Genomic DNA, 70,275 nt, shown 5'->3' with positions numbered 1-70,275 from the left:
CATCTTTGCTCTCCGCCATTCTGATAGCCGTTTTGCTCCCAGTCACCGAAGTTATAGCAGTTATTGTCTTTCAAGAGAAATTTCAAGCAGAAAAGGGAGTTGCTCTTTTCCTCTCTCTTTGGGGATTTGTTTCATACTTTTATGGCGAAATTAAGAATAAAAAGTCCAAGGAGGAGATAGAGGGTCAGAAAAATGATTCTCAATCGACAGAGATGACTCCAATTCAGTGACGGAGATACAACGGAGGCAATTGTCCCCACTAATCCCCCATCAAAACATATGATTTACATATATGAATACATAGCTTTGCCCCCATAATTACATAATATTGCCCTCACCACTCTTTAATAAGATATTTAGTTTATTTTCCTTAGAAGTATCTAGTTAATATTATTTTTTGTTTATCACTTTGTCTGTACCAAGTAGATTGATTAAAAATAATAGACAATCCATGTCACTTCTCATAGCTAAATGGAAACTAACCAATAAAGACTCAACTTTACCTTTATTCTTCTTTTCATTCTTTTTCAATTTGCTCTCTATGCACAAACCCGCTCGAAAAGTTGCCATAATTTTATTTTCTCTGCATATCGAACTCGAACTTGAGTTAAACTTCTAAAAGCTCAACGAGCTTGAGTTCAGACTCATTTACCTTGAGTTGAATTCGAATAAGGTATTACTTGAGTTCAACTCGAATCGAATACCTCTACCTCCTTCTCTCTAGAGCCAATCAGTACGGCTTTATCCAAAATATAGGCATGCAAGTTAAGGTATGGGAGCAATAAATTTCAATGTTGCCATTTTATCATCACACAATTTGCTATGTCAAGAATCGAGTTTATTGCCAAAATAACTCTTCTTTCGAAACATATACCCAAAGTAACATAGTTTTAAAATTTATTACCTTTATAATTCTTTTTTTGTCACATAGGTTGCAAATGTGGCAGGATAGAGATAGAGGCACATTCCATCTCTCTTTCCCAACTAATATTTTCCTCGATTCTCTCTTTGAACCTTCCCACCTTTTTTTTTCGGTTCGTTATTTTTCGTTCTTTCATTATTTTTCCTTGTCAAATGTAATTGCCAGAAGCCAATATTTATATTAACAACATCTAAAACTTCATTGTCATTCCTGATATTATATCTGTGGATGAAAATATTCTCCTCAATTTGATAATCTCAAGGTAAACGAAAATTATTCTCTTATCTTTTCTATTATGCAATTTTTGGAACATTCCTATGGCCTTCAAAAAATTTGAATACTAATCGTTTTAACAAATGATTTCTCACACTGTGTGTTTGATAAAATGTTAATAGGAAAACTACGTAACAACATAGATTCATACTCAATATGTTTGATTTCCGCCACATATATAAGCATGTTCATTTGTAACGCCTCTCTATCACATGATCAAATAATCTCGTATTCTTGAAGTATTTTTGCACATTTATTCAACATCAATTAATGGCTTGTGTTACTTTCAAGAAACTTTAGCATTATCTCAATTGCAATAGTTTGATTACTTTTTGTAAAAGTTCTTTTCAAGGAGTCGGAAGCATAATATAAAACAAATATGATAGCCTTGAAGTTTTTGTAACTTTTTCTTGTTATTGCTTACAATTTTTATTGCAACTTTTGTATTTTGCAAATTTATTTTTGAAAAATATATGCAATAAGTTTGATACATTTAAAAAAATTACAGAGAGCAATAATTGCAAGGTCAATAATGGTAGAATTTATTTTAAATAATTATAAGAAAATTATTAAAGTTATGCAATCTTCTTGTGCCTCCATAATAAAAAAGTTTAAATTTTTAATTTTTGTTGGAAAGTATAGACTAGATTAAAGCTTTCCTTTATTGTTATACTGCATGGCAATCAGGGTAATTAGGTGGCAACAATAACATCGATTTGGGAATAAAATTTGAAAGTGAATCATATTGGGAATATTTTTTAGAAAGAGTGTTATTTTGGCAAAAAACTCGTCAAGAATCTATAAAGTGGAGCTTAGCCGAATGAAATGGTGGTTCACTCGCTTTTATACGAACTTGGATAGGTTTAGCTTACTCGCAAATTTAATTCTCATTAAGGATGGGCCGAGTTTTGGCTACCCAGCAAAATTTAGAAAATATAGTCCCGCTCGAGTATGGCTTTACTTTAATCATTGGTTATACTTCTTCCACAGCTAATTTAGAGTCTATTTGAGAATGCGGTACTTTTTGAAGTACTCCTAATATTTTTGGGTAATAAAAGTACCTTTTTTCTAAAAGTATTATTTTTGGGTAATAAAATACTTTTGAGATGTTTGATCATCATTTTATAAATTTAGGAGTAAAGTTTATGGTATCAAAAGTACTTTTAACAAAATTTCAAAATTAGTGCTTTTACAGTAACTTTTATATTTTAAAAATAAAACATATATTTTGACCATTTTATCATAAATTATAAACTAAATAAAGAGATAAATACATTTGAAGGATTCAAAATCACACATTATCTAATAGAATAAAGAATTCGATTGGGGTTGCAGTAGTTTATCGAAAAGTACTTCTCCAATAGAGGATTTAATAAAAGTACTTATTAAATACTTAAGTTCTTTTAAATATAGTGTTTGGAAGTATAGTTCTTAAGTTCAATAAGTTCAAATGTATTTATCTCTTTATTTAGTTTATAATATTGAATAAAATGATTAAATTTAATGTTTTAGTTTTTAAAATCACAAAAGTTACTCTAAAAGCACCAAATTTGAATTTTTGCTAAAAGTGCTTTTCACACTGAAATCTCTACTTCTAATTTTATGAAATGATGTTCACCAAATGTATTAAAAGTACTTTAGCGTGCTTTTTCATTAAAAGTACTGCAACCCAAATAGGGCCTAAGCACTTATCATAGTAAATTGCATATGAAAAGGAGTCCTGCAGCCTCCTAATAGGAGAAGGTAGGTTTTTACTGTTAAACTAGGGCCTTGTTTGGAAGTCAAATTTTTTTGTCAAATTTATCTGCTATAAGTTTTTTAAAAACTTTAGCCACAACAATCTCAAAAAACTTTTCAAAGTTTTTAAACTATACACTTTAAAATATAAAAAAAAAATACACTTCAAAATTTTTTTTAAAAACTTCTACAGTAAATTACAGTAAAGTTTTAGACGAACAACCAAAAAACTCACCTTTCAAACGGGGGTATTTCGCTTCCGCAACAGTTTACACTTCGTAAAATGAATAGAATTATGCATTTTTCTATGAACTACTTGGTCACGAATTAGGACTACATGATAAGACCAGATTTGCAGCATCACAAGTATAGCTTATAAAACTCAAAGAAATTAAAAAACTTACCAAATATTACCACATTCTCTTCTTCCACCCACTACCACCACTATCGCCTCATCCCTTCTCCCTCATTCTCTTCCACCTCCACTGTCACCACTACCACCGGCCCTACTACCATCGTCGCTTCTCCCTTCTCTCCCTCTTCTTTTCTTCCCCTTCCTTCTCTCTTTTCCTTTCCCTCCCCCTCCTTTCCCCTCTCTCTCTTCCCTACAACCCCTTCCCTTTTCCTTTCCCTTGAGTCTGGTTGTGAGCCAAATTGCAGCCCGCGGCTAGACTAGATCTATCGTAGACCAAATTGCAACCCGCAACTAAATCAGACTAGATCTGGTAGGAGAGGGGAAGAAAAAAGAGGAAAAGGGAGGAGAAAAAGAGAGGGAAAGGATGAGAAAAGAGGAGGGGGGCGAAGAGGCGGTGACGATGGTGGGTAGTTTTTTAATTTTCAAAAAATACACCAAAACAATTTTTAATTCTAAAAATATCTTAAAATACAACCTTAAAAAATATCCCAAAAAACACCTAATAATATATAGTAAAAATTTTTCACATATATTGTTACATAGCAAAATTTGCAAAAATACCCCCAAAAATATCTAATTCATAAAGATATCAAAATAAAATAAAAACATAGTTTAGGAAAATTACAAAAGTAGCGAGGTTGGGCTGCATCTGACTTCACAGCCCAAAGAGCTGCTCTAGACAGATAAAGCCCTGTCAAGAAAGCAAGACGAAACTTCCCATGCTTTTCAGCCCAGGTGACCCACATACATGATTAATCACAGTATTGAGTTTTCTCTTAACCAGAGCCCTAAATCTAATCGGCATGTGTTAATTAGCTTTCTTAGACATGAATTAAATTGGAAAAAATTATGTCAGTTTAAGAGGATATAAATTAATTACGGGTGTGTTCACTATGAAATGGATAACTGTACTCCCAGTGCTCTAGGAACTAATTAGAATTTTTTTTCCCATTAACAAGAATTCCCATGAGGGTTATAGGGGTAGAAGTTTTGTAATGATTAAAGAGGGCAATCAATAATTCTTGAAAGGCTTTTTGTTTGGTAAACACAAAATCATTTTATTAATAACTGGACTGAAAAATCAGCTAGTGATAGATGATTCACATAATCATGTGGATTCTCCTTCATGTTTTGCTACAAAATTTGCTTTCTAAGCAAACTCAAGAGCTATTTTGTACACACTTTTTGTGGAATTTGAAACCTCTGCTTTCTTAATATAGGATTTTTGTCTTTATGTTTTTTGAAGGAACTACACGATACGATATATATAATATCATTAAATTTCTAAAAAATATTAAAATTAAAAATTAAAAAATAAAAGAAAAGTTATTAGGCTACAGTTAACTAGTAACACACTACTTCTTTGACTCCACCAAAAAATGGTAATTCACATATATTCAATTATATTCGTTACGTATAGGAATTTTAACTATTAGTAAATTAAGTCAAAATTCGGTCAGTGACAAGAAATGGTTTAGACTATGTAGCATTTTGTCTTGTTTAAATTGGTTTAAATTGTCTTGTTTGCTAGCCTCCACAGTCCACATTTTGGACCCCAAATTCCGTTAACCGCTGCTAAAGGATTAAAGGAAGCGGCAAAGCTGCTGTAACTGCGTCAGAAGTAGATGAGGATAAGCAGACATGCCACCACTCCTTCACTGCTGTGAGTATTTCTCCTTGGCTAATCCATCTTTACCTCTAAGATGTGCAGTTATTTTTAACTCTGCCACTCAAACCAGAGCTTTCTTCAGCTCCCCTAAAACCCCAGATAAATTCAACTCAAAATCTTTCAAGAACCTGTCATTTCGTGCGAAAGATTCAATTTTGGGAACAACCCGTGTTTTATTTTGCTCTAAAAATGAAGTCTTTGAGGATTTCAAGAGTGCCCATGTGAGGCCTGAAATTGAGAATTTTGATGAGCTTGAATTGCTTGATAAGCCTTTTCCAAAGCAAATGGATGATGGTTCTGTAACAGAAATTGAAGAGGAAGAATTGAAGAAGGATGATAAAGACGATGTCTTGGAGGAATTTTATAAGTTTTTTAAGCCCAGAGATGAGTTACGGCAAGAAATTGACGTAGAAGAGGGTGGAAAGGGGAGTCAAACTGGAGAAGGTTATCAGATTGAGAAAGTAAGTATTGAGTATTATGAGCCTAAACCAGGTGATTTGGTTGTTGGAGTTGTGGTTTCAGGCAATGAGAATAGGCTTGATGTGAATGTTGGTGCTGATATTCTAGGGACAATGTTGACAAAAGAAGTGCTGCCACTGTATGATAAAGAGATTAATTATTTGTTATGTAATTTAGAGAACGATGCAGAGGAGTTTATGGTTAATGGGAAGGCGGGGATTGTGAAGAATGATGAGGCTGTGAGTCGGGAAGCAATGCCAGGTAGGCCAGTAGTAGCGCCTGGAACACTTCTTTATGCTGAGGTTCTGGGAAGAACACTCAGTGGCCGGCCATTATTGTCAACAAGACGACTCTTCAGACGTATTGCTTGGCATCGTGTGAGGCAGGTTCTTTTCTCACCTTCTCAAGCCTTTATTTGGCAGTTCTACAGCACTTCTGCTCATATTTGCAATATGATATGTGTGCCCCTGAATTGGTTCCATATTAGAGAAAAAGGAGATTTTGCAATCCTAAAAGCCAATTTTTAGATTTGGTTAATGTTCCTAGTATGGAAAGGGAGAAAGTAGAGAGGTTTGGAGGGAGAAAGGACAAATATTTGAGCAATTTTTGTCAAGCACTTTTTGGAGTATACTCAACACATAGACTCTGTGGTTAACACAATATAACTATTTTGTGGATGAGAAGCATATACATAAACACGAGCGGATAACTCCTGCTCGGTGCCCTTTTCTTTTTAACTTTTTTTTTTCCCTTTGTTTTGTATTGAAAATGGAGTTATCTAGGAAAGGAATTTAGAGCTAACTAAGATTAGTTGAGATCATCTCTATGGTAATAATGCTTACTTAGACAAGAATTTAAAAGGCATATCATTTGAAAATGCATTTGTAATTTGCAGAAAACTAGAGAAGTCGGGTTGAAGCATAATTCTGCATTCATGGGTATAATGCGCATTAGACTTGGCCAATGTCATTTTCCTTTGTTCTTGTACCTTTTTGTATTCCTTAGCCTAGCAAACAGAGTCATAGTAAGCCTAGCAAACAGAGTCATAGTATGCCATTCTCTGGCATCAAACTCCTTTTCATAGCAAAACCAACAGTCATATGTCCTCCATTTTTTTATTTTTTTGTGTAAAGTTCTGGTATTGTTTTTGACATGTCCAAGATTTAAAGAGTGCAGGATGTTGGTTTGAATGGACATATAAATACCTGAAGTTGGAGAAAGAAGCACCTTTGATGGTTCATATGAGCAGCCCCCCCAAAAAAAAAAAAGAACTAACTACTGTCTACTTCCTAGACAATTATGAATTGTTGACCAAACATCTAGCTTGGCTATCTTTGGCCATTAGAGTCATTGAGATTGAATAACATGTAAATTCCGGATTTAACAAGAAAGCCGTTAAATGTCTGCTAATGCTGCTTGGTATAGCTGTTTACATGTCCCGTTCTGTTTTGTTGCAAGTACCTAGAGCTAAAGGAGAATATAAAACATTTTTTAGCCCTTTTTCTTAAGTTGAAACCTAGAATTGATGTTTATTTTGAATTGTTTAATATTACTAGCTTCAATTGTAACTCCAGTAAAGCTAATTCTTTTAATTTCAATAATGTTTGGAGTTATGCTATACCTCATGCAGATAAAGAAACTCAATGAACCTATTCTCATCAAAATAACAGAGTGGAATACTGGTGGTCTTCTTACTAGAATAGAGGTGGTCTCTCTCTCTCTCTCTCGTAAACAGAAGCGCTATCTGAATTTTGACAACTATATACCTTAGTTATTGACTGTTTAAATGTGATTCTGCAGGGTTTACGTGCCTTTCTTCCGAAGATTGAGTTGATGAATAAGATCAGCAATTACACTCAGCTGAAAGAGAATGTGAGTTGAAAGCCTTCTTAAAATTCTTACAACTGGTTTATATTGGTTTTTCTTTTGGTTTTGGTTTGTACTTAATGGATGCATGTATCCACCTTAAAGATTTTTTAGACCTCTTCCTGGACGATCTATAATGTGCCTGACAGATATTCATTTGGAATCTGGACTAAAAAGAGCCAGAAATGAGAAGAAGTTCTAGTCAGTAGTTTTAGCTAAAACCCAAACAAAATGAGTTTTATTGACTGAGGAGCCTTTCTGATTGGGTTTGCTGACACCAACCTTTTAATTGGCATATATGGTGATGGAAGGACAGAAATGCCCGTGATGGCTTCTTTTCTTTGTTGCTCTTGGTTGATAAAAATGCTTATGACTAATTCATTTATAGTTGGGATTAACTACATATTCTACATTCATTGTGCCTTTTTAGCTATTCGCAGGTTGGTTGCTGGCTCTATGTGTTTATTACGAGAATAAATGAAGATACAAATGATCTGATACTCAGTGAGAAGGATGCTTGGGTCAGTTTTTTGATTGACATTTTCTTTTCCACTTCATGTTATACCTTATGATCTTTGAGTCTTATATTACTTTTGTCTTTCTCCAGTTTTGTGTTTATTCATTGCTTCTTAGGTGTCTTTCCTCTCACCTTCTGAAGGTTCCTGCTTATTTTGTGTGACAGGAAGTCCTTAATCTTCAAGAGGGGACACTTCTTGAGGGAACGGTCAGGAAAATTTTTCCATACGGTGCTCAGATCAGGATTGGTGAGACTAACAGGAGGTGAGTTTAAGGTTCAATAATATCAGTCAAAATCAAATGCTTCAAGCTTTCTCGCTTTCTTTTTTCCTTTTTCCTCCTCTTTTCTGGAGACGAGATAACTAAGTTACCTACTATATACTGAACGGGTTAAAAGAAATTATAGGTGGACCAAAGCAAAATCCAGCTTGTCTGAGAAACCCAGAAACCAAATAAAGTATTTAAATCTCAGAGCTTATTTTAATTACCATCAAGACTGCTGTCTGTGTTCTTTACCTTATGTTGATAAATGACTCAGCCTTGTATGCGTCAAGCCGGTCCATTTGATATATTGTCTGCACTGAAGTCCCTTTCTTTATTTTTCCTGGGTAAAGTCCTTTCAGTTAGTTTTTTGGCATCAAAATGCTTTTCATTTGAAGTGACTTATAAGTTTTTTGCACTCTGCTCATATTTTCTGGTCTGAATATGACTAGGATATTGTGGACTAATACTGCTACATCTAATGTTGATGTTCCTTGTAATGGAATTAACTTTACAGCTGACATCTATATAACATCCTACTTTTCAAAGGTTGAGAGAGGAGAGAGGTGAAGCTTTCCTCTGTGTTGTGACTCTCCCAGCTCAGCTCAGCACCTACCAACACCCCCCCCCAAAACAAGAGAGAGAGAGAGAGAGAGAGAGAGAATAAGAAGAAGAACAAGACGGGAAAAAAAGAAAAGAAAAGAATGAGAAGAGGAGAAGGAGTCCCATCATGTTGAAGTTCATGTGACGCCAAGGAAGCATTCATTTACTTTGGAGTTTAAGTTTAAAAAATTACTCATATACCAAGTGAAGAGGCAATGAGTTCTCTTGTAGGCCAGGAGTTTGGAGGAAATACAGATATATTCATGGTAAGGAGAGGAATGTATCTTGAATACGACAGGGTAGAATGGTGGTCAATTCATGGAACCAGAGTTTCTGTTTCTTCCTTGGAAGAGAGTAATGGGAATGGACTTCATCTCTTTCACCCTTTCCTTTCATCTAATCAGCGGAGAAGTTCCCTAAATATAACCTTTATCTCCAACTAGTTACAGACAATGAAACTCTTTCATCATGTTTAATTTCCTTCCAATGAAATTAGTAGTCATTTCTGTGTCCACCTTGCTTGACCAATCAGATGTCCCTTCTGTTTTACAATGCTGGTTTTTGTGCTTGTTTTATGGGAGACTTAGGTGGAAATTTTAAAATGCACAAGGCAGTGCTGTTTATGGCAAACTCAAAAAGGAAATTTAAAAAAAAAACATATTTCTTCCTATTGGGCAAAAATTGGCAGGGACAGGATTGGGTATTGATGACTTCATAGGGCAGCCTGCTATCTGCTGTCTATATTACACGATGCAGTCTTCATAATCTGAAAACCTTGTGAAGCTTTCCTCTTGTGACGTTTAGAGGGCTTCTTATACTTATGGGAGTTCTATATTGATTCATGTGTAAGACTTTTCTAAATAACTAGTATTTACATATGTAAATGTAATGTAATATTTTTGAACATGTGCCTATATGTATACATGTGTTTGTGCATCTTTTACATACTTCCAGATAGAAACTGAAGGAGCCAGATGTATATAGCCCCACCAGGGTGGTGGTTGTTTGAAGTTAATCCTCAATTAATCCTTTCAAACTGTGGACTGATTTTCATTTTGTTCTGTTTCAGTGGATTATTGCATATCTCAAACATCACTCGGGGACGAATTGCTTCTGTCAGCAATTTGTTGGAAATTGATGAGAAGGTTAAAGTTCTAGTTGTTAAGTCGATGTTTCCTGACAAAATATCTCTGAGGTAGGTCATTTGGTTAACTGGTTCTTTGGTCTCATCATCGTATGTCTATTTGTTCTTGGGACAAATGTCAATATTTTACTTCATCAAGACAGTGCTGATGACTACCCAGATTGCTACATTCATATTAGCTATATAAATATATTGAGAAGGGAGAAGGGAACTTCTGATCTGGATAGATGAACTATTAAACATCTTTGGCATCTAGCGTAATCGTTCACATAGGAACAAATGTTTTATTTCTGTTGGCCTATACTTGTGAATTCGTGAAATATTAAAATTTGGACAGCTCAGAAGCCTATGCAAGCTGAAGTTTCCTTCTGTAGTTTGCATATTCAATTACATATCAACTAACTTGAAATGAGTCACCTGTTATTGCCAGGCCAAATACCCCTGTTTTGTTTTTTTTTTTCCTAAGCATTCTAGACCTTTAATGTCTTTTCCCAGCCCATAGCTTTGGACAGAATGTGTGAGGAGGACCTACTAATCAAGAGAAATTCATACTAAATTCTGCCATCTTCAACTTCAAAGGCATACCATTTGTTTATTAGCTGACCACAGATCGTGATTTATGACTGCTTAGAGCAAGAATAAGTTGCAAGATAGTTTCTATCTTCTGGTGAATTAATTGTATCTTATAGCATGGATAGCCTTTGCTTGGGTTTATTCTGTGCCGAAGTTATATCACTTGAAAAAAAAAAAAATGCCGCCTGTCTGGGTTAGTTTTTGAAGGCTTGATGTTTCACTTCACGGATTTGCCTGATGCTTAGGTCATGATTCTTTTGGCCACCACATGCAATTTCCAGACAACTGTTATACTCGAAATAAGGCTATTTCCTCTTGGCTGGTCTATGAATTCTTTCAAAGATACATATTGAAGTTCTTTCTATGGGCTAATTTGCAATACAGCTTGCGAAAAATATATGATTGATCTCATATAATCATATTAAATGCATGCAGTGTGGTGAAGCAAATAGTTAAGTCTTTTTTTTAAATGTCGTCTAGCTGTCTAGCTCACTTTTTCTTAATCTTATCTCATGCAGTATAGCTGAACTTGAAAGTGAGCCAGGGTTGTTTCTGTCAAACAAGGAGGTACGACTATTTTGAAAGTGCATTTCAATTGTGTACTGTGCGTCCAAATGTATGGCAGACTGCATCTGTATTTAATGTTTCCGCTATTAGGTTGATGTTGGATTTTATTTTTTACCAGAAAGTATTTGCTGAAGCTGAAGAGATGGCAAAGAAGTACAGACAGAAGATGCCAGCCGTTTCAGCAGCCCAAAAATCAGATCCTCTTCCGGCCAACTCAATACCTTTTGAAGATGAAGAAAATATTCTAGCAAATTGGAAATGGTTTATATTTGATAAAGATCGTGTACCAAACCCATAGTTTCACAGTTGGAAAGCAGAAGGAACCCAATTGGGAAAGGCCAACAGAAGCCTCCACAGATTGTACCACTTCCTCCCCTCAACCATGATGCGCTTGAAAGCAAATTTCAACTTGGGCAGCTTCATTTATGGTCATGATCAAGGTAAATCATAAAGTTTATAACGGGGCACTACAAGATCTAAATCACCAGCCATCTGAAATTAGAGGAGCTAAGCAATTTAATTGTCAGGATATCCAGAGGATAGGCCCTACTAAATTCTGCTTGATTATTTACGCAATCAATCAGGTGTTTGTATTCGTACTACCATCCGTTTCTCTTGCTTATAGCCTCTTCTTCATGGCTATTTATTTGTCCACAGAGTGACTTCTTGATGTGCTTTTACCTCAGGCTATCTTCTGTAAAGATTATTCCTTCATCTTAGGATGCCAAAATTTTTGTAGTCTGCACTAAGGCATGTGCTTCCAACTATGAGTCTTGTAGTTGTAAGGCATCATTGACATAGCCCCAGAAGGGTGGAAGTGGAAGAGAAAATAATGCATTAATTTCTTGTACCTTATGATTTTACCATCTGGCACAATTTTGCATTAGCCTTGTTGCAGACATCTCCATTCAAATGGCATGTTCAGCAGATAAATAACTTATTATCCCTACTCTTTGAATAAGAGCTAATAAGTCGTATTCTCTTCATACAGAGTGATGACAGTATCAAATGGACATTTAATGATGCCTGAAAATAGGCATCCCTTTTTATTTGAACGCTTGAAGAATCTTGTAGTAATTAAGATGGAGTACAAGGAAAGCAGATTATTCGTTGGATACTTCAACTAGCTCAGTGGAAACTTCTTGCTGTCTTCTCTTTGTTTAATCTCTACGCTTATGTCTCACTTAGGAGGATTGAATTCACATGTTTTTGTTTATCAGTATCCATTGCTTGCATCCAACAAGAGCACTATTGACAACTTTGTTTGCTTCTACAAGTCATCTAACTTCTCTTGGCTCAAAGCAGGATTCCAGAAAGATGCCCCAAAGTCAGAAATGTTTGGCCACATTTTCTTTTAAATAACGCTACTAAGCATGGAAATATTGAGCATTGTTTAGTCTTTCCTGGTCCTCCTCGGAAGCTCTATTTCATTTTTGTCTTCTTCATGCTTGTTTTTGAATGGCTTACTTTTGCATTATTCTTCAGTTAATCAAAGCGAGATAGATTCTCAATGAGCTAATTTGAGTGACTACTGCCTATGCTAAGTATAGGTTTGGGGCTCCATAAAACAGAAACAAAACAAAGTTGATAAAAGAATAGTGAGCAAAGTCAGACCAAATGGAACATCATTAGCTGCACAAGGGGATGCCATGAGGCATAAGCTTTTTTTCTTTGCCCGCCAAAAGGGGTGCCAACTTATCACTTACTTGCATGTATTTTGGCTTAAAAAAATGACTTTTTGCTTAAGAAATCAAAGAAATCAGTCATAAATTGACAGAATAGCAACTGCACATAATATAGATAAAATACTTACATGCACGAGACAAAAATATTATGGTTTCAATTTAATGAAAAACAAAATTTTATTTTCAAAATTTTTGGCTCTCAAGGTTGTAATCTAAAAAAAAAAGAGGACTAAACTGTAGTTCAAAGCCAAAAATTCAAGAACATTCCTAAATTTCATAGAACCTACCGATAATCTTGTGAGTTTACATCCGTTTGAAGCTTGATTTTATCAATTGTGAAGCGAGTTTGTCTCACAAATTTTAGCTAGTAGCTATACCTTGGTCTACAATGCAATGATTTTACATAGAGCACTAGATGTTTCACACTTCCACTCTGCAAGAGACAGCAAGAGAGTTTTCTGCTTACAACATAGCCGAAAACATGTTTAAATTGGTTCTTAGTGTAGGCATTCGGCTTCATGTTGGCATTTTAGTGGACTCGCTGATGCCACCAGCATTTGAAGAATCTCTTTGCGTGGTCTTTAAAAAGTCATGAAAGTGCAAGTCTTCAATGTACTACATGTCTATGATTAGGCTAAAAGTTGGGGTTTCTGCCAATTCAGATAAGCTGAACCACATGAATAATTGTTGGTCAAACCTCAGAACTGAAAGATTTTTCGATTGAACTTTGGAATATAGTATTAGAGTATGATCGGATAAAATCAGTTGATGCACATTTATAGCCCATTTCGGTGTATCTTGGAACCCTTTAGATCTGGTCTTGTGCCTTTGACAGGGGACTGACTGGACCACACTCGACAACATAATAATGGTTCAGTTGTTCTAATCTTTATTTACTTATTTTTCTCTCCAAAAGAAGATATTCACTTCTTCTTGCTTGCCAGTTAAACCCCAGAGGAGAATAATACTTATGATCTTATGCGAGGCAACACAAGATGAAAGACCAAGAACCCTTAAACGAGAATTGGCAAAAAGTACAAGCAGTCTCAAAAAGTAAAAACCATAATTGCTGCAGTCTTCAATGCCCTACGCAAGAAATGGAAGAGAAAGCAAATTATCGTGGAAAACTAGAATGTAATCCCTCCGTTAAAGCTCTTATGGTAATCCCTCCATTAAAGCTCTTAACAATCCCTTAAAAATTTTCCTTTTCTCTTTAAAGTTTTAAACATGGTTTGGTTTGCTGCATGTTCTTTCAAACATTAATGCATTTTGGCTGTAAGTCTGTAATTCTGCATACATGCACTCAGAATTGTAGAGACTAATAAAGAGCGGCTTAGAACACGTAAACAGTGAAATCTTTAAAACCCTAACAACACACTAATCGTAAATTGTGCCCTACTATAATCTACTACACATGTCCTCTCTCTCTCTCATTCTTACTCATGTGACTGTACATTTTTCTTTAGCCCTACTCCCAAAGCACACCCACTAATATCTCCTCGGAAATCAAGTCATCACCCTCTTTATAGTATTTCTTAATTTTACCACAACACAGTGATTAAATAACAGTTAAGAAGAAAATTATTTACAGCTGCTTTTCTAACTTTTAACCCCAAAGAAACAGATGCTCCATTAATTAAATTTCCTCTACATGCACGCCCTGCCTTTATTATCCTAGTCCTGTGGTGTATATACTGTAACCTGTAAAGGAAGAATAGACTTTGTTTATGTGCTTATTATATAGCCCAGCAAAAGGACATTTATTGTAGTTTGTTTAATCCAGTTCTATTTTAATCCTCTTTTAACTTTCACAATACCCCATAAGCTGCCTCTCTGCTGTATCATCAAAACTAATCTCCTCTTCCCTAGGCATTCTGCCAAGTACTCTCCTGTATATGCACATATAGATATATATATATATATGTACGTATATATCTCTCCTCCCAGTGGCAACGGACTCTGAAATCTTTGGTACTAATACCATCTTAGAATCTTTGCACAGTACAACCTAAAATTAACAAGGATAGATGGGTTTAAAATGATTAATTTGCATGCTAAAAGCTCTTGGAACTTGACCCTTCACAGCATATTTATTCTATCCTTACTAAACCAAAAGCAATACTTTGTTAGAGAAAAAGACAACTTGTTTGGATAAGAATTTATTTGAATGATTTATTTAATCCAGTTACTGTAGCACTTTTTGTGATGTGATGTATGTAAGATAAAAAGATGATTGGGAATTATGTGTATGATGCAAGCAAAACAAAATCTGAAATTTTTATTCCAAATTCTTGTTGTCCAAACAAACTCGTTTCTTTGAGAACATTTTCGTAAATTGCTAATGCATTGGATGGTTGAAGAAGGGTACTTTTAGGAAACAAAAAGTTATATTTGCATTCTATATTTGGAATTCTTGTTAACTCTAATTTATAAGAAACAAAAACTTAGCTTAAGATTAGCGCTTTGACAAAATAAACTTAGGTCGTTTTCTGCACGCTCAACTCATATTTGTAGAATCTAAAGAACTTTAATTAGTATCAGGGGAAAAAAAAAAACAAAATGGCCCTTTAAAGGAAAAATGTATGATTTGCAAGATGTTGTGCAAAATGAAAAGGAAAAATAGCTTGACAATAGTGTCTCTCTCTCACTTTTTTTTTGGGGGGTTGGAATGACAATAGTCTCCTTACAGAACTTAATTAACTTAGGTACATCCATGCAACTTCGAAAGGGTAATTTTGGCTATCCGATGCATCTCAAGTTTTAATATAAACAACTAATCACTGGCGCCCTAATTAACTATCTTCATTTAAACCCAACGTTTGGTCTTCACTCATCTTGAAAGTTGAAACTCTCAATCAATTGTTACGCCGAGAAAGAAAGAAGAGAAGGATAAGCTTAGAACTCTGGCAGTCGCCTCCTTCCACCACCACTTCCAACCAGCCATCACGCAAAAGCTAGCCTAAATACTGCAGGAAAGCTAGCCTGGATACCGCCGGAAAAAGATAGAAGAAAACCCCAAATGGCCAACTTTAAAGCTACACCAGTACTACAATCTTCAGGAGCTGAGACATAAGTTTTTACTGTGCACCACCACCAGCGCTAGCACCTTCACCGGCTGCACCGCCAGAAACGGCGGACGTGGGAGGAGAGACTTATCTCCGGTAAGCATGCTACCTTCTGCATGAATAATCAAACAGTTGAAATAGTGCTGCTTCTTTATTAAGGACTACTTTTTGTTCACATGCATGGTTTTTGATCAGCACCACCTAGTGTGTGTTTGAAGCATACCTCATCACCCCATTCTACAGCAATAGAGGCTTTCACATGCATGCTGTTCCCTTGAGGAGTGGACTTTCACCACCATTTTTTGTCTGTTAGTCCCATTCTTGATTAATATTCTTGACTACTATCACTGCTAAACCAGTTTTTTCAGGGGCTCAAATGGAGAGAAGAGTTCATTTTTTGACCTCAAAAGCTTCGTTTTTCTTCGCCTTTTGCTTCTGTTATGGTTTCATTGTCAGTCCTAGAACACTAGTGACTTCTCTTTCACCTGATGGCCAGGCTCTAGTTTCTCTTCTCTCAGCTTCTGACCCTTTTACCAAGTCTAGATCATCTGTGCTTTCTTCTTGGAACCCCTCAAGCCCAACTCCATGTTCATGGGAAGGAATAACTTGTTCTCCTCAAGGAAGAGTCATTTCAGTCTCTCTTCCAAACACATTTCTCAACCTTTCTTCTTTGCCTACAGGGCTCTCTTCTTTGTCCTCGTTGCAGCTTTTGAATCTCTCCTCTACTAACATCTCAGGACTAATCCCTGCTTCCTATGGTGCATTTTCCCATCTTCGCCTTTTAGACCTCTCTTCCAACTCTCTTTCTGGGCCTATTCCTCCTGGACTAGGCAGCCTTACTTCACTTCAATTCCTTTTCTTGAACTCAAACAGATTAACAGGCAGAATCCCACCACACCTTGCTAATCTTTCTTCATTGCAAGTCCTCTGTCTCCAAGATAATCTCCTTAATGGGTCCATTCCGGCTCAATTAGGCTCCTTGTCATCCCTCCAACAGTTCAGAGTTGGGGGAAATCTGCATTTAACAGGGGAAATTCCTCCACAGTTAGGCCTACTTACTAATCTCACAACGTTTGGGGCTGCGGCTACTGGACTTTCGGGTGTTATACCGCCTACATTTGGGAACCTGATCAATCTTCAGACTTTAGCCCTTTATGATACTGAAGTGTTTGGTCCAGTGCCCCCTGAGCTCGGGTCATGCTCGGAGCTTAGAAACTTGTATTTACATATGAATAAGCTAACTGGTACAATCCCACCTCAATTGGGAAAGTTGCAGAAGGTTACTAGCTTGCTTCTTTGGGGTAATTCTTTGACAGGAACTATACCGGCCGAGCTTTCAAATTGTTCATCACTCGTTATACTTGATGTTTCTACAAATGAATTGTCTGGTGAAATTCCAGCTGATCTGGGGAAGTTGATGGTTCTTGAACAGCTTCACTTGTCTGATAATGCACTAACCGGTTCAATTCCATGGCAGTTGAGTAACTGCTCTAGTTTAACAGCTCTTCAGCTTGATAAGAACCAATTATCAGGTCCAATTCCCTGGCAAGTTGGTGAATTGAAATATTTGCAGAGCTTTTTCTTGTGGGGTAATTCAGTTTCAGGAACCATACCGGCTTCCTTTGGGAACTGTACTGAGCTATATGCTCTTGACCTCTCGAGGAATAAGCTCACTGGAATAATACCAGAGGAGATTTTTGGGTTGAAGAAGCTGAGCAAAGTTTTGTTGCTAGGAAACTCATTAATCGGAGGAGTGCCTCGAAGTGTTGCAAGATGCCAGTCTCTAGTGCGGTTAAGGCTCGGAGAAAATCAGCTTTCTGGTCAGATTCCTAAAGAGATTGGACAGCTGCAAAATCTTGTGTTTCTTGACTTATATATGAACCATTTCTCTGGTGGTTTACCTCCTGAAATTGCTAACGTTACGGTTCTTGAGCTGTTGGATGTGCATAACAATTACCTCACTGGTGAAATACCATCTCAACTGGGTGAGCTTGTCAATTTGGAGCAGCTTGACCTCAGTAGAAACAGCTTCACTGGGCAGGTTCCTTCAAGTTTTGGTAACCTCAGTTATCTGAACAAACTTATACTGAATAACAATCTGCTTAGTGGACCAATCCCAAAGTCCGTTAGGAATCTGCAGAAATTAACACTTCTTGACTTGAGCTACAACAGCCTCTCTGGTTTAATCCCACCAGAAGTTGGTTATGTAACAAGCTTAACAATTAGTTTGGACTTGAGCTCGAATCATTTTTGTGGTGAACTCCCAGAAACAATGTCTGGTTTGAGACAGCTGCAATCACTTGATCTTTCTCGTAACATGCTTTATGGAAAGATTACAATTTTGGGTTCCCTGACCAGTCTCACTTCATTGAATGTGTCATATAACAATTTCTCAGGTCCTATACCAGTCTCACCATTCTTCAGAACTCTGACTTCAAACTCTTTTCTTGAGAACCCAAACCTTTGTGAATCTGATGATGGCTTCACTTGTTCTTCACGGCTAAGTGGACGAAACAGGTTGAAGTCTGCTAAAACCATAGCTTTAGTTGCGGTAGTTCTGACTACTGTAATGATGGCACTTGTAGTTACTTGGATTCTTGTCATGAGGAATCAAAAATACATGTCGAGAAAGCACTCAGGCATGTTGACTCCATCAAGGGAAGAGGATTTTTCTTATCCATGGAATTTTATCCCATTTCAGAAGCTCAACTTTACCATCGACAGCATCTTGGAGTGTCTGAGAGATGAAAATATTATTGGTAAAGGTTGTTCAGGAGTTGTTTACAAGGCAGAAATGCCAAATGGTGAGTTGATTGCAGTGAAGAAGCTTTGGAAGACGAAGAAGGAAGAAGAACCACTAGATTCATTTGCTGCAGAGATTCAAATCCTGGGACACATTAGGCACAGAAATATAGTGAAGCTTCTTGGTTACTGTTCTAATAAGAGCGTTAAGCTGCTCTTATACAACTATATTTCGAATGGAAATTTACAACAGCTCTTGCAGACAAATAGGAATTTAGATTGGGAGACCAGATACAAAATTGCAGTCGGAGCAGCCCAAGGTCTGGCTTACCTTCATCATGATTGTGTTCCAGCAATTCTTCATAGGGATGTTAAATGCAATAACATTCTCCTGGATTCCAAGTATGATGCATATTTGGCAGACTTTGGACTCGCAAGGCTAATGAGCTCTCCAAATTACCAGCAAGCTATGTCCAGAATAGCAGGATCTTATGGATATATTGCACCAGGCAAGTCTCAGTGAGCTTTAGTTTATTCCTGTACTTAATAGCTTTCTGCTTAATTACCTGTCGCAATTGCTGAATTTAGATGTTTATGAATGTGTTCTATTTTGAGCATTTTATGAAGTTACATCAAAGTTTAGTGTTTTTCATCATTTGGTAAACTGGGTTCTACCAAATAACCATTCATCTTGTGCTATTGAACAAGATAATAGGCTCTGAATTGCTCTTTTAGTATCATCAATAAATATCAACAAAAGTTTGTTCCATTATTGCAGAATATGGGTACACTGCCAACATAACAGAGAAGAGTGACGTGTATAGCTTTGGAGTTGTTCTGCTTGAAATTTTAAGTGGTCGGAGTGCCATTGAGCCTCAAGTTGGAGATGGAATGCACATTGTTGAGTGGGTAAAGAAGAAGATGGGAAGCTTTGAACCAGCTGCAACAATACTCGATTCAAAGCTCCAGGGATTACCGGACCAAATGGTGCAAGAAATGCTTCAGACATTGGGGATTGCAATGTTCTGTGTAAATTCATCGCCAGCTGAAAGGCCAACCATGAAGGAAGTTGTTGCACTTCTAATGGAAGTCAAGAGTACCCCTGAGGAGTGGGGAAAAACGTCACAACCTCTAATAAAGCAGTCCTCAACCCAAAGCTGATGCTTTTTGGCTTTCCTGACTTGCCTCTTCTAGGTGTCCGTGACTGATCTTCTTTGGTTCCCCAGCTTAGCTAGAATGACATCTCCAAGCATTGAATGATATTTGGGGAACTTTTGTACAGATTTAGGCAACATTATATGGTTCAATTGCTTCTACTCTTTGCAATCCTCATTCTGGTTGAACCGTCCATCTCATGAATCAGAGTCATTGTGAGGCCTCAGATTTGTAGTATCTGACAGCTCAGGATGAATGAATTCTCATGTATCTTAGTTGTTGAAACTTGTACTGGCGAAGAAGTGCGGAGCAACAAAAAGTTAAATTGACCAAGGAAATTAACAATTGGAACAAAGTGTAATATCAGATCCATCATAATTAGAAAAGATTGCTTCACGTTCTCTGAGAAAACATTTGCCTGCTTCGTCGCGCTCAATGGCCTGAGCAAATCTCCATTGGTTCCGGAAAAGGGTAAACAGGAAACGTTTTGGAGAGGTCATTTCTTCGCTACTCACTCCTTTTGTCTCTCAAGATTTTGCCTTCTGTGTTTCTCTCTAACGGAAGTGTTACCTTTTGCAAAGGAAGCCCCTTGCTTCTGCTCGAAGAAAAACCAAAGAATGGATTGGTTTCTTGATTCTTTAATCATTCGCGATGAAGTTGAAAGACATTACGTTTTGAAGTTTCAGGAACCAAATTCAATCTTCCCACATCCCAATCCAGAACCATTCGCAAGCGAAATCTACTGATATAAAACAGCAGCAATTGTGGCCTCAATGATCTTGGATTGTACTTAACTGTCGGACAGTAACACTAGCCACACAAATTTACCCATTTACACCATTTAACTAGGCACCTAGATCTTTAATTGATCCAAGGCACAAGTTAGAGAGTGGAGCGTATATCTTACAATTACTTCGCCCATTTTCTGACACATCCATAACAATGGCTGAATACTGTTCCAAGATATGCTTGTTCACCGAACCATGCAGGGAAATGTGATTGACAGAAGACAGATCCATAAAGTCACATGCAACAAGAACACTTCGTCTTCCAGCAGGTGCACGAACTCGAGTTCTCGCCAAAACATTAAAGTGGAAACTCCAAGCGGTAGAAGGCAGGGTGTGGAGACTAGAGGCCCTAGACAGCCGAATAAAGATAGCAACTCTTCAACACACTCGTACATCCGTAGGCCCACTATTTCAGTGAAGCAGGGAACACATGGAAGCAAGCCATCCCTTCTTCCCATTCCTCACTAATGTCCAGCGAAACTTTTTTTTTTTTGGGTTTGACCAAAAATTTATGAAAGTGGAAGTCGAACACAATTGTTTAGATCATGAATGATCAATCTACACAAAGACAGTTGTCTGCATTCTCCCATGTCATATATCATATAGTATCTTCTTTGTTACATACCTATCTGACGAAACTGTCTACATGCAACATGTTCTGTTTCCATTGAGAATAAATTGAAGCATGCTCCTAATAATTGAACAGAAGAATGAGAAACAAATATCAGACAGCAAATTCTAGAGAACTTTATGGTTTAACATTTGGAGCTTCTAAGCACAGTTATTGCCTATTGCGTAAGTTCATAACAGCTTTCAGCATTCCTTCACTTAAGTGGCATCATTGACAGAACAAAATCCTAACCTCAATGTATTTCCTAGATGTTGTCGAGCATATTGTTGTTCTGCAGGTAGGAGATTAGGGTTTTAAGGGAAGTCAAGTCAACAAACTGAATATCGGCTCCAACAGTACAGGAATTCATATTTAAACTATAGAAATTTACCAGGCTCGGGAATGCCTCAAGCCAAGTATTACAAGCTCAATTAACTCAAAATACTACTCAAATAGCTAAACTCAAGCTCGAGTTCAGGGGGAAAAAGGAAAGAGAGAAAAAATTAAGTCATTGAGCATGGTTGACACTCCTTGAAGATGTTATGGCCATAATTATATGTGGAATCTGGCACTATAAATTGACTTAGTCCAGAATCTGTTGCATGGGATGATCCAGGAAGGCAGACTTAGTCCGGTAATTCCAGATTGTCAGAAAATGAAATACATCAACTTCACGGATTTCAGCGCCGAATAGCTACTAATACACGGAATTCTAAATACCGTACGTAAAAAGTAGCAATAAACATCCAGCGAAATCTACATTACGATCTCTAGATGATGTAAGCTCAATAGCCGAATAAATTCAGAGTTATGTACTCGTTAGCCATTTTTTCGTTTCACATTCTTATAGGGCTCTATTGCTTTTCTTCCTATGTTCAACGTTGCAATAGGAGCTGTGTTGTAGACTAATTTACTCTTTTGAGTTAAAACTAAAACTAGGAAGTCAATAAATATTTAGAACCAGACATCTTGGAGACACAGATAAAAGATGCCTTCCAAGGCTCAAACTCGGCAGAAGGAAAGCATGAACAATCTCTTCTCGCCAGTTTTATCATTAATAATAAAGACAGAAAATAATGTTCCATTCTCCACACGAAAGCCATTGTCGCAAGGCCCATGGCACATATTTGTATTAAGCATAAAAAATGTAAAATATAAGTTTTTCTCCTCGGTAGGACATGAATGAGTAACATTTCACCAGGAAAACATTTTTCCAGCTTGGAGGTTGAGCGCAACCACAAATTTCAATTTTAAATCCCCATTTTAATGGAACAAACAACACAAGTTACCACAACATGTAAGAAAAGGGATAACTAAGCTTGTATGTCTCACAGCATGCAGTTCCATTTAGAGCGTTCACAACATATCCAAGATAACCATAAATCCTCAATATCACAACAAGCATTAAAACAGCAACACCAAATTATTGATCACTCTGCTTGATTAAATTGCCATTGCTGGAAAAATTCGTCTAATTATTTCTTTTCAGCCATAACAGACTAGAATTAATTTCATTTCATCCATAACAGAATACAAAATTGAATTAATGATTCAAACAACAATCAGCACAAATTTCCAATTAAATCTACCTCACTACTCATTCAATTGTTCAAGTTCAGCTTTCAACTGCTCAATCTTGAGCCCCATGGACCTCTGAATTGCTGCCTTCTCATTCTCAGGCAACTTTCTCAGCAGCCCTTCATACAAGTCTAAGACTTCCTTAACAGCAGCACGTGCGCACTCAGCTTCGTCATCAAAATACACAGTTTCTTTAGATTCCATAGCAGATTCTATCTCCTCCCTGGCCTCTGCAAACTTGATATTAATTGTATCAACTTCTTTGTCGGTTTCAGCACTGTAAAGTCTTAGACTTTGGAATTTCTTGAGCTGGGTCGATGAGCTTGAGCTCAATGACTGAAGAAAAAAGGGGTTTATCTTAGGGTTTAAGAGCGAAAATGAGTGTAAAGAGCATTGGTTTGCCAGAGACGTGAAGGGATTCTTGGAGAATGTAGACATGGGTTTTGAAGATGGCCGAAAAGGGTGTCTGAAAATCAATTTGCAGAGACGGATTGATGAACGCTGATGCATTTTCCGGGATGTACAAAGAAGAAATCAGTGAGGAGTGCCCGAAATCTGGGAAACCCCTGTGAGGCTACTGATGATCAATCTGGCAAGGGTTCGTCAAATGGCCTGTACGTCCATGTAGTGTTGGACTCCTATGGGCCTTTAGGTAAAGTAAGCCCAACTGCAAAAAAACCACCTTCCTTTTCTGGCCTATTTACGTCCTAGTTATTGTTGCCAAAGATTTACATGTGTCATGTATTTGTCTTTTGTCTATTCAATTAATCAAGCGAGGTAGAAAGTAAAAACTCTAGAAAGTGCAAATATTTACGTGTATCTTTTTTTTTTTTTTTTTTTACATGTTGATAATTAGGGTTTCTAACATATTATAATTTCAAAAGTTTGAATGTTTGTGGTGATTCCATTATATCAAATAGGTTTATCATTTAATTTATTTGTTTCGTCTGATTGTAAAATTGAATGTATGAATGAAATAACAACGTGATTATAAGTTCAAAAGTTAATCATATAACCATAACATTTTAACCACTAACTCATTAATTTTTCTTTTTTCCTGTCATTTCTTGCTGTGCTATAGATAACTAGGTAAGTTTAGATGAGTCGACTGCTCTAACTAATACAATTGCCATGTAACTTGCTTTGCCTTAACCTTATGCTTGACACACCAAACCAAAACCACCAAAACCACGAGATTCTGTTGTACCAGTGCCATTATTCAACTGCGAAAGTCAGAAATTTAAACCAAATTGTCCAACAAATCCTCAAAACTTGACCCTCAACTGGCTTGCCTAAAACTATATAAACATATTTATATTTGCAGCAGTAGCACCATCAGATTTCTCATGGCTAGACATACACCCTTACACCATCATCTGAGTAGCAGCACCTCCCAGGTGGGCCTTGCCATTGGGTCTCTATTTTTGTGTGCTTTTGCATTATTCATGTGCGCTTCTCACTCCAGGAAATTGCGGAAATGGCGCAAATGGAGAGGTTGTTATGGTTTTGGTGATCCAGACCCTCTTATACAACTCAACCCTGAAAGGATTCAAGCATACCACTTTGGAGATGTTGATGGAAGCACTTATAGTGGTGAAGCATCACTCTGGAGGAAGAATGTGATGATGGGAGGAAAGTGCCAACTCCCAGATTTCTCTGGAGTCATTATATATGACACAGCAGGAAATTTGGTTTCACCTGCCAAGGCTCCTCCTGCTCTTCCATTGAAATGATGAAATCTAAGGCAAATTTCCAAAAGCAATAGGAGGAAATGGAATGCTGATAGCGTTTATAATTGTTTGATGAACTTCATTGGAATTGAATAATATGTCATTTAATTTTCTCGATGGAACAACATCGCGTTCAAATATCACTAGCCAATGCATAATCATTCATATGCTACACAGACCAGGTAGCCTGCAAAAATCTGTTTAGCAAGCTTTACTCTAATTCAAGTAATTTGTTAGCGCATTAGCTTTCGACCCTGTCCTGAAAATATGTCCTCTATCATCTCAATTAAGATCAAATGGTCATCCCAACAGAACTAATAGCTGTTGGTGGGTAGTGAAATCTCCACTCGCGCATCTCAAGCCTTCTGTCGCAATCTTTCAAAAAACACAAGGACCTAGAGATCACGAAGAAGGAATCGAAACTCACTATGCATATAAACTACAATTGAGGAATGGCTCAATGAACTCTTATATACTGATTATAAATCAACTGAGCTTCAAACCTTCAGGCTGACTTGAAGAGGAACTTCTGCCCCTGAATCCCACTACATTTAGTTTTGATCTAGAACTTGATACATCAGGTTTGCGGCCCTGAAATTCTTTATGGCTAACCTTGGCTTTTGAGCTGTTTGCCCCAGAAAATTTTTTAGAAACTTTAGCAGTTGCCGTCACAGATTTGCTACCAGGACTTGTTCTGGATGTCCTTTTTGTAAGATCCACCTTGCCCCCAGCACCATTTTTGGACAACCCTTTTTTGGGTTTTGCTTTGCTATCAGCACCGGATGATTTAGCTGAAGCAGCTGTAGCAGTCTTCTTATGTTTTGAAGCTTTTAACAACTTTACACTCTTTCCCTTCTGCTCATTTATGCGTGCCCTGGCAATGTCTCTTTGAACACTACCTACAGAAAGAGACTCCAAGCTCTCATTTTTTAATATGGCCTCTTCAATACGAGTGGCTAAAATCTGGTCTTTCTTTGCAACCAAACTTGTTACTTTCCCTGTTAGAGTGAGACCAGTGAAGAGGTTTTAGTGCTTATACAGAAAAATTACATTTGGTGTATGCATAACTGCATAAGTAGACATAGGATAATTCTGATTTTTGCTCAAAACTTCTAGTTAGTTGAGTCCCCATGCCATGTACATTGAACAATAAACAGTATTCATAATTGATGCCATCCGGGATCTCAATTCAACTTTTGACAATGGAAAAAATACTGAAGCCTACATACCTTTTGCACCCATACGAGCAGTTCTTCCAGTGCGATGGAGGTAATCAATCTGAAATTTTAAGGGAAAGGAAGCACCACTTTCAGGTGGAGGGAAGGAAATGCACAAGGGCAAGTGCAAATGACAAACACACAGCAAATTCTTACAGAGGTCAGTGGAAAATCAAACATGATAACATGATCAACATCCAAGTCCAGTCCCCTAGCAGCCAAGTCAGTGCAGACCAATGTGGGGCAATCACCATCTTTGCTCTTGAACTTTTCCAGGTTTTCAACCCTATATAGAGAAAATACCAGTAAAGAAAGGAGTATGGGGATCTACTACAGGCCATATTTTACGAGATTCTTAGATATAAAAATCTTCACAGAGGCTAATCAGAAACATGACCACCATAACTTCCCAAAATGAAATACAGATTTATAGAAATCTATATTCATCAAAGAAATCTCAATTTTGTACCACTACTTAAAAAAGCTTTTTCTCAGAAATTTGTTTGATAACTAATTATAACCTAGAGAGTTAGTTATCGACATAACAGAACATTTAAGATCTGTCAATGATCTCAACATGCTGAACCACCCTTTCAGTGCATAGGAACAAAAATTCTCCATTTTTACCACTATTTCTTTCAGGAAGAAAATCAGATATGTTTCGAGTGAAAGCAAGGGTTTCAAATTAATTCTGACTCCAACTGTAATTGCTTGAACAGATGCTAACAGTTTGTAGTTCTTTATCTTCTTCCTACTGTTGAAAACAGTGCAGAAATTGACAGATGATAGAACCTTCTTCCATCTCACCTTTCCTCTGCTGGCACCTCTCCATGGTAATTGACAGTAGAGATTCCATTTTCATGCAGAAAGTGATCCACAGCACGGCTAGAGTTCAAAGTATTGCAGAATACCATCACTCGATTTCCCTTAGATAAACTTGGCTCAAGAACCTGTATTAAGCAACATTTTATCAGACTCAAGCTGATTTGGGAGCTTCGAGAGGAAAGTGGTATGGCAACATTTAACATATGCTTCAGTGCAGAAATTATTACTTTGATAAGAAAAACACACCTCATACCTGCAACAAGAGATATTTCTTTATCAGATATACCTTTGTAAACATGATTCCTTCATGTCATTTTTATCCATGACAAAGAATGTCATTCTTTATCCGTTACTTAGGCATATTACCAAACGACAGGAACATCTTTCCATTGCATTTCACCTACCCTTGGAATAAAAGTCATTGCATTTTTAAATGCAATAAAAGAAGTGCTTTTTTTAATATTCTGAACATGTTGACTTCAATATATGCAAAGATACCCGTCAGCATTGTTCCTACTTCTGAAAGGTATCCTGTCCCTAATTCTACAGTACCTTTGTTAGTCCCATCTAAAATACATTAGTCCCATTCATCTCAAAATGAAACATCCTTATGCATTCTCTTCTCTTGTTTCTCCTAGCCATAATTGACCAACAGGAGTTCCAATCTTAAGTCAATTTCCTTACGGCAATAGTTCGGGGTTTGTGCTCTCCGTCAAAAACAGCAAAGAAAAATTTAAGAAAAATCAACACCAATAGAACACATAACTAACTCAACCTTATTGCAATTCAATCTGTAAGGGGTAGCTGATCAGAACAACATATGATCAGTCAGTGCCACTACTGTAAGGTTTTTCATTCATATTCATGAAGTTCTACTCAGGTCAATTATCACACAACAGTCAAGTTACAATAAAACATGAAGAAAGTATACCTGTAGCAGTGCCTCCAGCTTATTTTCTGAACCAGAGATTTTGATGAAATCATGACGAGCAGAAGCAATCTTCTTATGCAGTGTTGAAGTACGCAGATGTACAATCCCCTGAAACTCCTCATCAACCAGTTTTTGCACTGCCTGCAGAACCATACCCATATTATTTCCAAAAAAAAAAAAAAAACCTTGGTAAGAAATGTGATTGAACTGACAAAATCATCATGGAGAACTGTTTGACCAAGGCACTTTCTGCTCAAGACACAATCATTTTTTTAACAGAAACATTTTTCTCTGGGGAAAAAAAAGAAACAAGGGTAACATGACTCTCCATATTCAATGAACAGCCAATTTCTAGGAAACAAGAAGTTACTAAAATATCTATCACCTCATCTAAAAAATTACCGCTGATAAGTATCTACAGCAAGCATCTTTAACCCAGCACTCCTCAGGATATAAGATATGTTGTTAATGTGTACCAATATCATCCATCTATCAATTAAATTTTCCAAGATGCCTTTTCCCCCCCTTTCAGTCACACTTAATTCAGTAAAGACAGTTTGAACTGTACCTTTGTCATTGTTGCAGAGACCAAAACAGTTTGAAATCCTAGACCATCATGTTTTGATGCACGATTCTTAAGTGGCCCAAGAAACTTGCGTATATCAGGACCAAAGCCTCGATCAAACATAGTATCTGCTTCATCCAACACCTAACAAGAACTAGCTTGTTAACAACTACTTATGATTAGAAAACAAGTACTTATGAAATCATTAAAAGATTTATCACAGAAAAAAATTACCAGGTATCTGATATCACCATAAACCATGTTACCCTCCTCAATATGCTGAAGAACCCTGCCAGGGGTTCCCACTACCAAGTCAATTGGGGTGTTCAAGGAATCTTCTTGGGGTCTTAAACGTCCACCCCCACTTACCATGGTAGACCTGAACCTGGCATGGTGACTAATGGACTTCGCAACCCGATATACCTGCATCACCCATCTTGCTTTAATCAACTAGAAACATGTTCTCTCGTCAAGGTTAGCCAAATAATTAAACTGCATATAAGTCATACAAACCTGCTCGCAAAGCTCCCTAGTGGGGCAAAGCACCACGGCACGGGGACGCCTGGGCCTTATAAGAATACCATTTAATGCCTCATCTCGTCTCAACAACTGGGAGAAAAACAAAAAAAAATTCATAAGTTTCTTATTTTTGTGATGCAAAATACCATTACAGAATCCAAAAGGAACAATGGCCCATTCTGCGTACTAAGGAGTGCAAGCACATCAGCACTCAGATTTTGGTACCAAAATTTCCTGATATTCCAACAAGGAGCTGGAAACATCTAAGAGCATGATATTAAGCCTTAGAAATGTAATTCAGCCCAATATCTCTCCTTAGCCAAAAACAAACAAAGAAATAAAAGAAAGTACCTTTCTAACATGAAAATGCATTCTTTGCTCTTAACCTGAGGTGAATTGAACCATTCACAGCTAATCCAAAAGAGATTGAAGAAATTAAGGGGGATGGATGGAGGAACACAGATATCTGGCCAGTTCTTTGTACCCTTCTAATTATGCAGTTTTTTCCACAGTCCAGTATAAAATCACCCCTCCCCCCAAACAAGCACCCTTCACCAAAACATCCGCTTGCAAGTTACAAATGGCAATAATTCCCAAGTAACATATATTCAGTTCAGTCTTTTCTGAAGTTCCTAACACACAAGTTAATAATATACAATGATTTTTTCGATGTGTTAAAAGTAAAGAACTAAGTTTCAATGTGTTAAGGATTAGGAGAGCTCACTTTCCACATCAAGCCGAAGCGCATTAGCGAGAAAAAAAAAGCCATAGTATTACCGTACAAGTATCAAATCTTCTGCATTTACACATGTTGGTAGAAAATGATTAGGTAGCCAGAACTGAAAAAGCTTGGACCATCAAATTAAAGACATTTTTTCTTCATTCCTCCTTTTATAATTATGTCATCAAGTGTTGATTTTTTTTCTTCTTCTTCATTATCTGCTTATAGCTGCGACATTCTATGAGATTCCTAAGTTATATTTCATCTGTAAAGTCCTGAATGTTGTTTCTTTGGCTTGAACTACGTGTTCGGCATGCTTTCGTCCCCTTCTTTTCTTTCTGTTCCTTCTATAAGATTTCGTACTGGAAGACAAGTACCGTATAGTGAAATTTTCCATAAACAAAAAACAGAAAAATACACCATATAAGAGTCGCAATTTATCAATGCATAAACTAGTTAGCAGGCTATGAAGTCATTTCATCAAGTAATCAAAATCAAAGAATGGAACAACATGAATTCTAATTACCAATACGATAAACATCAAAACTTCCAACCTGAACAAGAGGCAACATATAAGCAAGAGTCTTCCCAGAGCCAGTATGAGAACCCAAAACCACACTTTTCCCTGCAAGAACGGCAGGTATCCCAATACATTGAATCTCAGTGGGAACTGAAATACTCAACTCTTCCAAGGCCCCCATAACCTCTTCACTCAATCCCAACTCCTCAAAATTAGAAGCCAATGCCTCGTTCTTCCTCTTATTCCTCTTTGATATCCCTTCATTTACACCACTTCCAGTTTTAGCCCCCAAAGACTCTGCCTTTAATTTCTTGGATTGAACTTCTGGGCTGGGTAGTTTTGCAGAATCTTTGAGGTGTCTGACTCTTAACCTTTCTAACAGAATCGAATGCTTAATGGGTTGCAGAGAATCTTCTGATTTAGGCGCTGTAATGGTGGTGGCGGAGCAAAGGGGTCTAAACCCCACAAAAACCCTGTTAGCTGATGATTGTAGAAGGGGGAAAAGGGGCTTATAAAGAGAAAATCGTTTGGTTGAAGAAAGAAGAGAGAAAGAGAAGCGGGTTGTTGAAGGAGAAGCCAGGGAGAGGCTTAAGAGTACTTTTCCAGTTCCACTCATATCTTTGCAGTAGTCTGGTACGGGATTTTGGCTTCTGGAGGTGGCCTTCAGTTCTACTGTCTATGGATTTTGTAAAATATTTGTAGATGATAACCTTCTTTTTTTTTTTTCTTTTTTTTTTGTACGACAACTGTTGTATAATCTAATTTATTTTACACTAAGGGGAGGAGGCGAACCTAAGGAGACCCAGGAATAATACAGAGGGGACTAAATCACCACCGGATCAAACGGGTGCACAACACACCTGCCTGAATTTTTTTGAAGCAAATCACTTAAATGTGACATTTTGATGGGAACCCTTGCCTCCCATCCCACCAAGTTAGGTGGTGGCCACCGGCCCAAAGGTTGGTGGTTTGTAGATGATAACCACTTGGTCCATTTCTTTGCTCTGGGCCAGAGTTTTTTCACATATTTGCTCTCGTAGGCCTCTTTTTTTTTTTATGTTTCTATTTCCCGTTATACCTTGACAAAATTTTGAGAATAACTTGAATCTAGTGTTTAAACTTAGCTAAAAAAATCTAGTATTTAAGTTGTCATTAAACAAAAAAGGAGCAGAATAATTCATTTAATTTGGTTTAATAATTAGTTATGTGTGATTTAATGTTAGTTTTTCAAATCACATCTTGGGAAAAGGAAAACGGTGAATTTTATTAAACTTTTATAAAATCTCATACAATTGCTTGTTTTAATAATAATTTTCGCAACATGCTACGAGTTTGCTTGATCATTTTTCTTCTACCTAAAAACTAATGTTGAGGACTTAATATGATGATGTGCTTGTATATTTTTATCAATGATAAAGCTCAAACAAATCATTCAAGGATACAAAAAAGAGAAAAAGGTTTGGTAAAGGAAAGACTGATTATCTCCTTTTATGAGTTTGTATTTGGTATTGAACAGAAATCATACAACTTCATAACTTTACTAGTGTAAGGAAAATTTTTTTTTTTATATCTGTAATTGGCTTAATGAAATTCTTAAATCTAATGAAAAGTTACTACTTGTAATATAAAAACATTTACATAATTTTGAGAATCAAGTGAATATGAAGGTTTTTAAACGGTTTAGGAGCAAAAAACACAATTTGCATTTGCTTTTAGAAATGCTTATGAGATTTGTGGCAATTGTCAACACTTTTTTTTCTTTGTGTTTAGTATATCACAAAAAATATATTAGTACACCTTTCTCGTACCTTTTTTTTTTATCTCTATATTTGTATACAGTGATGCAGTAACTTATGTACTCATATACCGTGATGTGAAACTTTGGAGAAGGTTTTCAGAATAATGATAAATTTTGGGGGGTGGCTGCAATTTGCAAGTGTACTTAAAGTCTGTAGCCCAACAAGCAAATTACTCGACCCATTTCCAATTTTGAACCGGAAACCTCAGAAGCTTCGATATCTTTGACATATCTGTGACTCCTGCTTCTTGGCGGCACGAAACTAAACCATCTCATCCCCTTAAACCCCACGAACAAAATCCTCGTCTTCTCCAAACTCAAACCTCATAATATCAGCAATGGACTTGAATTCTCACATTGAGAAAATCTTGTGGACTGACCAAGAAATTTCTCAAAGAGTTTCTGAACTTGCTTCTCAAATAACGCAAGATTTTAGTACCAACTCTGACAGTTCGTCATCTTCCTCTGCTCCCATTATGGTTGGAGTTGCCACCGGCGCGTTTCTTTTCTTAGCCGATCTTGTTCGGAAGATTCAACTGCCAATCAGCGTTGACTTTGTTCGGATTGAATCCTATGGTTCTGGGACTGTCTCCTGTGGTAAACCGAAAATTACATGCGATTTAAAGATTGATGTCCGAGATAAGCACGTAATTGTGGTGAGTGGATTGGATTAGCGCTTATTTTTGCTTTTAATTTTTGTTTATTTTAGTTTGCTCGTTTTTAATGCTAGCACTAAACAGGTTGTAGCGTGCTATGATTGGGGAATTACTACTCCTTTTGGCTGTTTATGATGGATGCTTTTTCTGGGGGTTTGTGATTAATGGGATGTCGAGCGAAAGCTTTTAAGATACAGGATTACACGTGGAGAGAAAGCTTATGTTTGCTAATAATATTCTAATATGTTGAAGCTATTTGCAGACTGATAAAGGCTCTTGTTTTTATTTATTACTGATAAAAGGTTCTTGGTATTGATCTGGTACTGATGAAGTTGCCCATCAATAGACCTGCAATCGTTACCATGTTACACATGATTTCATTGGATTCCTTGTAGTTTGTTTATACGAGTTAGTACTTGGGGAGAATTCAGGGCAGCAATGGCCTTAGCGACCTGAAATCTCATTGCTTGATAATCTACAACTCTTTGACTGATGAAATTAGAGTACAAGAACAGGTTAGATGAATTAGATAACTTTGAGTATTCAATGATGTTGGTAGTCAATAGCGCAAGTATGATCCCTAAAGTGTTCATGAGTCCTTCTTATAGAGTTTTTTAAGATATCAGTTTGCTAAAACTTTAAAAGCTAACAATTAAAGGTCTCTTGTGAACAAAATTCAAGGCAAAGTGGGTTACCATTAAGTTTGACAAGCATTTGGACCAAAGTACCTTTAATTTAGTGCTGCAACAGCTATGCACATTTGTGCCTAGTATGCTGATATTTTTGAGGCATCCTACGGATTTACTTGGATGGCTCATACTTTTCTTTGTTATGTTGGATGTCACTGACTTCTTAAACGTATATTTGGTTTCTTGCCATGGTTTTAGGTGGAAGACATTGTAGATACAGGAAGCACTTTGTCGTTTCTCATTGAATACTTGAAATCAAAAGGATCATTGTCCGTATCCGTGTGTACTCTTCTTAACAAACCAGAAAGGCGCAAAGTCAATTTTGAACTTGTGGGAAGCGGAAAGTTTTACTGTGGCTTTGAGGTTCTCTCTCTCCCTCTCTATCTCTCTCTCTCTCTCTCTCCAAGTATGTACGTCTGAGTACTGGTTCCTCAGGCCCTCCCCCCTCTTTCCCAGAACAAAGGAAAAAAGGGGGCATAAATTATTTTCCAGTTTCATGGCTACCTGCAGATTCAATAGGCTGTTGTTGATCTTATATTAATGTTTGCTGCTTACCCCTATGAAGTTATTATCTGTTTTGTATGTCTCCTGATTTAAATAGTAGCCATGCTACATATGCTTGAGACTTGAGAGGCTTCCATGATTGAATGAGTCAAACTACAACAGGCATTTCATTGACTTAGAAGCAAAAAATGGAATGGACAAGTCATGCCACCCAATCATTATGTAGATAGAACTAGTGTTTTTGAAGGAATTGGAACCTGTAAAAATTTCCATCGCTTTGTTACTCCAATCTTGATGATCTTTTGGCAAAATTAGAAGCATACTTCTGCTTAATAGTTTAAAAAGCTTTAGTATAGGGTAGTGGGTGAGTTCAAGTTCATACTAGTACTAGGCATCATCTACTATCATGGGCACACTTTAGATCACTTGGTTTTTATTTTCTCTTATGAAAAGGCTCGTCCATTTGGTAAGAAAACTAACTCTCAGAATCACTTGGCAATTAGCTCCTGAAGAGCACATATGACTGTGAAGGATCAAATAGCATGAGTCACAATTTTATGCTGAATTTGAAGCTAGTAATCTTGTCTACGAACTGTTATTTGTTTATACATTTTCACACTGTCACAGTTGGATGCTTCCATTCTTTTGTTCTGTACCTTGCAAAATGGCTTCTGCCTTTGTTGACCATTCTACAATTTCATTTTGACAGTGCCCAGATTATTTCGTGGTCGGTTATGGACTGGACTTTGCAGAGCTGTACAGGAACTTGCCCTATGTTGGGGTGTTGAAGCCTGAATTGTACCAATGACTACGGTCTCACTGATGCGTAAAACTATCCATTGATTTTTGGCTTAATAGACTGAGTAAACGGGGATAATGTTCTCTACCTCAGCAACTGTACAAACTTCAGTAGAGCGGCGTTTTCTTACTTCCCCTAAGTTTCCTGCAGTGAAATTGATATCCGGATAGTATGCATGCTTTGGACATATATTATTTGGCCATTTCTTAGTCTGCATTTGACTGTTGCTGGCTGGTATGCAATATATTGCTCTTTACATTATTGGATCCTCTTTTCCTTGTTCATTAAAGGCTCAAAGCTTCGAAAGATAGACTCCCAAAATGGAGATCAAAAGAGCAAGTTGTGCTCAAATAGCATGATATTTCGTTTTTGGTTCAAAAGGGAGAGAAAGAAAAGGGAGGAATTAAGAGTCGAACTGAGCATTTCGTGGTTGTCTAGTGAATGTCTACTACTTGAATAGAAGTTTTGTAATAGCATGATGTTCAAAAACTTTTTGTTCTCATTTAATTAAAATCAGCAAATGCTACTCTTTGATTAGTAGATTATGCTAGCTTTTTTGCTATTAAAAAATTTGTAATTTAAATACAAAAATAAATGAGAATATCAAAATTACTAATTATTCAAAATGAGAACCTGTAATCAGTTGGAGTACAAATAATGGAACAACCTCTACTTTTGTTTTAACCCCTAGTACAATAGAGGCAAGAAACACCAACCTTACTCTCTCTCTCTTATGAGAGCTCTTTATCTCTCTAGGAGAGCTTTTCCCCCCAATAGTGGGAGCCAAAAACCTTCCAACTCTGCAAATTTTTTCAAACTTTCAAAAACCCAAAATCAGAGTCTCTGACAAAAAGCAAACAATTAGATACTTTGCAACCAATCAAGGTGAATCTGTCCGCATTTCCAAACAAGAACAATAGTAAGTGCTGATTCCTGTCGGAACAGGAGTTTGCCCAGGTTCCAGGAGCTTCGGACATCTTAAAAACAAGCTGGTCGGAACTAAGAAGATGGAACGTCATAGTACGGAAATTTGCAGCCATAAATACATGCTTACTTAAAGCCAGGGTTTCACTTAGGTTTTCTTTCTTAACCTATTTCTCTGCATTAATTACATTTATTGCTCTCCTTTATTTCTTCCTTTTTCTTTGTCTACTTGATTTCTGTTCTCCCAGAAAGGCATTTACCTAGTAGAAGTACGTAGATTTGAGTGCTCATCTGTATAAATTTGGTTAGATCCTGTTCATACCTACAGAGAAGTGGGATTCCACCTAAATATCATATTACTACGATGGCGGAAGAGTTGACTGAAATTATGCAAAAGTTGGCCTTAAATAGCCATGAATACAGTGTGACTGACCTAGATGTAGGAGATGTTTGCATAGGCAGGCAGGAATGCCAGACCAGTCTGTTGGGAAGAATCAGGGGAGATAAGATAGCTAATTTTACTAGGGTTAAAAATTTTGTGGCAAATGTTTTGGGTTATCCGAAAGATCTCAAGATGACTGAGCTAGGGCCAAACTTCTTCCAGTTCGGAATTAAGGGGGAGGAAACTAGAGAAAGGATAGTCAATGGAGGGCCTTGGATTTTAGATAACCAAATACTTGTACTGAGTAAGTGGTACAAGGGGATTGAGGATGATCCTAATGCCTTCAGAATAGCACCACTATGGGTTCAAATGTGGAACCTTCCTTTACATTGAATCTCTAAAGAGGTAGGGAAGAAAGTAGGTGCAGTGTTTAAAGAAGTCAGGGAAGTAGTTATTCCGCAAAATGGAGGTAAAGAAGGAAAGCATCTAAAGGCACAGGTCATGGCTGACATTTTCATCCATTGCTTCGTGGAACAGCAATCAAAATGAATGGACTATCAAAATGAATGGACTAATGAGATGGATTAAATTCAAATATGAAAGGTGTCCTGACTTTTGCTACACATGTGGGATTATAGGCCATAATGTAAAGGCTTGTAAGTCAAAGATATCAGTAGAAAATGGTCAGCAAGAGAACCAGTATGGTCCATGGTTGAGAGTAAATTTTGAGAAATTTTCACCCCAAAAGGAGAATAACAACTACAAATCTCCTTCCAAAAGGCAATACTGGGGGGGTGAAAAATAGGAACTGGTGAGGAAAAACTCAAAAAGGCAGGAAAAGGAACATGAATCCACAGCTCCAAGGGAAAAGGAAAATCTGGAAGGAAGCGATAAGGAAATAAATAAACCAAAGGAGAAAGTGGACTATATACCAAGGAAGTTGAATGAGGAACTACAGGTACAGATTCTGGTCAGCAAGGAAGAGAGAGGAGGAAGTCATACAAGTATTGGAAGTGTGGAGGAAATAATAAATGAGGAAGTCCAGGCAGGAGCTCAACCATCCAGCAGTAGCAAGATGATGGAGCTTTTGCAAGAAATGGAAAGATGCAAAAAAACCAGAATTTCAAGGAAATAATGAAGATGATGAAGTAATGGTGGACAAGGAGTTGTAAGAACCAAAGCAAAAATCTGGTCTAACTATCCAAGAGGACAGCAGTAACATGGTTATGCCAAACCTGTGAGTCAAAGCAGCAAAAGCACTCAAGTAGAACATCCTCAGAGACAGGAAAGGAAAATAAGGAAAACAACAAGGATATCATTGGGAAAGGAAAAGAAGGTTTTGCAACAGATTGATGGCAATTGTCTGAGCCAAATAGGAACGACCAAAAGGAAATTGGCATTGGATGATGAAAATATGATAGACACTGAGACCATAGAACATATTCAGAAAAAAAAAGCAGAGGGGGAGACCAAGAAATGGAAATAGAACGATCAGGGGAAGGGGTAGGTGCCAGCCTTCACTAGACGCCAAGTGATCAATAAAGGTTATGGTGTGGAACTGCCAAGGTGCAGGGAGCCCCTTGACAGTTCCCCACTTGAAGGAGTACAAGAGACTTCTCTCCCCATAATTGATGTTTCTATGTGAAACTAAGAATAGGAAACAATATATGGAAAAGATTCAAAGGATCCTAAACTATGAACACGGCTATATAGTGGAATCAACGAAAAGAACAGGTGGTATGGTACTATACTGGAGTGCACACACCAAAGTACTGCAGGTGCAACACATGGCCTTCACTTTAGAGGCTTATATAGAGGACCAAAGCAGCAACAATGACTGGTGGATGGTTGGGATCTATGCTTTCTGTGATAACTCAATAAGAAGACAATAGTGGTCAGTCATACAAAGAAGGAAACATCTATGGAGTAATAGATGGATAATAGTAGGGGATTTCAATGACATTTGTTCCAATGAGGAGAAATGGAGAGGAAAGATAAGAGAAGAGTGGACTTTCAATGACTTCAAGAACTTTATCAATGAGAATCAGTTAGTTGACATTGGTTACAAATGACAGCCTTGGACCTGGAGTAATAACTGGGACGAGATTGTGAGATTAAACAAAGGCTTGATAGGATACTGAGCAATGTACAATGGAATCTGAACTTTGAAAAGGCAAAATGCACTCACATTAAGTCCCATGCGTCTGATTACAGTGCTCTACTATTGGATACTAACCCCTTGGATAGGAACAGGAAAAAAAGATTCTTCATTGACAAAAGATGGCTTCAAAAGGAAGGAATATCTGAGGTAATCAAGGAAGCTTGGGACAAGAATGTAGAAGGGTCCAGACTGTTTCAGATTAAGACAAAAGTGAGGAATTGCAGAATAGTTCTACTTAGATGGAGCAACAAAAGCAACAAGAACTCTAGGAAAAGGATTGAGAGTATGAAGGAGAAGTTGGATCAGATCCAAGGAACATCACTGGCAAGTATCAGGAAGGAAAAGGCTTCTCTCAAAATGCAGTTGAAAGAAACTTACAGGGATGAGAAAATGTTTTGGAGCCAGAAAGCGAGACTCATATGGCTACAAGAAGGAGACAGGAATACTCAGTTCTTCCATGCATAGGTTAACGGTAGAAGGAAGATGAATAGAATGCAGAAACTACAAAAGAAAGATGGGACATGGGCAGAAAATGAGGCTGAACTGGGAGATAAAATTGGTAACTACTACAGGCAACTCTTCACCAAATCAACCGAGAGTAGTAATCATGAGATTCTAGCTGAAATCCCAAAATCCATATCTGAGGCTATGAACCAGGATCTAACTAAAGTTGTAACAAAAAAGAAAATCAAATCTGCAATCTTCTCTATGGATAGCAACAAGGCTCCTGGTATATATAGGATGTCCCACCCTTTTTTTTCAAAAATTCTAGGATATAATCAAAGGAGACCTGGTAAATGCTATAAAAAGCTTTTTTCATTCTGGTAATATGCTAAAAGCTATCAACCATACCATCATTTCCTTGATCCCAAAGGTCCCTTGCCCCACTAACATCAAGCAATACAGACCCATTAGCCTTTATAGTGTGATTTACAAAGTTATTGCCAAAATTCTAGTCAATAGACTCAAACCAATTTTGCATCATTGCATCAGCATTAATCAATCTGCTTTCATCCCTGGGAGACATATTCTTGATAACGTCATTATCTCTCACGAGTACTTGCATCATCTTAAAAATAAAAGACACGGTAAGGATGGATTTATGAATGTGAAGATTGACATGTCTAAGGCCTATAATAGATTAGAATGACATTTTTTGCCAGTTATGATGGAAAAAATGGGGTTCTGTGACAAATAGATAACATGGATTATGAAGTGCATAAGTACAATCTCCTTCTTCTTTAACATCAATAGAGAGCGTACGGAATACATTGTACCAGAAAGAGGGATAAGACAAGGTGACCCACTGTCACCTTATCTATTCCTCATATGTTTAGAAGGCTTCTCTAGCCTGCTGAAGAGAGCAACATAAACAAGGAATATGGCTGGCATAAAGATAAGCAGACATGGTCCCTCAATAACCCATCTTTTTTTCGCTGATAACTCCCTGATTTTCTGCAAAGCCAACTCTCAAGAAGCAAAGGAGCTGAAGAGGATACTAGAGATGTATGAACAAGAATCTGGTCAGATGGTTAACTTAGACAAATCTAGTGTGTTTTTTAGCAAAAATGTGAATTTGACAACAAAGGAGGAAGTGTGTGAGGAACTAGAAGGTATTCAACTAGTATTGCAAGGGAAATACCTAGGACTGCCCATGGTGATATCAAGGTCTAAAGGACAGCTGTTTAACTACACAAAGGATAACATCAAAAGAAGAATGCTAAGCTGGAAAAATAAGCTTCTAAGTTCAGCTGGGAAAGAAATTCTAATCAAAGCTGTGTCTATGGCAATGCCTACTTACATAATGTCTTGTTTCAAATTACCTTGTAGGTTATGCAAAGAGATAAGCTCTATGCTTTCTAATTTTTGGTGGGGAGAAAAAAATAACAAGAATAAGGTGCATTGGGTAGCTTGGAAACAGTTGACAAGAGAGAAAAAACGAGGTGGCATGGGATTCCAGGAAATTCAAAGCTTCAATAGAGCTTTGCTGGCTAAACAGATTTGGAGAATCATAAAAAATCCAAATCTGTTATCCAACAAAATTCTGAAAAGCAAGTACTTCCTAAATTGTAGTGTGCTGGATTACAAAACTCCCTACAATGCCTCATGATTTTGGCAAAGCATTATGAGTACAAGAGAAGAGCTTCAATGGGGGATACGGAAAAGGATAGGGAATGGATTTTCAACAAGAATTTGGAAAGATCAATGGATTTCAAACCAACATTTAGGGAGGCCTGTCACAACTAAGCCAGAAGAATGCCAAGTTCAGAAAGTTGCTAACTTGATAGAAGGCTACAGGTGGAATAGAAATCTCATCTTCAAAAATTTCAAACAGGGAGATGCTGAAAACATTCTCAAGATCCCCATAAGCATCACAGGAAGAGAGGACAACATCTTCTAGACAGAAAACCAAAAAGGGGAGTACACGGTGCAATCTGGCTACAAGACAATCTAGGCTAAGAAAGAACAATAGGGCAGAGGGAGAAGAGAATGGATTGAGTCTAGCAATATACCAAGAAGGAATAACATGTGGAGAGTGCTGTGGAGCCTAAGAATCAGTCACAAAGTTAAGATCTTCATATGGAAAGGCCTGAAAGAAGCAATTCCAGTCAAAGAATTAATCTGGAGAAGAATGTCAAAAGAAGACCCTATATGCTCAGGGTGTGGGGAGGAGTTAGAAACTTTGGAAAATCTACTGCTGAAATGCAAGAAAGCAAAGGAGATCTGGAAAGCTGCACCGGTACAATGGGATGGGATCCAGAAGCTGACTGAGAATTTCAACAGTTGGTGGGCTGCATTTTTCGAAGCAATTCAGAGAGATCAGGGACTGGACCATATATCTCTTACAACATATATTCTTTGGCAAATTTGGAAAAGCATGAATGAGAAAGAGTTCAACAACAAAACACATGATCCAACACAAGTGATCAACAAAGCCTGGAATGCATGGATGGAGTTCAATGATGGGATAAAAAAGGCTAGGAGTTGTAGCATTGAAAAAACAACAGCACCATTTCAAATGGAGGAACAAGAAGATAGCCAAATCCCAGACAATAGAACAGTAGGAATGTAGATAAGAATAGCAACCAAGTGGAACAAGGCATCAAAGTCCATTGGGTATGGTATTGTAGCAGCTGACTATAGAGGGCAGGATGTGATATGATGAAAAATGAGGGAAAGCAAAAGCTCAAACCAACTTCAACATGAAGCTGAAGGTGTAAAGTGGGCTTTGAGCAAAGCGGCGGAACAAGGTTGGAGGCTGGTATGTATTGGAGTTCCTGGTACATACCTTTTGTAGCAAATTCAGGGAAAAAAAAAGTAGACGTGTGGCTGGCTACCCTGATAGAGGACATCCGCGAGCTAAGTAATATGTTTTACAAATGCTCCTTTTGCATAGAAAAATATGAAAAGAATGATCTAAGCTGTTTGTTTAGCGCTCAAGCTTTGAGCAATTATTTTGATATAGAGTGGGTCAACCCCAATCTATTGTGCTAAATGCACATTGTAAAGCATCGAGCAAGTCTCGCCTGTATATACTCCTATTTCAATCAATATAATCTTATCGTTTCGACAACAAAAAAAAAATACAATAGAAGCAAGAAGGCCCATTACTTAGGTGGCGTTTGATAAAAGGGTTTCAAAATGGGGAATTGGAATAAACCCATAATTCATGTTTGGTTCACTACTATCGGAATTGAGATTTTGGAATGATATCTAAAAATTTAGCATTCCACCATTTCTTAGTAAGTTTGTGGGTTTTGTCCAAAACTCAAGTGTGATTTCCAAATCTTATAATTACATAATATTTAGTATAATTAATATTTATATATATTATATAATTTTATATTTATATTATAATATATACATATATATATAATATATTTTATTATATATTTTATTATAATATTAGTATATTATATAAATATATATTATAATTATTTAGTTAAATATAATTATATTTATATAATATATATTATAAATTTATTAATATTATATAATAATATATTTATAATATATATGTATATTTATAAATGTATATTATATGTGCATATAATTATAATATATACATGTATATAATATTAATAAATTATATAATTATAATTACAATTATTATTTTAAAATATAATAATATATAATAATAACTATATTTAATATGTAATATACATTATATTTATATAAAATATTAGTATAATTAATATTTATATATTATATAATTATATATTTATATTTATATTATAACATTTGTATATTTATAATTAATTGTATATATAATATTTAATTTAATTAGTTACAAACTTATAATAATGATATTATTATATTATATAGTTATATATTATAATTATTTAGTTAAATATAATTATATTTATATAATATATATTATAAATTTATTAATATCATATAATAATATATTTATAATATATATGTATATTTATAAATGTATATTATATGTGCATATAATTATAATATATACATGTATATAATATTAATAAATTATATAATTATAATAATAATTATTATTTTAAATATAATAATATATAATAATAACTATATTTAATATGTAATATATATTATATTTATATAAAATATTAGTATAATTAATATTTGTATATATTATATAATTATAATTAAATATTTATATTATAACATTTTTATATTTATATTTAATTATATATAATATTTAATTAAATTAGTTACAAACTTATAATAATAATATTATTAGTTATATGTTTTATATAATATATATTAATCTATGTAATATAATTGATATTATTAATTATACTAATAATTATACATGTTTACTAATAGAAATTATTAATTAGTTATACTAAATTTATTAATACATTTATACTAATATATTTAATTAGTGAAAATTTCTTATATCCCATTTGCAAAGAGTCAATGAACCAAACATAAACTATAGTAATGATATACATTCTTGGCACTGAACCAAATAAATGTATTGTAATGATTGATTCCATTCCAAATTCAGAATGAATGATTTCGAATCCGAATCCAATTCCAACATGCGAACCCAACGCCACTTTAGAGACCAACAGAGGGAATGAAACCCAACTTCTTGGCCTAAAGCATTTTACATTTTTACTCAATCAACCTTCACGACCGGGCCAGAGACCAGACGACTCTAATTGGCCAATTTCCTAAAAGTCAAATTCCCCATTCTCCCGCCAGAATTACTAGGGAGTCAAAAAAATATCCCCAAACTTCATTTCCTTTCCACCCAAAAACAATCGCCGGCGGTGTTACCATCTAATCCGCCATGCCGCCGTCGACGGTGTTTTTCGCCCTCCAATGCTGCCAATGCTCCACCATGCAGGTAAATCAAACTCCTATCACTTATTCTAGTTTTACAGGCACGCAGCACAATGTGTTAGTGCGTGTTGAATACTTAGAATTTGCGACTTGCTATTGGAATTGAAAAATATGCAGGTGAAGCAACGGAAGAAGAGTAGCAACAAGTGGACTTGTGTGGTCTGCAACCAGAAGCAATCGGTCCGCAAGGTGTTTGCTCAGGGATATATGGCCAAGGACGTTCGGGAATTCGTCCAGAGTTTCAACATGTCTCGCCAATTCGCCGAACAAAATGTGATCCCGGCGGATGACGACAAAGAAACCCTAGAAATTGAAGACAAAATTCCCCCCAATGGCAAGCTGAAAAGGACCGATTGGACCGAATACATTGATCCAGAGGAGGAGGATTCAGAAATACCAAATATCGGCGAAAATCCTGGTTTGGTTTTTCTATCTCATGCTCAAGCCATTTACTTGTTGATTTTACAATTAGGTGCAAGTGAGATTAATTATCTGTAACGACTACATTTGTTATCGAATCTGTTAAATGATTGATTAAATTTGTTCAGTGGATTTGAATTTGTAAATCTGATGAGTTTTGAGTTTATATGTGAGCCAATTATTTATGTTTTCAGTTTTGTTGTGTAATTTGATTTTCAGGGGACGAATTTGAGCTCAAAATAGTGACTGAAATGCCTAAACCAGTTTTTAAAAAGCCTAAATTGAAGAGTTGTCATGTCGCAAAAGATTGTGAATATGGCGATGAGAAGAATATTCTAGTGGATGTTGGTGAGAGCCTGGTCAGAACAAAAGGCAGTTCTCAAGGTAAATAGATCAAATGCCGAATGGTATGTTTGTTTTATATCCAAATCCTTGCTGTTATGCCTGTCTAGGACTGAAAGTGTAGAATAAATTACTGATTTACAGGATTCATTGAAATGTCCACAAATTTGGTTGAACCCAAAGAGCTTTACTGTTTCAGGCCATGTTTGTGGTTTAGTTGATGAATTTGTGTGGAAATTGTCTTGGCAGCTGGCGCGTCAAGTAGATATAGGGGAGCAAGGGTTAGAGGGACACAACAAGAGAGGACTAATTATGCAGCAGAAATTAAAGGAAAGTCTGCTGATAGGCAGGAAGAAGTGAAGCTCGAGGAGCCAATGCATGGAATGTTCGAATGGAGAGGCTGTTTAGTTCAGGGTGGTAATGTCAAACATTCTGATGAGGTGCCAGGGAGAAATCGGTCAGCAACAATAAAGGGATGGAGATCTTCAAAATGGAGTTGTTACATAACAGAAGAAGATGATAATCTATTGCCTGCGAGTGGGAAAGCTAACAAAAATCAAGCCAATCAAGGGTGTGATCCGAATGCATTTGAGACTGAATTTGTTGATCAAAGGGTAGATGAAGACATTCATCCTGATTTTCTGTGAAAGTTTTTACATGTATGGCACCAGATTGACCATTGTAACGTTCACAAAATATTACTAACTTGATACTTGCTGCATAAATATTTGTAAGTGAAATGCACGGTTTTGTATCATAGTGAAATTGCGATCCTTTTATGTGCCTAGGACCGAAAGCACTGTGGAATTCTTTTTATATGAAAGTGCAAAATCCACTACCAGTTGGCTGAAAGCAATGAGCCATAATCTTTAGGCCATTTTTGCGGATATAATTGATGAATGTGTGTTCGCAGCTGCAGAATCCAGTAGATGTTGAGGAGCAATGGTTGATGGGACAAAGCAAAAAGGAGTAATCATGCAGCAGAAATCACATGCTGGTTACATAAAAGAATGAAACTTCAGCAGCTGTCAAGGTCAGCCAAATTGCAAGTGCTCGGATAACTAGCCCCTGCCACTGATAAATTTTCAAGATTGATTCTGCTTATTTTGTCATTTCTCGCGTAGACCTTTTGTTTGTTTTTGTCCATATCATTTTGCCAGTCATTCTTGCATCACTGGGCTTCAAATTTGAAGAATAATCAAACTCAATCTACCAAGGTGTACATCACTAATACTGCTTGAAAACAAACCTTATAGTTTCTCGGAATGTTGTGTGCTGATGAAATGAGTTATCCATTTGTCATACAGATTATCCATTTCTCCCCCTCTAGTTGCCATTTCAGGATAAACATCACATAGCAGACCACTATTTAAATTCCCTTGGGAACCAACCATGTAAAAGTTGTCAAGAAGCATCCAAAATTTTTCGAACAATTAATTCGAGTACAATGTCCAGTTTTGAAATTCTCATGGGTGGACACGATACAATGTTTATTGAAAATCTAATGTACTTTCAACGTTTTCATACTAAACAGATGAGGGACAGATTGAGCCATTGGGCCTTTGGTCCAATGGTCATCCCAAGCCTTCTTAGGCTTGGTGGTGCGGGAGGTCAAGGGTTCGAACCTTGCCTCCCACAAAATTTGTCACAATATGTGACGGTTTTCATTGACCAGTTTCGATGGAGTTTCTACTCACATCGAGTCCCCTCCCCTTCCCCTCTAGAATAGACTAGTTTAGGTTATAGGAATTCTATCGTGTCGACAAAAAAAAGATGAGGGACAGATTGGATCTTCTCAGATCCGCATTAAATCAACAGTGGAATTGTAGAAACATATTTTCAGTAATCGGAGTAAAAGAAATATTTTCCTCACGACCAGTCTTGTAAGGTGTTGATAATGTAATAAATATATTGCATAAATGAGCCAATGCCGTTGATTATTGATTAAGTCATTCTAACACTGCCGAGAGAATGAAGAACTCAAAACTGTCTAATACATCATCAGTGAATAAAGATTTAGCATAAGATTTTATTAGACCTTATTGCACAAGCGATGCGACAAAAAACCAAACAAATTGTGTAAATAATTGTTCAGAGAGATGAGATGTGAATGATTAACCTTATTTACATGATGGCTAAGAAAGCATCCTGCGTAAAATTGACTAGTAATGCGTTTGGAGCGAGACATTAGTAAAATTCACAACTAGGTCCAATAATCAATTGTGTTAGTTGAATAATCTTGGTGACGTTGTTTATTTGAAGGTTGAAATTCAACTCCTGCATAACAAGTTTGAACGAATTAAATTTGGAATGAAGTTACCTTAATTGTAATTTTAAAAAAGAAAAAAGAAACTAGGAAGGGAACCAAATAACAGGTACACAGTTGACAAAGAGAACAATAGCAATTTAATCTAGACTCTAAGGGTGCGATTAATAAAGCTGAAGTTTAAATATTGAAATATGAAATATGAAATCTGAATCCATTAACTTATTGAATTGTTAAGTATTAAATCTAATACATTTGAATGCATATCATATTCAGTAATAAGTGAATCGTTTATCACTTAATTTTAGGAGCAAATTTTACTTAGAAAATTCAGTGCCACTTAATTAATTAAGATGTTCAATTTTTGGTTGTCAAACGGTTTGAATATGTTAAGATCTCATTACATTAAATTTAAATGATGAATTGGATTATCAAATAGGGTCTAAGCCAAAAACAAATTTCTTCGTGAAGACAAGGAAGTTGAACATTATCGAGACACGAATAAAAATTAACGGTTTCGATAAGGTTCAATGCATTATGCATCAGCTACTACGAAACCACCTTTTGCTATTTGTTTTATGGGATAATTTTAGAAACCTCTCCTGAGATTTTTGATAAATGGGGCCACTTCTTTCAAGGTTTGAATTACGCTTACCTTGGCTATGAAAAAGGCTATGATTTTATTCACAAACATTACAAATTTTAAGTGAAAATAAGTTTAAGAGAGAAAAATAATTTTTTTTGGCAATATTGGATATTTATTGAATTTTTTGTTTGCTTACATCATCAATTGTTTCCAACACACATATTTTTAGGGGAGGTTTCATTAATTTTTTAAACCTCAGAAAAAAATGGCTGCAATTGTTTCTGAAATTATCTCTTGTTTTATTCTCGTCCAGCGGAGTTACGCCCCAAGTCGCTAATAGAATACTGAAATATATCACGGGGAGCAGGGAGCGGACCACAATCTATCGAACAGTTTAATTAGAAAAGAAGGATTTTGTTATTAACCAAAGTTGTTCTATACATTACCCGAATAAGAGCAAATAATTGAAGTAAATGTCTAATCCTTTTTATTATGATTTGAAGGGCCAAACAATTGAGAACGTATACGATCCAATCGTATTCCTCTATTTTGGAGAAGTATGAAAATTGAACCATTTATACAATTTGTTGTTGCATTTTGGAAAAGAAAAGAAAGTAATGATATGGACTAAAATGACCTGTCAGTTCATTTCTTTGTCCTTATACCATATAAGAATGAGTTATGGTCAAAGAGGTTTGAATTTTAACCGCATTAATCGGAATTTTTTGAAAATATGGAATGTTGTGTAGTTTTTTTTTAAAAATTTTTTGGTATAACTGAGGGCAGCATGTGTTTAGATATATTTACCAAAATGCCCTCATTTTGGTAAGTTTAAAGTTTTGATTTATGGAGATTTCTGGGTATTTTTAGAATATGAAATTATTTTGCAACCGTTTTTGCATCGAATACAACTCATATAAGATCATGTGTTGGTATAATTACTGAAATGGTGTTATACACACATTTAATTGAAGTGTGTCTTTTGTTATACAATTAATATAAAAACATATTAACATGTTGTGCAATTAACACGTTGCTATAACTAACCGTTGGAGAATGTTTCTTTGTCTTAAACAACTTATGTCTGTTTTTTGGCGATTTTCAACTGACATCTATAGGGGTCTTTGGAAAATGGTAAAATTGTAAAAGCATTAATAAAATAAAGTGTATAAGTGTGTGTTGCAATTAGAATGTATTATTATTAGTTTTGTCATATTTGATGACTATTTCTTTCTAAAATGTACTATTATTTATTCAATAAAAAATCCTCTCTAATCACAGATACCAAACACCCGCGCGATGTGCGAGCACTCCCCCAAGTCTAGAAGATAAAAAAGAAGTCTAATAGTTTGAAAATGCTCTCTGTCTCTGTCTCTCTATATATATATATATATATATATATATATATATATATATATATATATTGATTATTTAATTTGGTCTCACACGTCTTCTTGAATGTAGTTTATAGAGTTCAAATTTATTAAGTCTTTGGAGTTTAATAGGTGCAATTCTTTTCCTTTAGAATTGTGGTGCCTACATACACAATTTTTAACAAGATTGTTATTTGACCTTCTTGGTATCTTTCTTCTGTTATTTGGTCTTCTCGCTTCAAGAAATTTTTTGTGCTTTAGAACCGAAGGCCTTCATTAAAACTTTGAACTTGCATACGATAATGTTTTGTGTGAATTGACCAATATATATAATCTAAACCTTGAAACTCTCAATTGTGCGATTGAGCCAGGCTTTTAGTAGTCTTTGGACGGTTAACAGTTCTAAATTTATGAAGAAAAATTTATGCACTATCATTGAGAAAAAAAAATGAGATAAGACAGGTTAGCATAATGTTCCTACATTCAAGGCCCTTTTTCTTTATTTATTTTATCAAAAACTCATTGAGAATAAAAAACTAATTTTCAAATAAAAATTAATCGAAAACTCATTTTTTCCCTAAACCTAAATTAATCAAAAATATATTTTTTCCGCCAATATTCTCTAGAACTCATTTTAAACAGTAAATTTTATTTTTTTCAAATATGGGGTGCGACAGAAGAAAAAAGAAGTAATGAAAGGGTAAATTTATCATCAATTTATTAGTTGATTTTGAATTTTTGCTATTGACCACTAGTTTTAATAGAAAAATTAACAATGACACATTTTCTCAAAATATAAGAGGGTTATATATAAATTTTTAAATCATATAGAGTTATGTATTAAAACACCAAATTACAGGGGATAAAAGGTAATTTACCTTTTTTCAATGACAAGTTTGAAGCTTGATGAACAATAGCTGGAGTTTTGTCTCTTCTTCTAAACTATTTGAAAAGTTTGATGTCTATTTGATTGTGCTAATTAAGAGCAAAAAGTCCAATTCGTATTGCAGCATTAGTTTGCTGGTGTGCCAAATGCAGTGATAACGAAGAAGCGTTTAGAATAAAAAAAAAACGTGGTGAAAAATGTCAAATTCCCGAGTAAAGCAACACGAGTTACACCATCTCAAAACCACGGGCCGCCGGTACGTACCTATCCAGTCGAGACGTATCATGGATTTATGGCTGCAAAGAGTTCTCTAATCATTATATGATTCCTATTTGTTCTGGTCGTTTGACAATTTCTTTGTTTTTAACGAATTAGTCGTTATCAGCATCTGCCTAATACTTTAATATCAACTTAAAAAAGAACTTCTTGTTTAGGTAATGAAGACACCGAAAGCTTGTAGCCATATTCATTCAGACTGTGACAGGTGTCGAGTCTGTATAATAATAATAACCTACTTAAAAAAAATACAAATTTTGTATATAGTGGTGAGTCGGGTCGAATCTACAAGGATTAGAGATAATTCGTTTCTTCCAGAATCCGAAGTATGGGAGATTTTTGGAGAATATAAAATAACTAATTAACTAACTAATAAAATAACTAATAGAAATACACATAAGAATTAATCAATAACCAATACGACTCTAGGCAAAGGTGCAACTTTTCAGACATGGTCCATTCAACTGATCATCGATGCAAAGATAATTTAATTACTCATTAATAGATTGGTTATAGTTGTCAAACACGCGATAAACAACCAGTCTTTTCTTATTTTTTCGATAGCCAATGTACGACTATTAACTATTTCCTTAACCAAGAAATAACTCTAGGTACGACCGTAGGATTTAATTTTTCGATTGTATTAATAATTAGAAAAACCCAACCCTAACCAACAAACACGCTACGAGGGTTTGTTTAAATTAGATCATACGTTTCCCTAATATGAAACCAATCACGCTAGTCGCCACTGGTATTAATCAATCGAACAATTACGGATTCAATCAATTAATTTGGCATTAGATCATTAGGTTAATTCGAATATCGGGCTCTTGACATTCAAATAACATAACAAACATAAGCAATTAAATCAGGAAACGTACAAATACCAATAAATAAAAGAAATAAATAAAATTAATTCGATCTCATAGATATTTGGAACCGCGCCTTCAAGTTAACCTTCTACTAGAAAAAGGGAATTTAGCTCCCCATCATGGAGAAGAACAGAATTTTTCTCATTGTCTCTTGCGGCCGAAAAGAAGGAAAAGAATCCAACTACTAGTCTGCCGGCTTACTCTTTTATTCCCCCAGAAAAGTAGTAATCAAACGGGAGCCGGATTTTGATGAATTAATCTCCCCTCCGTAAATGTTACAAGCCCACACTTCCTCAAACGGTCTGTCCTTTGCTTTTTCTTTTTGTTTCTTATTCGGACTCTACTACCAATAACACTACATGTTTCCTAAATAGAAAAAGGTAACTACTAAGATAATATTCCAAGTTCCCAAATCCAACACTAAAACTAATAATTAAGATTAAAATCTTCAAAATCTTCCTCCAATACTGCCTTGAATTTGATTCGGACTTGGAATTCGGTTCCGAACGTGCCACCATCAAATTAATTGAAAAATTGCCCCTTTTTGTCACGTTTTGCTCATTTTCCTACAATTAACACCAAATACCAAATATAAGTAGAATCGATCAATTAATACAATATTTGGCTAGAATAAAAGGGAAAATAATTATGAATTAAATGATAATTTCACACCCTATCAATTTCCTCCACACCTGAACCATGCTTGTCCTCAAACATGAGAACAACAAATCAAGTAATCGGATTCAACAATGGCTATTATTCAAATCTTCTATTGCCAAGATACAATTAAATATATGTCAAGTATTAGTGGTAATTTTCAAGAAATATCTCTCCAGTTTGCTTTCAGATCAATGACTCTTTCAATTTATGACTAACTAATCTAAGAATATAAAATATTCAACCAACATCCATAAGCAAATGGTTCGACTATTAAGCAAAATCTCAACATTAAAATTCATCGATCAGTGGGCTAACAATTCATTCAAAACACTTCCACATTTTTCACTATTAGCACATCTTTTTTCTAAAATATCCCCATACTTGATTGATTTTTTTTTTCAGGAGGAATGCTTAGTCTTCAGCCATTTAAGCGTTTTGACGCGAACTCCGACATTGGCCAAATGAAGGAGCCCGGTTACTCAGCCATCATCGCTTAAAAACTACATACTCATAGTTATCGTCGCTTTTTGACGCGAAAGTCGACACTTTTGGTGAAGATCTCTGGTTACTAGGCAACGATACTAGTTGAGTATAGCCAAATACTATTCATAAATAAGCATTAACAATTACATAAACCAGCTTCATTTCTAAAACATGGAGAACTAAGATTAAGAGTTGAACCAATTTGCATAAAAAAAATGTTAGACAAATATTTACAATACTTAGAAAAGTTAACCATAAAGTGTAAAAGTCACAAAATTTCAAATATTCACCAAAAAGATACCCCTAAATTTAATCATGTGATACTTAACACCTTAGAGTGTAAAAATTTAACAATAGAAAAATTTGAGACATCTAACCATCGTTTATCAGAAATAACCACAAATATGCATAAAGATAGGGAAAAATTGGACAAAATTCGACAAAAGCCTACAATTGTTTTTGGTCAATTAAAGAGCAAAAATTTGAAGATGGAAAGCCAAGTATGATTTTTGAAGTGTTATACAAAAAAAAAAAAATTAATTACATATGGGATCATGGGATATATATACACGATATGGAATTTAAGTGATACGAAAAAATATTACGGATATGATTTGGAATTATTGGAATTACAAAATTGTAATTCAATGTACCTTCTGAAATAACCTAATCCGTTATCAAAAAGAACACAATCCTAATCCATCTCCCATTCATCTCATTAAATGCTAATCCATCTCGATTCTGGGTGTTGGACTGCCTATATTATCTACAAGAGAAAAATGCAGTTTTGACATCTAAACTTTGATACATGAACAGTTTTAGTGCCCAAATTTTGGATAAAAACAAATTTGGTACCCAAACCTTCAATTTTTTAGTACATTTAGTACCGTTAATGATTTTTTCCCAAATTGCTACTAGAAAGAGTCACGTGATAGTCACATGTCCGGTAACTATTATATAAAAAAAATCAAAAAATGTAAAATATCCTTTTGATAAAATTATTAGTCCTTAAACTTAGTGTCAAAAGGATATTTTGATTGATAAAAAAATTAGTTCTTAAACTTTGTAATTAGTGTTAAAGGGATATTGTACGTGACACTTAGTGTCAGAATGATATTTTATATTTTTTGACATTTTTTTATATAATAGCTGCCGAACATGTGACTATCACGTAACTTTTTTCGATAGCAATTTAAGAAAAATCCGTCAAGGGTACTAAATGTGCTCAATAATTGAAAAATTAGATATCAGATTTGTTTTTATCCAAAATTTGGGAATTAAAACCCTCATGTGTCAAATTTTGAGTACCAAAACTGCATTTTTCTCTTATCTATAAACCGACTTTTGTTTGTGCCTAAAACTAGTTTTATTCGTAGAAATAGTAAGAAGGGTAGAGACAAGGAGGCCTAGAAGGGAAAGTTTGATGAATCAGCGCATAGATACTACCCAGAAGAAATCATTGCTCAGAAACTACCATGCTACCGATGAAATCTCTCCTGCTATTCATGAGCATTTCCAAGACATGACATTTCCAATATCAAAGGCCAAGAACCATATTTTTTCTACCTAGAGAAGACGAGTGATACAGATCATATAATAGATAAAAGCATACGTTTTTATACAGTAAATAAAGAACTTGTCCAAAAACTGTCCACTCCATTCCCGATTTTACCTGAAAAAAATTCAAGTTCCTAGGTTCTTGCAATGGGCTATTGCTCTTTTGTGTTTCTAGGTGGATCTAGTTGTGGAATCCTACAACTAGATGTTGCAAAGAAGTTATTCAATTCAATCTCTTGACTGATGATAGATTTAAGATAACTGCCTGTCGTCTATGCTTTGATGACTCCATTGACGATGACAAAGTAGTCATAGTCTATAATGATTACTCAGTTGTCAAGCTTGCTTTGGTTGGTAGTATATAAGGTCAAGGGTGGATTAAAATAGATTTTTCATATGAATTGGCTTTCCCTACTAGGTGTAACCTAAATGGTATTTGCATTGGATTGTTGAAGAAAAGAAACTCAGTCCTATCTCGATTGTTTATTGGGATAATTTCAGAAATCTCCCTCGAGGTTTTTGATAATTTCAAACAGCTCCTCTTTGATTTTAAAAATTACACTTACCTTCCTTAATAGTGTAAGATTACTTCAATAACCCTCACAAAACACTTTAATCCATTTATAAGAAAACAAGGAAATTTATTAAAGAAAATTCCTAATTAGCAATAAACCTACAAACTAGTTTACTCCTTTCTACTCTATAGTATTCACCAATTTGCTAGTATTTATTTCCTCTTTCTCCTTAGACCAATCTCGAGTCTAACTAATTTACCAACAAAATTTGCCCTTTTTCATTGACAAATTATCTTCCTAGTTCTCTCTTCTCATGAAAAAATATATAGAGATTGGTAAATAATCAAATTTTCTATGCCAAAAAGATAACACTCAGGTCAAGCGCTTAAACCATATTAATTTTATATAGACAGCATAAATTACACAAATAAATTGTTTTGCCAAGAACCCAAATGTGAAATTACTTTTCAATTTGCTTCCAATGTCATGGTAATCTTTTTTTTCTTTCTTTCTTGAGTACAAGCAACATATAACACTATTGTTGACATTTTTAAGATATGGTATTAAGCGTGGGATACATGGGTAGATCATAATAGGGTTTTAATGAGTTAGATTGTATTTAAAATGACAAATATATTTTGGGTTCTGATTATTTTGAGTATCATAATAAATTGTTGATGGCATGGCACAAAAGGGAGGATGATGTAGGGGCAGCTTGTGTCATGAAAAAGTGTTGCTAAATTATTCTTCCTCCTTGCCTTGGACATGAAGAGAAGTGGTCTTCCAAGAATTGATGGGTGGTGAATCTAGTGATGCCCGTTGGCAAGTTAAAGAAAGAGATGAAAGAAATTTTTTAAAATTTGAAAGAGGGTATTATAGGATATTGAAATGAAAATTTGGCCTATTGGGCCTATTTTGTTGCATTAACCATCAAAAGAAGGGAGGTGGCTGTAATTTCTCAAACCTTATGGGAGCTGTCTGCTACTGTCAAAAACTTCAAGGGAGGTTTCTGTAATTATCCCTTGTTTAATTTGACGCAAAAAGCCATGAGTTTATCAAGCTTTCAGTACCAGACAATATGTAGGGTGTGGAAGTACCTGGAATTGTGGATGGATGCCTTGGCATGGCGAGAAATTGTCTAACAAAAGTGAAATCTTGGTCACGGGAGAAAGAATATGGTGTAAAGGATTCTTGGAAATTGATTTAGAATGCGAGGAGCAATACAACAAAGAAGAAGCGAAGGGGTCAAAAATTTCAACTGCCAGAAATTATTGATAAAAGAGTTTCGGCTACAAGTGAGGAACTTCTGATAGTCAAATTTCATTTCCTATGGGGTTTGACTGTGTGTGAGTCGAAGTTGAATTCGGTTGATCGATTCCCATTGGAGAATTATGCTAATTGTTTCTATTGCCATACATATGTTGAAAGTGTTGCACCAATTGTTTATGGAAAAAAAAAACTCATGATACCAGTCTACACTAGAAGACTGGTTGCTCCCAAAATTAGAAGGATAATATTGAATAAAGACATGATATATGCTCAAGGACCACACAAGCTTGTAACGCTTGTTATTATTATAGAATCATTCTGTTGTTTGTTTTTCTTTTGTATCCATCTAATAATGGTACTTATGTCCGTGATGTTGATGTTTAATGCCATAGAACTTCTAAAAGATCTGTATCAATACATGTTTAAGTCAACATGAAGTCAACCAGATACTCAGATTCTCATTTTGATTTGTGACAATTCTTCAAGCCTTTAGTACCTAAAGATTAAAAGTAGCTAGTTTGACTCACAAACTTTGTTTTTTTTTTTTGGTTGCCTACCACGGTATCCAGGGCTTTGCCCTGACTAATCCGTTGGTCGATCCGGGTCGCACACCTGACTGTGATAGATGAGTCTCCCAACAAGGGTAGCTGCGTACGCCAGGTTTCGAATCCGAGACCTGCTTAAGCGGAACCAAGCTGCTTACCACTTGGCCCAACCCCGGTGTGCGACTCACAAACTTTGTGAACATAACAAATTACAGTTTAAAGAGGTCAACCAAATATCAAGAGTCAGTTCGCGGGAAAGCCTTTGGATTCATATGATAAAAACTTGTGCATTAATTTTGCGAAGTACCTCCTGAAGGCTAAACTAGACGACAACTTTGGACGGCAAAATAAAATGGCTGCCAGATTAATCTAAATGGTCAAATACTTGCTGTGCTCTTTCTGTGTCTTTTCTTTCATGGTAATACTGTGAGTTGGTGCTGCTATGAGTTGGTGTTGTAGAATTCAATCCATCCATTTGAGTTTTGTTCTAATCTTGTCTTTTTTTTTGACAAGAAAATCCGCACCCACTATTTGAGAGTATGTATTGAGTAAATCTCACCTCGTGCAATAGCCCGCCAATCACACAGAGGGTAAGACGTACAAGATAATCTTTGTGCGACGGACAGTTGTTCTAATCTTGTCTTGTTTCCTCAAGATTGATTGGGTGGGTCTTGCAATTGGATTCCTAGGGGCTTAGAGTGCTATAGCATATTTCCACCACTGGATCACTCAAACTACTACTAATCATAAAAAAGGCAAGAAACAATGCGTATTAGTACGCATGCAGGCAATGCATCATAGGTCAAGACTTCTTTGACCTATACATCATCAAATACCTCATGAGAGTAGTGTACTTGTTTTTCCTCATGATTAAATATAACTCAATTTGATAAAAAACGAATTGTTTTATTTACAAAAAAATTTTAATGCAATACTATTTCAATGAAAAAAAGGATACATAAGATATTAGTTTTTGTTGATATCTTTTTTTTCTTGTTGATATCTTTTTTCCTTGTTGATATCTTGGGACAAAGGTTGTTTAACACGTAGATTTGCAAGGTCAAAATTATATTATAACTCATTTTTCCCCCTTAAAATTATTGATGTATTTTTCTTTTCCAAATAGGCAATTATGAGTTAATTATCATTCACTATGATGCAAAAATGTATGGTATACAACTGTTATTGATGGATAATCTGAACCCAAAGGGAGACGGTTTGATAATGAACCCATAAAGGTTCATCTTATTGTGGGTTAGGATTTGATAAGAGAGATTTGATATAATACCCAATTCACTGTTATCCCTAACTTTGTTTGTCACTTAAACAACAAAAGTTAAGGTTCTAAAAAGGAGATTTTTGGTTTTAAGCACTAAAACTCATTCATGGATAGCAACTCAACTTGGAGGTTGATTATACGAATAGTGGATAAACTCACAACTGAAATGCTTACAAATTAATTGTGAAATGGATGAAACATATTAAAACGGCCAATTACTATAGCAAATATCAAGGGATTTCCAATTCTTGAATTGGAAAAATCTTCAAACATAAAAGATTTAGGCTGCAGACTAACAAAAGTAATTGTACGCATAACATTATAAATGATCCCTTGTAGTGTTTAGGTGATTTTATTTTATGGAAACATTAGGTGAATTATGTTAAATTTTCACAGACTCTTTTACCACATGAAAAATAAAACTTTGATGCACTCTAAATTAACTCATAGGGGATGGAAAGAACCCGTGAAGAAACCTTGCCAGTGCAGACAGTTTACTAGGTTCGGGTTTGACAGTGGAACATTTGTGGAAAAAACACGCCGGTCAAGTATTTCGATCCTGTCCACTATGATGAAATCTACTACTACCTTTCTATCCCCTAGACAATGTATAAATACTAGAAGAGCTTATGCAGACATATTAATTACAAACGAGGATTATGCTACATCAAGTTATATCTATTCTTTATCAGTGTAATTCTGGTTCTTGATAATGAAGGGCTTCATCCTACAATTTGTTGGGTTTCTTTCCTTGGCTAGTGTTCTTCTACGTAGCCAAGCTTTGACGCATCACTACTTATTTTTTGTAAGTATTAGGTTTCCTCCATATTAATTAAGAAGATCCATTAAGCAATTTCATTCATTCTCTTCCATCTTTACCCAAAAAAGAAGGCAAAAAAAAAAAGGATTTTGTTGTTTCAATGGCTAGAAGTTATTCTTGTTACTCATCATTTCACATACATGTTGCACCACGTACATGGATTTAAAAAAGTTTATATAAGAATTTAGCTTATATATATATATATATATATATATTTGTAGGACATTGACTTTTCCAGCTACTTAAATTTATAGAATTAAAGGGTCAATCACACTTTCTCTCACAGAGACTTGGGAGCAATAGTACCCTACCACTCTGATACTTAAAAATATGCACTTTACTCCCCATATAGACTAATATGCAACATTCGAAATTTTAATTCGATTAAATAAAATATAAAGAAAAGTGAGTATATTAACATTACTGGTTTTTTATTGTTGAAATTTTCTAGGCTCCTATTATTGTTGAAACCTTTTGCCTCGTTCCTAGTATACTTTTTTGTTATTATATATCTTTGCATATCCTATATAACTAAGGTCATTAACGGCCAAATTATTCCTTGGCATAAAAAGCACTTGGGATCCTCGGTTACATTTTTTTATTGCCAACCCAATGCCACCACTAGAATTGTGCCAAGTGTCTTGTTGTCATTAGCACTTTAGTTTTTTATTAACTCAAATTGGTTCAAAGTTAACACAAATTTTCTTATTCTCTAAAACTCTGAACCAAAAGGCACCCGGCCGGTCTAACTCCTACATCAATAATTTTGTACGGCTGCTGCTTCGGGGAATTTGCTGCTTTGGAGAAAAAGAATAAGAAACCCTCTGTTTCCGTACTTGGGATCCTCGGTTACATTTTTCTAGTGCTAACCCAATGCCACCACTAGAATTGCACCAAGTGTCTTGTTGTCATTAGCACTTTAGTTTTTTATTAACTCAAATTGGTTCAAAGTTAACACAAATTTTCTTATTCTCTAAAACTCTGAACCAAAAGGCACTTATCCATACCAGAATAGACCATCTTTCCCAAATCTTCCACTTTTCAATGATACCAAAGCATCCACTTCTTTCGTAGGAAGCCTAAGAAACTTAGCAAATAAAGTTGATGTTCCACTAGAAGTGGACGCCAAGCTTTTCTTTACAATCTCCCTGAATTTACTTCCTTGTGAAGCAAATAATACTTGTACTGGACCTAAAGGCACCCGGGTTGCAGCCAACGTGAACAACATAACCTCCTATAATTCCCACATTGACATTCTTGAGGCTTACTATCGCAACCTTACAGCAGTCTATGGAGATCAGTTTCCAAGTTTTCCCCCTTTACAATTCAAGTCTAAATGTTGACGGAAGATCACGCTTGTTTCCTAAGATTTGCTTGTGAACTCCACCGGAATTTCAGGCAATTAGACAACTAATTAGACTAGCAAAAAGGGTGAAAGATTTTTTTCTTCTTCTTTTTTTTTTTTGTGGTGGATGTTTGTTTGGATAGAAGATTATTTAAATAAAATTTTTCATAATAATACAAATTTTTATATGATGTATGTAACATACAAATGTAGTCGGAAGAATAAAAGATGTTTCAAATATGTTCTTATAATGTAATAAATTTTCGTTTGTTTTTTTTTTCTCTAGAAGTCAGTATTCAAACAACCCCATATTTACTAGTACTAGAGTATAACTAGGTGATCGTATTTAGATGTTTATGTCCCTCAGCTTAAGCTTCCTATTAATGACAGCTTTGGAGCTTTTGGTGGCCAAACTTTGAACTTCATGGGGGGCTAGGTACTGTCTTGGAGATGGAGTCGAATCTGCGAGCCCATTCATTCTCTTTAGTGTTAAGAAATTATAGTACTCTGAATACATTAACTATGAATTAAAGAAAAAGTCTCCATGGTGCGATCTGAATCTTCAGACGATTATTTTCTAGGGGCTAATTCTGGTCATATCCACTCGTAAAACAAGGCTTTGAGTGTATGTTTTTTAGACATATAAGTAAAAAAAGAAAAAGTCGAAAACTCGGACTATAACCCTAGAGGATTATTAACTGACTAGGAAAAAGGTGACTTTTAATCTTGAAGGAAAAGTAATTGGTCTATTAGAAAAATCTATGTACGAATTGAAATAAAACATGGACCTTTTAGGGAATAAGGTCATCAGCGATCAAGAAAAGAATTAACTGCCTAACTCGATACTAAAATTCTGAGGCAGTAATTCCAACAATTAGTTCCATGGAAGTATCACTTGGATGATTTTACTTGGGATATATATTTTTGCTCTGCATTAAAAAGTTTGTGGTGAACCTCCAGATAACAGTCGAGTAGCTGGGTACAGAATAAGGTGGCCAGCACATTAATCGAAATGAACAAAGATTTTTGGTGCTGTGAGCTCTTCTTTTCTTATTTTGGATAAAAAACAAATACTTATTCCTTCTTTGTGATTCTATGGATTGGTGCTTTACTATTTAATGTGTATAGAATTTCCAAATATGTCTTGAATATGTTGGACTATTCAAATCTTCGAAATGATTTATATGGCAAAGTATTAAAAGCCTACATCACGGATCAACTTCCCATCGCAGTATCTTTTCCTCAAGATTGCTTGTGGCGACTTTGCGGAAATAATTGATGAATTTGTCTTGGCAGTTGGCAGCTGGCTGCCAGTGATCCGAGTAAAAAAGGTATATTTACACGCATAAGTAATCCGTTTCAAAGGAACCAGTAACATAACGCGTTGACAATATAAGAAAACTATAACACGTTTCGAAAAAAAAAGAAAAAAACTATTGGTCCGATTAACTCAAGGGTGCTGGTTAGAGCTGTTAATCGAGCCGAGTCGAGCCGAGTATTTGGCTGCCGAGCTCGACTCGAGTTTAATTCGAGCCGAGTTTGACTCGAGCTCGTTAGGAAAACGAGCTTTAAAATGTGTTCGAACTCGACTCGTTAAGTGTACATGTGGCTCGAGCTCGAGCTCGAGCTCGACTCGTTTATCACAAACGAGTCGAGCTTCACGAGCTCGAGCTCGAGCTCGTGAAAATTAACCTTAATAAAAACCTATAATTTTTAATTTTTATAATTTTGATTTCTAAAATGACAAATATGCCCTTCATTAACGAGCTCTAACGAGCTACTCGAGTATCAAACGAGTCGAACTTACTCGGCTCGATAACTAAACGAGCATGTTTCGAGCTCGAGCTCGATTCGTTAACCAAAATTAACGAGCCGAGCTCGAGCCTTAACGAGCCGAGCTCTAACGAGCTTTCGAGCTACTTGACTAACTTAACAGCTCTAGTGCTGGTTGGAAAAAACTATTGGTCCAATGTAAAATTTATATAGACAAAGCAGGATTAAATGTTTAAGACATAAACATATGATTTTGTTAACCTTATTGCCCGTTTGAGGCTAAAGAATGTAACTTGCATAAGAGTGACCAGTAATGCGTTCTTGACCAAGAAATTAATACATTACACGGGATCCAATAATCGCTTGTGTTAGTTAGAGAGCATTAATTAGTGTCCCTTGTTCTGAAAGTTGAAGTTCAACATCCTTTATGACAATTTTCAGCCTTTTTGTTTAGATGAAATTACCTTTCATCCCTTTGTGGTTTAGTATTTTACTATGTAACCTCCATATGATTTAGAACTCGCTCATAGTTCAAGTTAATGTGTCACTGTTAGTTTTTCTATTAAAACTAATGGTCAATAGTAAAAAGTCAAAATCAAACTAATAAATTAACAAACTCACATTTTACTATAATTTTTTCTTTTTTCCTTTTCTTTCTCTCTGTTTTTTTATTCTTGGAAAGAGAAGAGATGATTTTAAAAACATATACTTTTGGTCTACAAAATCTTAATTTTCTCCAAATACAAAAGAGATGTTGGGGAAATAAAAAAATAAGAAACAAAAAAAATGGAAGGGAAATATAAAACAAATAAATAAGAAACAAAAAATAGAAATCTTTTTTTTTTAATTATAAATATCATTATAAGTTTTTAAACCAAATCTTTAATTGTATTTTCTATTTCTTATTTATCTATTTTTTTATTTCAATCTCTTCTTTTTCATGTTTGGAGGAAAAAAGAAGTAATGAAGGGTAAATTTATCATCAATTTATTAGTTTGACTTTGAATTTTTGCTATTGACCTCTAGTTTTAAAAGAAAAACTATTATCTCAAAACATGAGAAGATTATATATAAATTTTTAAATTATATGGAGTTACGTATTAAAACACCAAATGACAGGAGATAAAAGGTAATTTACCTTTTTTTAATGACAAGTTTGAAGCTTGATGAACAATAGCTGGAGTTTTGTCTCTTCTTCTAAACTATTTGAAAAGTTTGATGTCTGCTTGATTGTGCTAATTAAGAGCAAAAATCCAATTCGTATTGCAGCATTAATTTGCTGGTCTGCCAAATTCAGCGATAACGAAGAAGCGTTTAGGAAAAAAAAAACAAACATAGCGTGTTGAAAAATGTCAAATTCCCGAGTAATGCAACACGAGTTACACCATCTCAAAACAACGGGCCGCTGGCATTGACTTTTCCAGTTGAGATCTATCATGGATTTATGGCTGCAAAGAGCACTAAAAGCAGCATTGACATTTCTCTAACCATTATATGATTCCTATTTGTTCTGGTCGTTTGACAATTTCTTAATTTTTAACGAATTAGTCGTTATCAAGCCTATTACTTTTAATATCAACTTTAAAAAGAAAAGCAAAAAAGAACTTCTTGTTTAGGTAATGAAGACACCGAAAGCTTGTAGCCATATTCATATGGGCTGCTTGACTTTTTTTTTTTTTTTTTTTTTTTAAACCTCCCACCTGTCTCCACATTTTTCCCACCTCCGATATTCTTCTAATTCCAATGAAATATTTGTTTATAACTGCCAAACATATATAACATTTTAAGTTCATTTGTGCATTTAAATTTTTAATCGAAATATATATCTACGTTGTCACTGTCTCTGGCAGTTTAAAATCATCTAAACTCTTTTTTTTTTCATCAGGCTACACAGAGGCATGGAAACAAAAAAAATTGTCTTAATTGTTTGTTAAAACCAATTTATTTTCTGCTATTTTATTTTGGTATAGTAAAAAGTTGTCAGTGACATACGATGTGTTCTTCATTATCCATTTATTTTGGAGTTTTTTCAAGCTTGCATTTTCCTGGGGAATTAGGCCTAATCTAGGTTGGTTGGTGCTTGAAGGGTTCGCCTTAAGAAAATGTTGACAAGTATATATGGCTGTTTACTTTTCAGAAGGCAGTAAACATTTCCTTCAACATTCTATTAAAACCATTTCACTCGATGCTTCACAAAAAGGTGGATGATGAAGGTGCAAACAAGAGAATAATCATTGTGAACACACACAAAAGCTTTTTCTTTTTTAAATAGAAGATTACAACTGAGACTCACAATAGTGGGATGAATACAATGAATAGGAAGTAACCCATACAAATGATGAAAAGAATAATTTAGACATAGCAACAGAAGTATTTAACTTACTTGTCAAGTAAAATGTGAAAACATCTTAAGAGTGACTTTTTAGCCAATTGATCTTAAAGGTGACTGTTTAATTAGTTAGCCTAACTCGCTCGTTATAGCACCGAAAGGTTTTAATTCATAAGAAATGTAGACTATTTTGAATGTATGTTCTTTGTGCATTTGGCAACACATTCTGCAATTTATTGTCCTTCTGCTAAAATGAAAGCATATTTTGTGCTTCTTTTAATTACTCAACAAAACCTGCATATAAGCTGGATCCAGAGATGAAATGAACAACAAAAGTAGAGAGGAAGATTCCAAGGTACTCAGTAAGGTTTGGTGAGTTCTTTTCAAAGGTTTGAAAATTTTATTTGAACCAGTAAAAAAGCTACTGCAAACAGTTTACAAAGTCTGCTGCGTTTACACCGATCCTATCCACCATGACGAAAAAAACAACCTTTCTATCCCCTTGACAATGTATAAATACGTGAAAGGCTTATGCAAACATTTTCATTACAAACGAGAAATATACTGCATCAAGATATATCTCTTCTTTGCCTGAGTAATTCTAGTTCTTCATAATGAAGGGTTTCATCCTACAATTTGTCGGGTTTCTATGTTTGGCTAGTGTTCTTCTTCCTAGCGAAGCTTTGACGCATCGCTATAAATTTGTCGTGAGTATTATGCTTCTTCAATATCAATTAAGAAGATCCATTAAGCAATTTCATTTAATTTTTTGTCATAGCTAAAAGTCGTTATTATATTGTTGCCAAGCATTTTATATGATACTTGTTGCATATCGAGTTGTGTACGTACCTATCTCATTGTCTGAGTTCTTGTTAAGCAAGTAGACCTAAGAAAAAAAAGTGGGATGCTATTTTAAGTTGTCTCGAAACTATTGGCAATATTATTATTTTTCGGAATCAAAATGTCCACTAGAATCTTTTATCCATGCATATTAATTCGTCCATCACAACAATGATGTTGAAGAGACGACGCATAATTTATCTTTGTCCGGTTTGAATTTGATTTTATGGGCCTAATGTTTACAACTCACCTCATGTATGCAGATAGAAGAAGCTTCATATACAAGACTTTGCAGCACTAAGAATATATTGACAGTAAATGGCCAATTTCCAGGACCAACTCTGCGCATTCGTCAAGGCGATACGGCCATTGTTCATGTCCACAACAAGGGAAAAGAAAACATCACCATTCACTGGTATTTATTTAGACAACCTTTCTTCTTTTTAATTGCAAGGATGCATTCCTGCATAATGAACTCATCGGCTAGAAAAATAATGAGTTTTGTTTGTTTTTAGGCATGGAGTGAAACAGCCGAGGTATCCATGGTCAGATGGTCCAGAATACATAACTCAGTGCCCTATCATGCCTGGAGAATCCTTTACTCAAGTGATTGGGATTTCTGATGAGATTGGGACCTTGTGGTGGCATGCTCATAGCGATTGGTCTCGAGCAACAGTTTATGGTGCTCTTATTATCTACCCTAAGAAAGGAGATAGTTATCCATTTCCCAAGCCTCATGCAGAAGTGCCCATCATCTTAGGTATATAATAAAATTTACTATTATTTACTTTTTGACTTCTGTTGGCAGATAAAATATTATTAATTGACTTTGGTTTTCAAAAGAATTTGGGAAAACAAATAATATGCATGATTGGTGAAATTCTGTGGCAAATGCAGGAGAATGGTGGAAGAGTGACATACAAGCTGTTCTTAGCCAGTTTTTACGTGGTGGAGGAGACCCGAATGTCTCTGATGCTTATCTCATAAATGGTCAGCCTGGTGATCTCTGTGAATGTTCAAAGCCAGGTACAGACACATATATAAATTCTAGTTGAAAATAGAATCATTCACTTCGAATGAAAATTTTTCCATGTATGCATATGTATTTGTAGGACTTGGACTTTTTCAACTTCTTTAAACATTAGAATTTGTAGAATGCGTCTTAATTTGGTCATTTTCGAAAAGGGTTATGCAAAAACCAAAGAATCTTGTGAATATTTTGGGTGACAAACTTTTGCCTCAAGAACAAAACACATGATAATCTTGCAGATACATCTGCTTAATTCCGATTCACAACATGATTATTTTTCCAACAATTTGCAGATACATTCAGGCTGACGGTGGATTATGGCAAGACTTATTTGCTTCGGATGATAAACAATGCCATGAACAACATCCTTTTCTTTTCCATTGCAAAGCATCAAATTACTGTGGTAGGATCAGATGGGAGCTACACAAAGCCATTCAAGAGTGATTATATTGCTATATCCCCAGGACAAACCATTGACTTCTTGTTAGAAGCCAATCAAGCACCTGCTCACTATTACATGGCTGCTAAAGCTTATAACAGTGCCCGTGCTGTTAGATTCAGCAATTCCACCACAACTGGAATCATACAATATCGTGGAAATTATGCTCCATCTTCACCACCATCTTTCCCAAATCTTCCACTGTTCAATGATACTAAAGCATCCACTTCTTTCACAGGAAGCCTAAGAAGTTTAGCAAGTAAAGTTGATGTTCCGCTCAAAGTGGACACCAAGCTTTTTTTCACACTTTCTATAAATACACTCCCTTGTGAAGGAAATAATACTTGTGCTGGACCGAGAGGCAACCGGCTTGTAGCCAGCGTAAACAACATAACCTTTGAGAGCCCCCATATTGACATTCTTGAAGCTTACTATCGCCACCTCAAAGGAGTCTACGGAGATCAATTTCCAAGTTTTCCACCTTTGAAATTCAACTATACAGCAAATAATCTTCCAGCGGAACTTCAAAGGCCTACTAGGGATAGGCAAGTTAGAGTTCTTGAGTACAACTCGAATGTGGAGATTGTTTTCCAGGGAACAAATTTGGTTGCTGGGATTGATCACCCCATGCATTTACATGGATATAGTTTCTATGTAGTTGGCTGGGGTATTGGGAACTTTGACGAGAAGAAGGACCCTTTGAATTATAATCTTGTTGACCCTCCTCTCATGAACACTATTGCTGTTCCAAGAAATGGCTGGACAACCATCAGGTTCAAGGCAAACAACCCTGGTATGTATTGTTCAATTGTTTTCCCTTGTGTTATATCATATAGCTTGCTTGATCAATAGCTCTTTCAGATGTCATTTCAATTTTCCTGAAGGAGAAGTACAGTGAATTAATTAATTCAAAATGTTGGGGGATGATTAACACTTAGAACCATATAGATATCCGCCGTATATACTTTTGGATATTTTTACTTAATTAGATTATATTGAATTACCCCAATTTTGTCTTCTTTAACAAATTAAAGGAGTCTATTGATGAAAAAGGGCTTACATGATTTGTTGCAGGTGTGTGGCTCATGCATTGTCATCTAGAGCGTCATGTAAGTTGGGGAATGGAAATGGCATTCATAGTTAAGGATGGCAAGGGTCCAGGAGAGCAAATTCTCCCTCCACCTCCAGACATGCCTAAATGTTAATGCTGGAATTCTAGTTAGCTGGCAAGGCCTCTTCATGCAGCCACCTCTAGTCTTTCCTTAAAGAGTATCATTGATATGGAAAAAAAAATTTCCATTAGTTTATTTCATTTATTTGTTGGCAATAAAACAAGAAAAAAAAAGCTTGTATTCTTCTCAATATCTTTCTGCCTAATCGATTGTCCTGTAACCTCTTTTTTTTTTTTATTTGTAGTCAACGAATTATAAGTTGACGAGAGAATAATATGAAGTTTGTTTATTTATTTTTTAAGTTGTATCGTCTATCAAGTAACTGAATCTTCCATCATACTTGAGCTCCAGCTAAAGGCGTTATAAACCTAATGAACGAAAGATGCACAAAAGAAGTTGTAGGGCAGGTTTCCTTGGACGATAGTGCATTCAATTACGATAGGCCAATGCGTTGAAAAGAATAAGCAATTCAAGTGATGAGGAACTGCCAGATTTCAAAAAATTTCAACTGCCAGAAATTATTGATAAAAGAGTTTCGACTGCAAGTGATGAGGAACTTCTGACAGCCAAATTTCATTTCCTATGGGGTTTGACTGTGTGTGAGTCGAAGTTGAATTCGGTTGATCGATTCCCATTGGAGAATTATGATAATTTTTTCTATTGCCATACATATGTTGAAAGTTTTGCACCAATTGTTTATGGCAAAAAAAAAAAAAAAACTCATGATACCAGTCTACACTAGAAGACTGGTTGCTCCCAAAATTAGAAGGATAATATTGAATAAAGACATGATATATGCTCAAGGACCACACAAGCTTGTAATGCTTGTTATTATTATAGAATCATTCTGTTGTTTGTTTTTCTTTTGCATCCATCTAATAATGGTACTTATGTCCGTGATGTTGATGTTTAATGCCATAGATCTGTATCAATACATGTTTAAGTCAACATGAAGTCAACGAGATACTCAGATTCTCATTTTGATTTGTGATAATTCTTCAACAACCCTTTAGTACCTAAAGATTTAAAAGTAGCTAGTTTGACTCACAAACTTTGTGAACATAACTAATTACAGTTTAAAGAGGTCAACCAAATATCAAGAGTCAGTGAGTTTTGTTCCAATCTTGTCTCTCTTTTTTTTGACAAGAAAATCCGCACCCGCTATTTGAGAGTGCGTATCGGGTAAACCTCACCCCGTGCAATAGCCCGCCAATAACACGAAGGGTAAGATGCACTACATAATCTCTGTGCGACGGAAAGTTATTCTAATCTTGTGTTGTTTCTGTAGAGGTGTTGTAAGCCTACGTCATGGATCAAATTTCCACCGCATCATTATTGTTTCCTCAAGATTGATTGGGTGGGTCTTGCAATTGGATTCCTAGGGGCTTAGAGTGCAATGGCATATTTCCACCACTGGATCACTCAAACTACTACTAATCATAAAAAAGGCAAGAAACAAGGCGTATTAGTGCGCATGCAGGCAATGCATCATGGATACATGCAAGGATTTTCCCATTTTGAAAGCATGGACCTAGATTACTGCTGCTTTCTCAGCAGATCAAGTCATGGATTTACTGAGTTTTACTAGCTAAATCATTTTTTACTGCTAAACAAGTCATGTATGGAAAAGTATGAAGTTTATTAGCTGTTCTCACTGACATTTTACTGTTCTTTACGAAATAACTTTCTGTAATACTAATTCACCAATAAAGTTTTACCAGGCCTTAAAATATATGCATCTCAAGATTAAAAAATAATAATAATAAGTATCATGTTTGTCTATTTCAATCTCAAAGAGGAACAACCCGATCTTCATACTGTGTTTGTGTGTCTACGTGAGATGATTTAATTCACCGTTAAGGATAAGCTAATTTTACCCATCAACACAGAGTTGGTGATTAGTATATGTTGGGGTTCAAGTCCTGCTAATGAAGAATGAGTAATCCTTCTTAATTAAAAGAAAGACTCTAAAATTAGTAAGACACTAAAATTTACACAATAAGACAAGTACCCAATGGGGGATCATATCGAGATGCGTTAAGTCATTCAGAAAAAGAAACATGGGAAAGTTTCTTCACGCAGCTATCCCACTGTAATTGCCTCTTTGCAGTACTCTTTCATAGCCATTTTCTGCCCTATCAATTTAGCAAGGAGATTCTTTAGCACCGGGAAAAAGCGGAAAGGATGAAAAGGAAAAAAGGGTATGAAGGAATTGAGGTCAGATATCAACATCCCACTTAATCAGGATCAGCAGTAAATCAAAAAATTTTTCCATCAAATCATGTGTCCATTCCTCAGGATCATCTGTAAAAACAATGTGCCAGCAAACACAATGGATCCTAGAAAAATAGAACCGAGCCAAAAAAGTAAAAAAAAAAAAAATTATAGCCTTTAAAGTGCCTGCAGACGTTATAACCAATCTACTTCAAGGTCAAATGCCAATCCTGGAGAGTCGAACTCAGAAGAGTTCAAAGTCCAGTAATTTGGATTCTTATACTCAAAAAAATCATCTAAATTCATCATCGTAATAGAGAAAATTTATAAGCCAAAACTAAATTTTAGTGGTTATGCACAAATGTGTCTTGAGATACGAACACCAAGGAACTAGAGCAAACGGAAATTTATAACACAGACCTGGCTCACCCTATTAAAATCTCAAACTTCAACATTTTTATCATATATTAGTTACAAGACACAACACAGATGTTCAAACTGAACCTTCGCCACCTTGCATTTTGATCTCAAGAACCATACAACCTGCTCTAAAGTGATAGACTAGTTAACGAAATTCAATGGCCTTTATGGGAACCAGTCAGCATTGATGGAGGTTTGACCCAGTAATTATATCTATCCAAAGTCTATGAATCAACTAAAGTTGTAACTAGTTACCAACTCCATAGAAACTTCACTTTCAATCACTGAGATAACAGAGGAAGAGTTGAACAAGGGTACGCCTGGTAAGTGTTTCTTGCTTTTACACAAAAGAACTATTTGCTATTCCTATTTCCATCGCCCAATAGGGTTTCTGATTAAAAGACCACATGGTTATCCTCCAAAAATTATCAGCACACAATAAACTCTACATTTATAAAGTTCAGAATTTAGACTTGCCTGTTGCTGCTATTGAAAAGAATGAGGTATACAGGACCCTCAGACGAGAGCTGGTAAAGCTGGAGGAGTATGTAGGCACCTGTGCTGATACTGAAAATCAAGAAAAGAAAGGATACAGTAAAGGCCAGCAAAGTAGTATGTAAATAAGTGCCTAACACGATAACAATGGGCATAACTTTTGGAATATGGATCAGTCACAAAGGTTTCATGCCTGATCGCTCAACTTTCATCTAAGCTCAACTAAGCAATAAGTGTGAAGCATTAAACAGCTTTTAGCAGCTATTATCAGCTGATCGTGAGACAAGAATGAGATACCTGGTAATATAGAGAGGAAGTATATAAAATATGCAAACAAAAAACAACACCTGTGGCCTAGCCATAGGCTCTTGTACATCTAAACAGAGAGGCATTGCTAGCAAAATGCTTTTTCAATGTATAAGCTGCGTAACTTTGTGATCCGAGCATAACAAAATGCAGATTTCACTCCAACAAAGATTCTACATCCAACTTAACATAACTAAGATCAAAAAGAATTGGAAAGTGTTCTAGACCCAATAAACTTTGGAACGAATGACATGCAATAAGGTAAATCACGAAGGATGGTTTCACTTTCTTAGAAGCATAACTTGGTAATAGATAACATCTATGTGTATAAAGTAGCATATATATTTCATTTATTAATGCACCGCAAAGAAAAATTGAAGAGCATTTGCATATATTTATGTACGTAAAACTCTGCATAAGCATTTACTCTTCATCTGCTAACACACTCTCACATAGAACCCATGCACCGCAAAACATGAACACTGAACCTAGTAATATATTAACCCAACAACCACGCGGTTAAGACAAAGATTACCTGCCAAAACATATCAAAAGAATTATCCAAAAAGAAGCACCTATCCAACTTGATTCCTTGTACGCAATCCAAACCTACAAATTGAGACACACAATGGAACAGAAGTTGAGCAATTAAGCAACTGAAATTTGGTTGCTGCTGTCTGCTCATACAAATATTACATGGGCAAGTACTTAATGTAATGACAATAATGAAGCATTGACTGCTAAGACATACCGATAGTGCAACAACATTGATGTAAAAGTCAACTAGTGTTGCTGACAACCACCTGCAAATAATGTATGACTTAAGATCAATCAAACAGACATGCATTCATCTACTGAAGGAG

General features: G+C 35.6%; 9 protein-coding genes across 11 annotated transcripts in view; 7 read left to right on the top strand and 2 right to left on the bottom strand.

Annotated features, from left to right (window-relative positions):
- LOC113715192 (purine permease 3) overlaps positions 1-508 on the top strand; it is a 4,332-nt gene extending 3,824 nt beyond the window's left edge. Inside the window, exon 2 of the mRNA XM_027239432.1 lies at positions 1-508. This exon is cut by the window's left edge and continues 124 nt beyond it. Within this exon, the coding sequence (XP_027095233.1) occupies positions 1-230 (230 nt within the window). The 3' untranslated portion in view covers positions 231-508.
- Positions 509-4,881: 4,373 nt separating this feature from the next.
- Positions 4,882-11,735, top strand: LOC113714879 (protein PIGMENT DEFECTIVE 338, chloroplastic-like). The gene is made up of 8 exons (XM_027239008.2): positions 4,882-5,861; positions 7,106-7,180; positions 7,276-7,347; positions 7,782-7,862; positions 8,024-8,121; positions 9,791-9,916; positions 10,957-11,005; positions 11,124-11,735. Exons 1-8 carry the CDS (start codon positions 4,989-4,991, stop codon positions 11,301-11,303), a joined length of 1,554 nt encoding a protein of 517 aa, XP_027094809.1. The 5' UTR covers positions 4,882-4,988; the 3' UTR covers positions 11,304-11,735.
- Positions 11,736-15,501: 3,766 nt separating this feature from the next.
- Positions 15,502-19,813, top strand: LOC113713545 (uncharacterized). The gene is made up of 3 exons (XM_027237300.2): positions 15,502-15,851; positions 16,115-19,006; positions 19,276-19,813. The coding sequence occupies exons 2-3, from the start codon at positions 16,132-16,134 to the stop codon at positions 19,656-19,658; spliced, it is 3,258 nt and encodes a 1,085-aa protein (XP_027093101.1). The 5' UTR covers positions 15,502-15,851; positions 16,115-16,131; the 3' UTR covers positions 19,659-19,813.
- A 4,623-nt stretch (positions 19,814-24,436) lies between these two features.
- Positions 24,437-30,346, bottom strand: LOC113714908 (DEAD-box ATP-dependent RNA helicase 39). Its single transcript, XM_027239046.2, has 10 exons — positions 29,691-30,346; positions 28,410-28,505; positions 28,131-28,319; positions 27,900-28,040; positions 27,332-27,472; positions 26,383-26,525; positions 25,732-25,861; positions 25,588-25,636; positions 24,862-25,356; positions 24,437-24,753 (listed from the first exon to the last, which is right to left on the bottom strand). Exons 1-10 carry the CDS (start codon positions 30,270-30,272, stop codon positions 24,737-24,739), a joined length of 1,983 nt encoding a protein of 660 aa, XP_027094847.2. The 5' UTR covers positions 30,273-30,346; the 3' UTR covers positions 24,437-24,736.
- Positions 30,347-31,643: 1,297 nt separating this feature from the next.
- Positions 31,644-34,363, top strand: LOC113713706 (uncharacterized). Its single transcript, XM_027237493.2, has 3 exons — positions 31,644-32,110; positions 32,998-33,162; positions 34,013-34,363. The coding sequence occupies exons 1-3, from the start codon at positions 31,793-31,795 to the stop codon at positions 34,109-34,111; spliced, it is 582 nt and encodes a 193-aa protein (XP_027093294.1). The 5' UTR covers positions 31,644-31,792; the 3' UTR covers positions 34,112-34,363.
- Positions 34,364-40,096: 5,733 nt separating this feature from the next.
- On the top strand, positions 40,097-40,642 carry LOC113715030 (uncharacterized). Its single transcript, XM_027239179.1, has one exon. The coding sequence runs from the start codon at positions 40,097-40,099 to the stop codon at positions 40,640-40,642; it is 546 nt and encodes a 181-aa protein (XP_027094980.1).
- A 2,041-nt stretch (positions 40,643-42,683) lies between these two features.
- On the top strand, positions 42,684-44,503 carry LOC113715201 (uncharacterized). The gene is made up of 4 exons (XM_027239444.2): positions 42,684-42,904; positions 43,018-43,318; positions 43,540-43,704; positions 43,912-44,503. Exons 1-4 carry the CDS (start codon positions 42,848-42,850, stop codon positions 44,307-44,309), a joined length of 921 nt encoding a protein of 306 aa, XP_027095245.1. The 5' UTR covers positions 42,684-42,847; the 3' UTR covers positions 44,310-44,503.
- Positions 44,504-63,110: 18,607 nt separating this feature from the next.
- LOC113715029 (laccase-14-like) lies at positions 63,111-66,167 on the top strand. Its single transcript, XM_027239178.2, has 6 exons — positions 63,111-63,207; positions 63,604-63,751; positions 63,852-64,096; positions 64,234-64,362; positions 64,660-65,598; positions 65,880-66,167. The coding sequence occupies exons 1-6, from the start codon at positions 63,111-63,113 to the stop codon at positions 66,008-66,010; spliced, it is 1,689 nt and encodes a 562-aa protein (XP_027094979.1). The 3' UTR covers positions 66,011-66,167.
- Positions 66,168-67,731: 1,564 nt separating this feature from the next.
- LOC113713628 (uncharacterized) overlaps positions 67,732-70,275 on the bottom strand; it is a 6,424-nt gene continuing 3,880 nt past the window's right edge. For 2 of the 3 annotated variants that reach the window (XM_027237393.2, XM_027237394.2), the window contains exons 6-9: positions 70,164-70,215; positions 69,948-70,021; positions 69,089-69,178; positions 67,732-68,112 (exon numbers count right to left, since the gene is read on the bottom strand). In XM_027237393.2, the coding sequence (XP_027093194.1) occupies positions 68,052-68,112; positions 69,089-69,178; positions 69,948-70,021; positions 70,164-70,215 (277 nt within the window). In that variant the 3' untranslated portion in view covers positions 67,732-68,051. The remainder of the gene's footprint in view (positions 68,113-69,088; positions 69,179-69,947; positions 70,022-70,163; positions 70,216-70,275) is intronic. The other variant, XM_027237395.2, reaches the window with a different exon arrangement.

Source organism: Coffea arabica, chromosome 10c (assembly GCF_036785885.1).
Source record: "Coffea arabica cultivar ET-39 chromosome 10c, Coffea Arabica ET-39 HiFi, whole genome shotgun sequence".
In the NCBI taxonomy this organism is placed as follows: Eukaryota; Viridiplantae; Streptophyta; class Magnoliopsida; order Gentianales; family Rubiaceae; genus Coffea; species Coffea arabica.
The sequence above is the reverse complement of the archived record's forward strand: the minus strand, read 5'-3'. Positions and strand labels throughout refer to the sequence as shown.

What these genes read in the sequence shown, in the direction of transcription:
- LOC113714879 (XM_027239008.2), top strand. Translation starts at nt 4,989, where the DNA reads ATGCCACCACTCCTTCACTGCTGTGAGTATTTCTCCTTGGCTAATCCA. An exon ending in ACACTCAGCTGAAAGAGAAT is followed by an intron (nt 7,348 to 7,781) that starts GTGAGTTGAAAG and finishes AGCTATTCGCAG; the next exon opens with GTTGGTTGCTGGCTCTATGT. An exon ending in CCTGACAAAATATCTCTGAG is followed by an intron (nt 9,917 to 10,956) that starts GTAGGTCATTTG and finishes TATCTCATGCAG; the next exon opens with TATAGCTGAACTTGAAAGTG.
- LOC113713545 (XM_027237300.2), top strand. Translation starts at nt 16,132, where the DNA reads ATGGAGAGAAGAGTTCATTTTTTGACCTCAAAAGCTTCGTTTTTCTTC. An exon ending in TTATGGATATATTGCACCAG is followed by an intron (nt 19,007 to 19,275) that starts GCAAGTCTCAGT and finishes CCATTATTGCAG; the next exon opens with AATATGGGTACACTGCCAAC.
- LOC113714908 (XM_027239046.2), bottom strand. Translation starts at nt 30,272, where the DNA reads ATGAGTGGAACTGGAAAAGTACTCTTAAGCCTCTCCCTGGCTTCTCCT. An exon ending in CTAGGGAGCTTTGCGAGCAG is followed by an intron (nt 28,320 to 28,409) that starts GTTTGTATGACT and finishes TGGGTGATGCAG; the next exon opens with GTATATCGGGTTGCGAAGTC. An exon ending in GAGGTGCCAGCAGAGGAAAG is followed by an intron (nt 25,862 to 26,382) that starts GTGAGATGGAAG and finishes TTCTCTATATAG; the next exon opens with GGTTGAAAACCTGGAAAAGT.
- LOC113713706 (XM_027237493.2), top strand. Translation starts at nt 31,793, where the DNA reads ATGGACTTGAATTCTCACATTGAGAAAATCTTGTGGACTGACCAAGAA. An exon ending in GAGATAAGCACGTAATTGTG is followed by an intron (nt 32,111 to 32,997) that starts GTGAGTGGATTG and finishes CCATGGTTTTAG; the next exon opens with GTGGAAGACATTGTAGATAC. An exon ending in AGTTTTACTGTGGCTTTGAG is followed by an intron (nt 33,163 to 34,012) that starts GTTCTCTCTCTC and finishes TCATTTTGACAG; the next exon opens with TGCCCAGATTATTTCGTGGT.
- LOC113715030 (XM_027239179.1), top strand. Translation starts at nt 40,097, where the DNA reads ATGTGGAGAGTGCTGTGGAGCCTAAGAATCAGTCACAAAGTTAAGATC.
- LOC113715201 (XM_027239444.2), top strand. Translation starts at nt 42,848, where the DNA reads ATGCCGCCGTCGACGGTGTTTTTCGCCCTCCAATGCTGCCAATGCTCC. An exon ending in GCCAATGCTCCACCATGCAG is followed by an intron (nt 42,905 to 43,017) that starts GTAAATCAAACT and finishes AAAAATATGCAG; the next exon opens with GTGAAGCAACGGAAGAAGAG. An exon ending in AACAAAAGGCAGTTCTCAAG is followed by an intron (nt 43,705 to 43,911) that starts GTAAATAGATCA and finishes TTGTCTTGGCAG; the next exon opens with CTGGCGCGTCAAGTAGATAT.
- LOC113715029 (XM_027239178.2), top strand. Translation starts at nt 63,111, where the DNA reads ATGAAGGGTTTCATCCTACAATTTGTCGGGTTTCTATGTTTGGCTAGT. An exon ending in AGAAGTGCCCATCATCTTAG is followed by an intron (nt 64,097 to 64,233) that starts GTATATAATAAA and finishes TGGCAAATGCAG; the next exon opens with GAGAATGGTGGAAGAGTGAC. An exon ending in CTGTGAATGTTCAAAGCCAG is followed by an intron (nt 64,363 to 64,659) that starts GTACAGACACAT and finishes AACAATTTGCAG; the next exon opens with ATACATTCAGGCTGACGGTG.